Here is a 59,967-nt window from a genome sequence, read left to right as displayed (position 1 = left end):
GCCACAGAGTCTCAGTATAAGACCAGGGGCCACAGAGTCTCAGTATAAGACCATGGGCTGCAGAGTCTGAGTATAAGATCAGGGGCCACAGAGTCTGAGTATAAGACCAGGGGCCACAGAGTCTGAGTATAAGACCAGGGGCCACAGAGTGTCAGTATAAGACCAGGGGCCACAGAGTCTCAGTATAAGACCAGGGGCCACAGAGTCTCAGTATAAGACCAGGGGCCACAGAGTCTCAGTATAAGACCAGGGGCTGCAGAGTCTCAGTATAAGACCAGGGGCCAGAGAGTCTCAATATAAGACCATGGGCTGCAGAGTCTCAGTATAAGACCAGGGGCCACAGAGTCTCAGTATAAGACCAGGGGCTGCAGAGTCTCACCCATCACAGCTGAGTGGAATAGCTGTTGGACTGCAGCCGGCTCATTGGCCCTGGTGGTGAGACACTTCTATGGAGTCCTCCTGGAAGGAGAGGAGGGTGGAGTGACGCACCTGCAGCCTGGGGGAGTGAGGCAGCCTCATTGGCTCTGCCTCTGCCCTCCCGCCACCCCGCCTCCTCCCGGACTCCTCAGCCAATCGCTTCCTGCCCTGGGCGCTGCTGGGCGGAGCCTCCTCCAGCTGTGTGCTGTGGGCCGGGGTGTCACACAGTGAGCTCTCTGCGCTCTCGTGGCCACTCCCCCTGCTGGGCGGGGCCTCAATGCTGAAGGCGGGGTTAATCTCCCGCAGTTTCCTCCTCAGCTGCCGGCTGGAGCTTTTGTAGAAGAACAGCTCCTTCTCCAGCTCCTGCACCCGCCCCTCACTCCGCCTCACGTTCTGCTCCACCACCTCACCTCGGGCCTCTGAAACAACCAAACACAGCGATGTCAACACACACAGTCAGCACACACAGTCAGCACTAACACCACACACAGTCAACACACACAGTCAGCTCTAACACCACACACAGTCAACACACACAGTCAGCTCTAACACCACACACAGTCAACACACACAGTCAGCTCTAACACCACACACAGTCAGGTATAACACCACACACAGTCAACACTAACACCACACACAGTCAGCTCTAACACCACACACAGTCAACACACACAGTCAGCACTAACACCACACACAGTCATCATACACAGTCAGCTCTAACACCACACACAGTCAGCACACACAGTCAGCTCTAACACCAAACACAGTCAGGTATAACACCACACACAGTCAGCACTAACACCACACACAGTCAGCACACACAGTCAGCTCTAAGACCACACACAGTCAGGTATAACACCACACACAGTCAGCTCTAACACCACACACAGTTAGCACTAACACACACACACACACACACATATACCTGAGAGCTGTTGCAGGAGCCGCTGCAGGCTCTGCTGATGCTCCGTCTGCTGCTGTGTGAGCCGGCGGTCTGTGGCCACCGTGAGGCGCTGTAGAGCAGCCTCCAGCTCCCCGGCCACGCCCACCTGCTCCTGCAGCTGCAGCTGCTGCTCCTCACACTGCAAACGCAGCATCCGCTCCTCCTCACGCAGGGTCACCACCTGAGAGAGAGGAGGAGAGAGAGAGACAGACAGGGAGAGTGAGGGTGAGAAAGAGAGAGGGGGGAAAGAGTGAGAAAGAGAGGGATGGGATGAGTGAGGTTGAGTGGGGGAGTGAAAGAGAGTGAGTGAGAGAGGGAGAGAAAGGGAGAAAGAGTGAGGGGGTGAGATAGGGAGAGTGAGTGATGGAATGAGATGGAGAGAGGGAGAGAAAGAGAGGGAGGGAGAAAGATGGAGAGAGGGGGAGAGAGGGAGAGAAAAAGAAGAAGAATAAGAGAGGGGGTGAGGAGAACAGTAAGAGAGATGCAGTAGCCTGAGATGACACAGGAGGTGAAATGATTCTGTGCTAGACTGGGGGGTTTAGCAGGGTGGGGCTCAGACCTTGTTGAAGTAGTTGAGCAGCAGCACTTTGATGTGTGGGGGGGGCAGGGCACTGAGCCTGTCCATCATGTCTCCGTCACTGGGGGGCGGGACTGACGCCTGCTGCCGGCTGTGGATGGAGAGGTCCTTATACTCCACCACCGCGTCCAGCACCTCGATGGCCTCCTCCACCTGGAACAGGGTGTGCTCCTCCTGCAAAACAACACAGCCGTGAACACCACCTCCCGATCTATACACCTCCCGCAACATAAACTCCTCTCCCAATCTCAACTCCCCCCAACATAAACTCCTCTCCCAATCTCAACTCCCCCCAACATAAACTCCTCTCCCAATCTCAACTCCCCCCAACATAAACTCCTCTCCCAATCTCAACTCCCCTCGCAACAAAAACTCCTCTCCCAATCTCAACTCCTCCCAACATAAACTCCACCCAGACAAAGCCCCTCCATCAATCTAAGCTTCGCCCCAGCTAAAGCCCACCTTCCAATCAAAACTAATTCCGTATCTACACTCCACACCCACTTAAATTCTACCCAATCTAAACCGCTCCCCCATCTAAACTCTACTTCCCAACAGAAACTTAACCACATCTAAACTCCGCCCAGGCATCACTGTGAATAGCCAATGAGGCAGCGGGTGCTGTAATGGGGCGGGGCCTCACCTGAGGGCTGAGCACGCTGCCGTCCTTCAGCCTGTCGTCCAGGACGTCCCGCCTCCTGCAGAGCTGCTCTCTCTCCTCACGCAGGCGCTCCACCGCCGCCCCGCCCTGCTGCAGCTCCTTATCCATCAGGCTGAGCCGCGTGGACACGCTGAGGAGGTCCCGCTCCAACACCTGCAGCACACCGCAGGGTCACACACACACACACACACACACACACACACACACACACATACACACACACACACACACACACACACACACCGCAGGGTCACACACACTCCCGCAGTGTCACACACACACTCCCGCAGGGTCACACACACACACACACACACACACACACACCGCAGGGTCACACACACACTCCCGCAGGGTTACACACACACTCCCGCAGGGTCTCACACACACACACACACACACACACACACACACCACAGGGTCACACACACACTCCCGCTGGGTCTCACACACACACACACACACACACACACACAACCGCAGGGTCACACACACACACACACACAGTGGCTTGTGTCAGCCAGCCCCCTCTGGTGAGAGTGTAGCACACCAAAGTGGGGTTTTCCTTGAGCTCCAGCCGACTGAGCCAGGGCCAGACAGGATGAGGCCTCAGCCCGGGCTCTGGGTCACACACGCAGGCCCCACAGCCACGGGGCGCATGTCACCCGGTCACACTGCTGATAATGGTCCCACACCCAGCCCACCCCAGCCCACCCCACCCCACCCACACACACACACACACACACACACACACACACACACACACACCGCAGGGTCACACACACACACACACACTCCTGCAGGGTCACACACACATACACACACTACCGCAGGGTCAAACACACTCCCGCAGGGTTATACACACACACACACACACACACACACACACACACACACACACACACACACTCCCGCAGGGTTACACTCACACAACCGCAGGGTCAAACACACACACACACACACACTCCCGCAGGGTTACACTCACACAACCACAGGGTCACACACACACACACACACACACACACACACACACACACACACACACACACACAGGTACCTGGCTGGAGCGGAGCTTCTTCAGGTGTATCTGACTCCTCTCCTGAGACAGCGCCTCTCTACGCGCCAGCAGCTCCTCCCGCCGCTGAAGCTCCTCCCTCAGCTCCTCCAGGCCACGCCTCTGCTGCAGCACGCGCTCCTCCTCCTGCTCCAGCCACCGCCGCTGCTCCTCCAGCTGCAACCACAGGGGGCGCTGTTACTGACCTCGCCCTGACTGCCCTCTCTCACCCTGACCTCCCCCTGACTGCCCTCTCTCACACTGACCTCACCCTGACTGCCCTCTCTCACACTGACCTCACCCTGACTGCCCTCTCTCACACTGACCTCGCCCTAACCCCACTCCCTCACCCTGACCACGCCCGAACCCCACTCTCACCCTGACCACGCCCTAACCCCACCCTCTTACCCTGACCTCACCCTAACCCCACCCTCTTACCCTGACCTCACCCTAACCCCACTCCCTCACCCTGACCACGCCCTAACCCCACTCTCTCACCCTGACCACGCCCTAACCCCACTCTCTCACCCTGACCTCACCCTAACCCCACTCCCTCACCCTGACCACGCCCGAACCCCACTCTCACCCTGACCACGCCCTAACCCCACCCTCTTACCCTGACCTCACCCTAACCCCACTCCCTCACCCTGACCACGCCCTAACCCCACTCTCTTACCCTGACCACGCCCTAACCCCACCCTCTCACCCTGACCTCACCCTAACCCCACTCTCTCACCCTGACCTCACCCTAACCCCACTCTCTCACCCTGACCACGCCCTAACCCCACCCTCTCACCCTGACCTCACCCTAACCCCACTCTCTCACCCTGACCACACCAGTCACCTATATATATATATGTGTGGTGTATACGCAGGTGGAGGTACAGGTGTGGTGTATACGCAGGTGTAGGTACAGGTGTGGTGTATACGCAGGTGTAGGTACAGGTGTGGTGTATACGCAGGTGTAGGTACAGGTGTGGTGTATACGCAGGTGTAGGTACAGGTGTGGTGTATACACAGGTGGAGGTACAGGTGTGGTGTATACGCAGGTGTAGGTACAGGTGTGGTGTATACACAGGTGGAGGTACAGGTGTGGTGTATACACAGGTGGAGGTACAGGTGTGGTGTATACGCAGGTGGAGGTACAGGTGTGGTGTATACGCAGGTGGAGGTACAGGTGTGGTGTATACGCAGGTGGAGGTAAAGGCCTTACCTGCAGTCGGCCATCCTGCTCCTGCAGGCCGTTTCTGTCTGTGGACAGATTATGTACGTTATAAACCTTCTCTACAAACACACACAACTCAACAATAAACTGTTATTTTGTGGTCTGAAATCCCAACATGTTTGGACCCATGGGTTGCCTCAGCAGATTTCCAATGCTTTTTTCACATAGGGATTAGTAATTCTGCAGTAAATAAGGTCTCTGGTTGACACAAGCGGAGGCTGTGCTCTGTGCAGTCTGTGTTGAGCTACGCTGGGCCACGTACCTGTCTTGCGCAGGTCCTCGATCAGCCTCTCCTTCAGGCCCGTCTCTGAGACGCTCTGCCGGGCGTGGCTCTGCCGGGCGTGGCTCAGCAGCTGCAGGCTGTTCACCGGACCGGGTCCCGGGGAGCACACCTCCGCAGAGTCTGCCCCGCCCCTGAAGCTGTCCCCACAGCCAGACTCTGCCTCCTCACCTGGACATTACATTTTTTATGTCATATTGCAGGCATTTAGCAGACGCTCTTATCCATGATGAGGACCCTAGAGGACAGTACGGAGTCCTAGCATGACCATACAGATACAATTGAAACCATTGAAGAATACATCAACTTATGGACAAGCATACCACGGTTGGCAGCTAGAGTACAACAAGACAGCAGACACATGCAGTGGGCTAAAGAATTACCAGCACCATTGATAAATACCACTACGGTACAGGCCGCCCTAGCCTTGTCCTAACCCCACTCTTCCTGGCAAGTTATTGCCTTTACAGTGGTATGTTTAGCTGTTTATGTCTTTTTTTGTAACCTTTACCGGACTTCTGACAGTCAATAATCAGCTGTCTTGCCTGAATTGACAGTTCTTTGGCTTTTCCCATGCTGATGGATGAAAACATTTTTGCACCTCATTTTTATACTCAAGTGAAACAGAAAGTGATGGAATGAATATATATAGTTAGACTGAGATTAAAAGTAATCAGCTGGTTTGGTTTTATTTACAATAATTCTTTATTCACAGTAATTTTGGGGAAAATGGAGATTACTTAATAAACACTGAACAAAAAATTAATTGAAATAAAAGTATATAGTTTTCCCCATATGTTTGAAGATAATTGTCTGTATTGTTTATTATGCAGCCTTTTCCCTTCATATTTATTAAGGGTGCTAATAATTCTGGGGCCCAGAGCCCATATACATGTATATGTATATTGTGTGGATATACATGTACACAATATGTACACAACTCACTCACCCGACTGGGATGTGGCCCGTGTTTGGAGGCTTGGCCGGAGCCTCCGGTCCCTTCCTCCATGGGTGGGCGCGAGTGAGGATCTGCGTGTCCAGGTGAGGTTGAGGGAGCGCCTGCAGAGACACACAGCTATTAAACACCCTTCCCCTCACACTGGAGCATAACAGGCATGGAACTGGGCTTGCCACTGCAACGGTGCAGGTTTGATCCAAAATGGGGTAACCTGAATCGCTTCAGTACATGTCCGGCTGTATTAATAGATTGTACGTAAAAATGTAATCGTGTCTGTCTAAATGGCTAACTGTAAAATGCTGTAGCTATAGACACGCTGCAGTTTAACTGCACCGAGCAGACACACAGCTATCGCATTCTGTCCTGAATAGAAGCAGCTGATTGGCTGCGCCTACCTAAAGGTCCTGCTCTGGTCATCCTCTTCCTTAGCACCCTGCTGCTCCTCTTCCTCGTAGCCCTGAAGCAGCACCTCGTCCTCCTCCTGGATCTGAGCCTTCAGCAGCTGACTGCGCGTCCGGAAGCAGGCCATCACTCGCTCCAGAGAGTACGCAGGAGGGCTGGTGTGCACCTGAACACCATCACACACACCTGAGTATTAGTCACCTGCAGGTGTGTGTGTGTATGTGTGACATGTAGCTGTGTGTGTTTGCGTGTGATGATGTGTAGGTGGGTGTGTTTGGGTGTGTGACTTGTAGGTGTGTGTGTGTTTGTGTGTGACGTGTAGGTGTGTGTGTGTATTTGTATGTGTGATGTGTAGGTGTGTGTGTGTTTGTGTGTGTGACGTGTAGGTGTAGGTGTGTGTGTGTTTGTGTGTGACATGTAGGTGTGTGTGTGTGTGTTTGTGTGTGTGATGTGTAGGTGTGTGTGTGTTTGTGTGTGACATGTAGGTGTGTGTGTGTGTGTTTGTGTGTGTGATGTGTAGGGGTGTGTTGGTGTGTGTGAAGTGTAGGTGTGTGTGTGTGTTTGTGTGTGTGATGTGTAGGTGTGTGTTTGTGTGTGTGAAGTGTAGGTGTGTGTTTGTGTGTGTGACGTGTAGGTGTGTGTTTGTGTGTGTGAAGTGTAGGTGTGTGTAGACACGCTACCTTCCTGGCACCGCCGTGGTTGGGGGACTCTCGGGACAGGGGTGCAATCAGGGGGACGCTGTAGGGCCGGCGGGTGGAGGGAGAGGTGGAGGAGGAGAGGAGGTCCCGCAGACGCTCAGCCACCAGCTGCTGCTCCACCAGCTGCTCACCCTGCAGCATCAGCACAACAACACAACTACAGCCATCAGCACAACAACACAACTACAGCCATCAGCACACAACAACACACAACTACAGCCATCAGCACACAACAACACACAACTACAGCCATGAGCAGATAACAACACACAATTACAGCCATCAGCACACAACAACACACAACTACAGCCATCAGGAGACAAAAACACACAACTACAGCCATCAGCACACAACAAAACACAACTACAGCCATCAGCACATAACAACATTACATTATTGGCAGACGCTCTTATCCAGAGCGACATACAGTTGATTAGACTAAGCAGGAGACAATCCTCCCCTGGAGCAATGCAGGGTTAAGGGCCGGCTGTGCGGATCTTATTGTGGCTACACCGGGATTAGAACCACCAACCTTGGGTGTCCCAGTCATTTACCTTAACCACTACGCTACAGGCCGCTCCAACACACAACTACAGCCATCAGCAGATAACAACACACAACTACAGCCATCAACACATAACAACACACAACTACAGCCATCAGCACATAACAACACACAACTACAGCCATTAACACATAACAACACACGAATACAGCCATTTGCACACAACAACACACAACTACAGCCATAACACAAACCATAGCACATAACTATAGCCATTAGCACATACCATAGCAGATAACTACAGCCATTAGCACATAATCGCACACATATCTACAGTCATAAGCACATAATCACACACATAACAGCCATTAGGAAGGCTGGTGCTGTAGATGGTTCGTGCTGTAGGATTTTGGTGCTGTAGAAGGTTGGTTCTGTGGACTGTTAGTGCTGTAGATTGTCAGAGCTGTAGAATATTGGTGCTGTGGAAGGGTAGGGCTGTAGGATATCAGAGCTGTAGAATATTGGTGCTGTGGAAGGGTAGGGCTGTAGGATATCAGAGCTGTAGAATATTGGTGCTGTGGAAGGGTAGGGCTGTAGGATATTGGTGCTGTAGATTGTCAGAGCTGTAGAATATTGGTGCTGTGGAAGGGTAGGGCTGTAGGATATCGGAGCTGCAGGATATTGATGCTGTCGGATGTTGTTTCCGTGGAAGGTTGGTACTGTAGGATATTGGAGCTGTGGACAGATGGTGCTGTATGATGTTGGTGCTGTTAGTGCTGTGGAAGGCTGCTGCTCACCTGCAGGCGATTCCGGTTGCGCTCATCCTGCAGGGCTGCCAGGAGGGCCTCACACTGCTCCTGCAGCCTGCTCACCTGCTCCTGCAGCTCCTTCACCTGCTGCTCTCTCTCTGAGAAAAGCCGCTCATCAGTGGCCAGGGCTTCCTATACAAGAGAAACACCTGCGTCCTTACAGGAACTAAACACACTGCATTCGCATACTGTGACCTTACAAGTAGCCAGGTGTATCCATATAAAATGCCACTCAACTGCGATCCCTAAGCAGTCACCTCCTTGTCTAGCTATGCAGTCTCCTTTGAGAGACAGCCTGATCTAGGTAGTCTCCTGGTGGTACGATTCTTGCACCTACATCTTAATGATTGACAACACAGCACATTTATTTTCAGTGACTTTCGCTCCCAAGTCTTCATGGTTGGATTGGTGATATTTTATATAGATCAAAGCCATTAACCTCACAGTATCAGTTATTTTTCAATATGGCACACAGCGAAAGGCTTATGTACTCTTGCAATCATCATATTGTCTATTTTTTTATTTATTTTTTTATGTACAATATTTTCTTCTACAGTTGTGTTAAAAAAAATAGCAGTACAACATCAGTAACCTGATGAACCACTGTTATTAGTAGTAGTGATATTTCTGCATGACAAATAATTTACTTGTAGATGTAGTAGTGTAACAGAAAAACAACAGACCCAACTGTCATGATATGCACGCTGCTTGTTCTGAGTAATTGACAAAATAATAGCAGTGTGGAGTTTAATTAGAGAATTCATTCATTTTGTGAAAAAACAGATTAATTGTCCTTTATTAAGGAAGAAGGGAAGCAAAAGTTTCTGAATTGTAAAATGGGCCGTTCCAACGTCATTTCATTAAAAAGTTGATTGGAGAGGGGAGAACGTATAAAGAAGTGCAGCAAATTATAGGATGCTCAGCTGAAATGATCTCAAATGCTTTAAAATGGCAATAAAAACCCAGAACATGTGGAATGGTAAAGATTCAGCCATTCATCAGCTCCAGAAAGATCAAAGATGATCTTGAAAAGATGTTGAAAAAATGGCATGTGAAGTATCGGTTCAAATTTGCCAAGGAACACATCGATTGGCCCAAAGAGAAATGGCGTAACATTCTGTGGACTGATGAGAGTAAATGTTTTCTTTTCGGGTCTAGTGGTCGTCGACAGTACGTCAGATTACTGAATTCAAGCCACAGTACACTGTGAAGACAGTGAAGCATGGTGGCGCAAAAATCATGGTATGGGGATGCTTTTCATACGACGGTGTTGGGTTTGTATACCAGGGATCATGGATCAGTTTGAATACATCAAAATACTTGAAGAGATTATGTTGCTGTATGCCGAAGAGGAAATGCCCCTGAAATGGGTGTTTCAACAAGACAACGACCCCAAACACACGAGTAAGCGAGCAACATCTTGGTTCCAGACAAAAAGGATTGAGGAAATGGAGTGGCCAGCTCAATCCCCCAACCTCAACCCCATTGAAAACTTGTGGGGTGACATTAAAAATGCAGTTTCTGAAGCAAAACCCAAAGGTTCACAGGAACTGTGGAATGTAGTTTGTTCATCCTGGGCTGAAATACCTGTCTCTAGGTGCCAGAAGTTGGTTGACTCAGTGCAATGCAGATGCGCAGCAGTTATCAAAAACAATGGTTATGCAACTAAATATTAGTTTTTTAATAATTAAATAGTAATTTAAAGGGAAGTTAAATCTTGAAAAATTTCTTCAGTTTATACAGTAAGTGTTTGAGTTTGAAGAGAAAAATATCAACACTGCTTTTTTTTTCCAACAGATTAATATTCCTTTTCTTTGCTTCCTGTAAAAGAATAACGCAGACTTCATAAAATTTGTTAATGCTTTGATTTGGAATTGAATATGTAATATTTCCACTACATTTGAAACTAAACTAAACTAAACTAAAAGCTATTAAAAAATATTTGCATTTTATTAATTTTCTTTAACGCACTGCTTTTTATTTGAACACAACTGTAGATTTATCAGACATAATTGGAATACATTTCCCGATTTGCATAAGCTTCCAATTGCATTCTCTCCCAACCTTTTTCAAAGAGTGGCCTGAGTCATGCACTTAGCACAGCCTTTTCACTGATCCCGTCCTGGCTAATGAAGCAGTTTCGGCTGGGAACCATCCTCTTACAAACACTGTACAGCAGACGAGCCCAAGACTCTATAGTTCAAATACTTGTTGAACTTGGAAGAATGAGCTGTTGAAAGCCTCACATCCATCTAGCCGCTCAGCAATCCTTAAGTTTCTCAATGTTCTCAACAATAAGGCTGTGCTGGCAGAAGTCCAGTTCTGCTTGGCACCCACTGTGTTTCTGAATCTCCTAGAAACTGAAACACAGTACTGACCCCAAGTGAGGAACAAGCACAGAATAGAAAATTCTAGAAAGGTATCTGAAGAAGTGTTTACATGGGCATGAGTCACTAATATTTTCCCATAGAACAGATTATTAAAGACTCATAACACCCCTCTCATACCAAATAGTTTTAATTGGATTTGACCAGTTTATTCCAAATGAGGTGCTTACATGGGACTTTTCTATTCTGATTAGGTTACTATTTAGATTATTAATGGCGTATCAGGCTCCATGTAAATAGTGTTGGTTGTCAAGGTGTATCATTCTGATGAAAAGTGCATGGTTGCAGGCCTCAAGCAGGTTAAAACAGAATGCATGGACAAACGCACAAGCAGTTTAAAGCAGAACACACAGAGTCACACACACTCCAGCAGGTTATAGCAGAACACACAGAGTCACACACACTCCAGCAGGTTATAGCAGAACACACAGAGACACACACACTCCAGCAGGTTAAAGCAGAACACAGACACACACACAGACACACACGCAGGTTAAAGCAGAACACAGACACACACACAGACACACACGCAGGTTAAAGCAGAACACACAAGACACACACACACAAGCAGTTTAAAGCAGAACACACACACACACCTGGCACCGGTTCAGCTCTCTGCGCAGCTGCAGGACGTTGCTGTACTGGAACTCCGCCCCCAAGCCGTCCCCGTTGTGGGCGGGGCCGTCGTTCTCCAGCTCCTCCTGCATCTCCAACCACTCCTGCACACGGAGGTCGTGGGCGGGGCCAGGGGCGGAGCCCCGCCCCTCCAGCAGCAGACGGGCGGCGTCCTGCGCCAGCGCGCGGTACCTCAGACCCCGCCTGCTCTCCTGGGCCAGCTGCTCCTGCAGGGCCTGGAGGCGGGCCGGCTGGCCCCGGGGCCCGGCCGGGCCCTCGCGCGCGGCGCGCAGCTCGGCCCCCAGCTCGGCCAGGTTGAGCGTGGGCCGGTTGTGGACGTCCCGGGCGCGGCTGGCGAACAGCAGCGAGCTGAGGGACTCCTGCAGGCAGGCGGCCGCCGGGCTGACGCAGGCCACCATGAGCGTGCGCGCGTTCCCGCCCAGCGAGTCGCGCAGCAGCCGGGTGATCTTGGCGTCGCGGTACGGCACGTGGGAGCGCCGGCGGGGGCTGGAGAGCGCGCGGATCACGTTGCCCAGCGCCAGGAGGCCGTTGTTGATCTGCACGGACTCCTGGAGGTGGCGCGGCGAGGCCGGGCCGGAGGTGAGCCGCTCGGAGCCCGCCAGGTCCACCAGGTGGAACTTGGAGGCCACGGAGAGGGCGGGGTCGGAGCGGCGCTGCGTCACGGCGACGGTCAGCAGGGCGTGGGAGCGGCTGGAGTGCTCGTTCAGCTGATTGGCCCCCGTGCGGCGTGCCGCGTTCCCCGCCTCCAGCAGCGTCAGGAACTCCTCCCCCGACTCCACCTCCTGCTCCCGCGCGCCAATCAGAACTGAGAACGACAACAGTGTCTGTCGGGGAGCGTATTGGCTGTGGCTGTGGCTCACCAGGACAGGAAGCCAAAATACCACACCTGGGAGCAGAGCTCTACAGTGCCGCCATTTTAGGAGCATTTGCTACATTGTACAGGTACGGGTACAGGTGAGCGCTCACCTGTGTTCCCGTGCTTGTCCTCTCGGATGTGCATGACTTTGGAGGAGGTCTCCAGCTCCAGCAGGTCCCTCAGCTCCTCCCTGTACACCTCCACATAGGAGGCCCGCACCGTGTAGGAGGTGTCAGGCATTTGGGCCAGCCGCCGGAAGATCTCCTCCACGGCCCGGGGGATGATCCCGCTCTGCCCCCCCGACGTGGACACTGCATTTAAAGCAGAGTAAAAGGAGTAAAACGGAGTAAAACAGAGTAAAATGGAGTAAAAAATTGTACAGTAAATGAATGCCTCCTGTCTCCACGTTCCATAGCTTAACACGTAAACCAACAATATAAACCAACAGAATAAACTATTAAGGCGTAACATAAGGGGTAAACACACACACAGGGAATGACTTTAAGGGGTAAACACACACACAGGGAGTGACTTTAAGGGGTAAACACTCACCCACAGGGAGTGACTTTAAGGGGTAAACACACACAGGGAGTGACTTTAAGGGGTAAACACTCACCCACAGGTCCCCCGCTGATAGTGTAGGTCTTGCCGGAGCCGGTCTGTCCGTAAGCGAACACCGTGGCGTTGTACCCCTCCAGCAGAGACGTGACCAGCGGCTGCACGCAGGCGGCGTACACGTCCTCCTGCCGGGCCGAGGGCCCGAAGGCGAAGTCGAAGGCGAAGGCGCGCTGGTTCCCCACGACGACCTGGCCGGGGTGCGCGGGCGAGGTCTGCACGCACACCAGCGGCTCACGCAGGGCCTCGCGGGGGAGCAGCGGCCGAACGCGCACCGCCACCTTCACTCTGGACTCCGCCATCGCTGCTTTCACATGAAACGGGCTGCTCCACAGGGCAGGGGGAGACCCCAGTGCAAAGACTCACAGTTACCGCCCGATCTTACACAGTAAATCAGCTACTGACACAAAACAGGCTGAACCGTCCTCCAATTATATATCTTAAACGTTTAACACTTTTAACGTTTAACGTTTACACTCACTGAGCACTTTATTAGGAACATTTTTACTTTATTACACCTACTTAATCATGCGATTGTCTAATCAGCCAATTGTGTGGCAGCAGTGCAATGCATAAAATCATGTAGATACGGGTCAGGAGCTTCAGTTAATGTTCACATCAGCCATCAGAATGGGGAAAAATGTGATCTAAGTGATCAAAGCTGAGAGAAAGGTGACAGTAACGCAAACTACACATTACAACAGTGGTATGCAGAAGAGAATCTCTGCACATACAACGCATCATAACTCTAAGTGGATAGGCTACAGCAGTAGAAGTCTAATAAATACAGAATAACATACTCACTGAGTGTATAGCTAATGGTACATGAAATAAAACTATAAAAAACGTTTTGGCTCACTTCAGACTCGATGAAATAGAATATTCAGGAGTGGTATAGGCAAGTTAAAAAGAATAAAAAAATATGATTAATAATGAAGTTATTCAATGTTAGCATATACCAAGTGATTTATTATACTCCAAGTAACTGAAATGGGCATTGCTAGATGCATAGGATTCAAAGGCTTAAGGTAATATCTCAATAATTTGCCGAACCTAAAAATGGCAAAGTCTCCAAAATGATAAGTTAACTTACAACTACCTAGATAGAGTGGCATGAAAAAGCATTTGCCCCCTTCCTGATTTCCTCATACACTGAATGGTTTCAGATCTTTAAACCAAATGTATTATCAGACAAAGGGAATCTCACAAAAACACACTTGTATTTATCTAATGAAAAAAGTAATCACACACCAATATCACCCCTGTGAAAAAGTGATTGCCCTCTTAATCTTAGCTGGTTTCACCAATTTCATTTTTGCAGAGCAGCTTTAACTCAGACAAATTTGTAGGTTTCGTTTGCCATGATCAAAGGAAATTCCAGAAGAGATGAGAAAACGTTTTTGAAATATATCAGTCTGGAAAGGCTTACAAAGCATTTCGAAGGCTCAAGGACTCCACAGAATCGCAGTGTGAGCCATTGTGCAAATGGAGAACAGCGGTGAATCTTCCCAGGACTGGCCAGCCTGCCATACATGCTCCAAGGGTGCAGTGACAACACATCCAGAAAACCACAAATAATCCCAGAAGAACATCCAAATACCAGCATACTAGCCTCAGCTAATATCAGTGTTCACTGTAGTAAGAAAGAGACTCGGCCAAGATGGGATTCATGAGAGAGCAGCGAGGTGTCACTACTAACCAAGAGAAACATAAATGCTCATCTGTTTGATAATTTATTTAATGAAAAAAGTTAATTCATAATTTCAAAAATGTATTTTGAGTTTACTCAGGTTTCCTCTGTGTAATATTACATTTTGTGTAAAGACTTGAAAACATTCAGTAATAAAGCAGTATATGCGGTGATAGAGGAAATCTAGAAGGAGGCAAATACTTTTTCACAGCACTGTAAGTATATTAAATTGCAAATCAGTTAACGAGGTTTTACCAAATGCCTCTAAATTAAGTTAATGTAATGTAAATTATTTTCCAGCAACCCAACGAACCTGTCGATAGGTTACTGCTAACTGAGCGCTGACCAGGATCAGTTTACAAATTAACTAGCTAGCTAACTAACCAATTTAGCTAGGTAGCTACCGTTAGCTAAGTTAACGTTAGCTAGCTAGCTAGGTTCTGACCACTAACTGCACTGTTTGTACAGAACAAAGTTCATCCACTTAAAGCACGAGTTTGCTACATCAGATAAAGTTAATGCATTAAATGAAGTTTGTCGTTAACTGGTCATTTAGTTTGCTAACATTAGCTGCTGAACTTACCATCAAGTTCACGGATATTTCGCGAGTACATTACCAGCAAGCTGTCACCAGCGCTTTGTTTCTTTGCCTTTACTTGACTTTTTGTTTTCTCGTGGTCACCAGGCAACCACGAACGTTTTCAACAGATTAGTCAACAAGAGCGCATCCACATGACGCTTGTAAACGTTTATGAAGTGGGAAAAGCCACAGCGCCACCTAGTGATGTGTATAAGAAGCCACGGGGATCACGTTTCATGAAAGAGATGCACGTGGCTCCTTCTGTATATATTGGGAATAAATAATCAACCCGTAATTTGTAAAATGGCATACCAATAAACAGTTTGGTCACTGAATATTGAATGTCTTGTGATAGGTTCAATTGATACACTGTACCCAATTTTACACAAATAAAAGTTTTTTTAAAAGCCATGAATTAACCATGTCAATGATTCAACAGATCAACAGACTGCTTTAATAACAAATCTTCGGCTCAGTAAATTTTAATTGTGTATTACTGTCCCAAGAACAGATTCATCAATGCATCACTGTCATAAATTATTCAATATCTATTTAGTTTACTCTTTACATAATTAAGGCTTGCTGTACCTCAAATTTCATGATAAAATTCTTAATTATCTCTTATTAAGGCCCTAAATATGCAGCATGAGACAATATATTAGTCATCCCCATGTTTGCTAGTTATGGGATATCCTCCCATGGGATGTCCCTGTAACTTGGTGCATACGACCTGTTAATTTGCACATTGTTAATTAAGACAGTACCCATTTTTGTGCATCTTTAACATTATTTGATTTTATTGACAGTACAGACAGCACCAGACATTCATCAGTGTGTGTGTGTGTGTGTGTGTGTGTAATAGATGCAGTGTGTTGTGTATAAGTATAGGTGTGTGTAGTATATGCAACGTGTGGGGTGTATAGGTGTGTGTCAGTAGTATATGCAGCATGTGTGGTGTATAGGTGTGTGTGTGTGAGTGTGAGTGCAAGATGCAGCGTGTGGTGTATAGGTATATGTGTGTGTCAGTAGTATATGCGTCAGTAGTATATACAGCGTGTGTGGTGTATGGGTATATGAGCCATCTCCTTGCTGTGCTCCTTGGCATAGGGCCACAGGTAGAAGTCGATGAGGGCGGAGTTAATGTGGCTGCGCTGTCCGTCTCTCTGCTCCACCAGCTTCCACAGCTCCGTCTTTATCCTCTCCACACACCAGATGGAGCAGCCCCGAATCTCCACCTCCCTGCGGTCTCCTGAGGGAAGCAGGGCTCCTGACACACAGAGAGAGGATTTACACACACATCCACACACTCACATGCACGCACGCACGCATGCATGCACACACACACACACGAGTATAGCACCCCACCTTCTTTCAGTGTACTCATGAGAGAGTCGGAGTATCGCAGTACTCCCAGGTACACCAGGGCCTGGGGTACCCTGTAATCGGCAAACATGGTCAGGTAGTCCAGGTCAGGAATGCTGCCTTCCCCTCTGGCTTCCATGATTCCCCAGAAATCAGCCAGCAGAATCTGGGCTCTCTTATAAAAGGCTATCTTCTTTCCCTGAGGGAAAAAGGTCAGAGTCAGTAACATAACACATAAGATCAGCGCTACTCAACTCTTCATCCGCAGTATCTGCAGGTATTTGCTCATACCGTGTGCTACACCACCTGATTTCACTAATTATTTTATCTGCTTGGTTCAGATAAGCTAATTAGTGAAATCAGGTGGTGAAGCAAATGCCTGCAGACACTGCGGCCTGTAGAAGTTCAGTAACATTGTATTCGAGTAAAAGAATCATCACAATCTTAGGAACCACAGGGCGACTGTGTTTCTGAGTTTAACCACCAGATGGCGCTGTGGCACTAACAGCAGCACAGTGCTGCTCACAGTACCGGCCTGAGGGTGGCCCACTGGTATAGAACAGCAAAGGCAGAGACAGTAAAGCCCGATTCACACTTCTGCATCGAATCTACGCAGAGGCTACGGCGCGCTGTTACTTGCGCGTCAGGCGTGCAGCGTAGGGAACTCTGCAGAAGTGAAACTCAGGCCGGCGGCGCAGGGAGGAGACCGCACCTCGTGCTGGGCCTCGTCGCGGTAGGAGGGCAGGTTGTCCACGATGCGGCGGATGAGGCTGGGGGCGTCGCGGGCGTCGCCGGCGGCGAGGAAGCGGCGCAGGGAGCCGCCGTAGCGCAGCAGCAGGGCCCCGCCCTCGTTCAGCGCGCGACGCCGCTCCTCCAGCATGGGCATGGGCGTGGCCGTGTCCGAGCGCAGGACCCGCCCCAGGGCCTCCAGGCTCACGCTGGCCATGTACGCCGCGTCTGTGATGGGCACGCCTGCGAGGGGGTCGCCATGGTTACCCGCACTGCTCACGCCGGCTGGGCCGAGAGCTCTGCTCTCCGCACTCAGTCCCAGCCTCACAGATTTCTCCAGGAAATGTGAGGGTTTCCGTGTGCGATGCGTTTGCCGAGCGACTGCTGATAATAGGTGTTTTGCCTTCAGCCTAACGGACGCAGTAAAAGGCCACATTTATTCTGCTGCTGCAATTAGAATTTGTTATCAAAGAGGACAAATAAGCCAGCACCTGTGGCAGCCATACGTGCCCAAACTATAACAACCCCACCACCATGTTTCACAGATGAGGGGGGGTGCTTTGGATCTGGGGCAGTTCTTTCAGGCCTCCGCACTTTACTGTTGCCATCACTCTGATAAGTGAACTGTGCTCACACCTGTCCGCAGGCTCTCTTAGGTACTTTTAGGTAACTGTAACCCAACTGTTATGCATCTAAACAGTGGTCTGCATCTTGCAGTGAAGCCTCAGTAGAGGTTTGTGTTCTGTGGACAGTAGTCACTGACACATGCAGCGTGCCTCCTGAAGAGTGTTTCTGATCTGTCGGACCAGCGCTCCCTTTCTTCTTCATGATGTTCATAACAGTTCGTTTTTGTAAGCCTACTGTTTGCCCTTTTTTTTCTTATTTCTCAGCCACAAAATGGCTTCCTTGATTTTCATTGGCACAATTCTGGTTCTCATGTTGACAAACAGCAATAACAGATTTGAAAGACAAACAAAGCCTAGAATTAAGAATAGATACTGAAAGCTTTGAAAACACCTGCACTAAGAAAGGGATCAAACACAACTGACTAATCAGAAACACCTGTGAAGGTGTTTTATTTAAATATTATTGTGCCCTGAATGGGGGGACTATGTATAAAAAGGGCTGCAATTCCCATACAGATCACTCAAAATGGATGTAAATATCCTCAAATTAAACTGCCAGTCATTTCAAAATACAGAAGAACAGTGCTGAAGAACAGAGCCAAAACTGAAATTGTGTCACTGTCCAAATACTTCCGGACTGCACGGCATGTGTTGAGCAGAGAATACCTATGGTTGAGCAGGTCAGTGGTGTATCTGTCAGTAGGTACAGAGAGTATGTGGTGCTGCAGGGCAGCAAGTGTACGGCAAGTGTAGTTTCGTGCAGAGCAGTCTGATTATGTTCCTCACCCTCATCCATCGCCCTGGTAACAGCGGCACAGAGTGCCATGTAGCCGCTGTAGGTGGAGCCGCGGTGCGTGACCGTGCACTGCTGGTCCTCACGGTCGGGCCAGAATGAGAAGTTCATGGTGTCGACCACAAAGACCCAGTTGATGTGGAGGTCAGAGTCGAAGGTGGGAGCCAGAGGGTTCATCTTCTTCCAGCCCTGCGGCGTGAACACCTCGCTGGCCCTCAGTCCGTACAGCATCTCCGCCGCCCGGCGCACGCCCTCCTCCTCGATAAACACATCGCGGCTGCGCTCGGCCACCCACCGGCCTGACTCACGCGGGGACAGCGGCTCTTCCATGTCCCTGCTGTGTCCCAGTCTGCCCCGCACTACGGGGAAACACAGCGTCCCACTTTATTTAGGCACGCTCGTCTCACAGAGATAAAAAGCGGTCTCAGGAAGAACACTATCACCGCGCCTCTCCGTTTCCACATGGACTCTGTTCTCATGGAATGCTTACGGCCTTGTATTTACGATGTGCGGTTGCGTGCAGAGTTCTGCTAATCATTTACACTGACTTATTCAGCCATTTAAAGCATTACAACTTGACTAAGTGAATATGGCAAGGAATGAGGAATAATAGTTCATCAAGGAAATGATTTCTATGCTAACAAGGAACCGAAACACTCTGGTGCATTTCTATTCAGTGTCGCGTGCTGCGTTGTTTCAAGCGGCTTCCTTTGGCGAAAGTATTGGCTTTTGAAACACTAACAAACCGACGCCGTTACAAGGATTCATAATACTTCACATACCGTATCAGGCAGACTACTGAAATGAATTCGAAACTTACCGAAACAAAATTCTGTATTTATTCAGGTTAGCAAAGTTCACTTTAGTCATTACTCTAAATAGAATCGGCAATATACATTTAATCCAAAGACACAGTCAAGTGTAGAGAAATACAAAAAACACATCTTAATTTCTGTAAACTGTGCAGTAAATCAGAGTCCAGCTAGTAATTACACCAAGTGAAGGTGTAATTACTTGTGTGGTTTTGCAGCGCATTCCAGTGAGCCTTTGGCCTTTGGCGCGTGACATTGCAGTGCCCGATGTGTGCCTGCACGGCGACGGGAGTAAGGGTCGCTCTGCGCTTCAACACCGCCTGCCATTACCTTCTTATAATTTAAACCAATGCATTTCCCATGCATTTTATTAATGAAATGAAATCTGTAAATTAAAAATATATATATTAGTTTCGGGGTCACATCTGATACAGGCAAAACAGTGCAGTCCATATTTGGAGGGTGCTACAATTTCTGTTCTTTTGGGTCTGTAGTCCAGTACATTGTATTTAAAAATGAACCAATGAACATGAGGTTAAAGTGCAGACTGTCATCTTTCATTTGAAGCATCCATATTGGGTGATCCGTGTAGGAAGGAATTGCATCCCTTTTATACATAGCCCCCGTTTTAGGGGACCAAACGTAATCGGGTTCTTTGCGGTTCTTGATTAGTCAGTTGGATTCAATCGCTTTCTTAGTAAAGATATACGCATTTAGTATCTAGTTTTGTTTCTAGGCTTTTGATTGACTTTTGTCTGTTATTGGCATTTGCCAACATGAAGACCAGAGTTGTACCAATGCCAAGTTAAGGGAGTCACTATGAGGATGCGAAATGTATAAAATGTATAAAAAGGGGTGCAAATCCTACACAGATCACCGGATACGTCTGTAAATTGCTTCAAAGGTGACACTGCATTTTAACCTAGTATACATTGGTTCATTTCAAAAAGAAGAGTAATTGTACCACTGCCCAAATACTTACCGACTGCACTGTATGTTCTCGTTCTAAGGCATTTTGTGGAGAATCTGTTTCAGGGCCATATTCTGCCTTATTGCCAGCGTGTTATAGATCCTACACGGGCTTTGGTATGCAGTTTCTCTACGAGTGCAGGAAAACTGCAAACGGACAGAATATGCGAACACGTATATAACCGATTGCACTATAAAAATCGACGATACATTTGTATACCGTTTTAACCTTAACCACAGGCTTGGTATTGCTAGGGGGATGATCAGTTTCTCACTGAAGCAACCACATTTGCAGACTAGGCTACTTAAGAGTTCGTTCGCCAAGTCCCTATAGCTATCAAGAAAGTAACCTGAAACGTATCGTATGAAGAAATCTTCAGTTGATACTCTAGTGTATTTCTATTCAGTGTCGCGTGCTGCGTTGTTTCAAGCGGCTTCCTTTGGCGAAAGTATTGGCTTTTGAAACGCTAACAAAACGGCGTGTTGCCATCTGAAACCGACGCCGTTACAAGGATTCATAATACTTCACATACCGTATCTGGCAGACTACGGAAATGAATTCGAAACTTACCTACAGCTAACCACACGCGGAAACGGCAGCAAATCCGTTCATATCCGGTCCCACTTATTGTGGCCAATCAGCGCCTACGTCACTGAGACACTCATTTCGCGCCGTTATGAACTGCAGGTCTCCTCCGTAGCCGAAGTCACACTACATTAATTTCGCAGAAGCCATTTTCCAGAGCAATGTACAACGTAAAACAGACGTAATCGAGAACCAAATACTAATTCTGAATACATACACGACATACATAAGCCTGACAAAGAGAAACAATCTATTAAAATATAACCTAGAACATTAAGCATAAAATAACCTGAGTTTATACAAAAACGTTGGAGTGGGGCTTAATCTCCATCCATCCATCCATTATCTGAACCCGCTTATCCTGATCAGGGTCGCAGGGGGGTTGGAGCCTATCCCAGCATACATTGGGCGAAAGGCAGGAATACACCCTGGACAGGTCGCCAGTCCATCGCAGGGCACACACACCATTCACTCACACACTCATACCTACGGGCAATTTAGACTCTCCAATCAGCCTAACGTGAATGTCTTTGGACTGTGGGAGGAAACCGGAGTACCCGGAGGAAACCCACGCAGACACGGGGAGAACATGCAAACTCCGCACAGAGAGGCCCCGGCCGACGGGGATTCGAACCCAGCACCTCCTTGCTGTGAGGCGGCAGTGCTACCCACTGCACCATCCGTGCCGCCTGGGGCTTAATCTGCAGATGAATAATCTGCCGTCATCAGCACAGTACAGATCACCCGAACCTACTGCTTTCCGGCCATCCATTCCCATTCGCACCATAGGCCTACATTTAGGGCTCGAAAACCCCCGATAGCAAAATCAAACCATTTATCCTTATACACAATCCACATAACATTTTGTCTTTTAGCACTCTTAGCCAGAACAGTTTACAGAGCTCACGTTGTTGCATTCAGTCTATTTCCTGGATTTTTTAATTTTTTATTTATATGAAGCAAATGAGATGGAACGCCTTGCTCAAGGGTACAACCGGAAACGAGTTACTAGCCCAGTTCCCACAAGAATATCCCTCACTGAGGCTCACTAAACATACGAAATGTTACTTTAACATCACCAATTATTACCGACTCGTTAAAGACATGGTCTTGTGCCTATACTTGTATTGCGTTATGCTAAACAGGGCGGATGGTGAGCTGAAAATTGGGATGGAAAATCAGTCCCCTTAAAGGAAAATAACTGCGAACCAATCCAGTTTATCAATACAATGAATTCACAAAAAGCAATATCAAATCTACCCAGTTCTACACAAGTAGGTTAATTGGCAAGTAATTCCATTTTAAAGGACCTCTTCCCTCTCTGCACTTACTCAGAAGATTCTTGTAGATATGCAAGATAGATAAGCGATCTCAAAGCACAGGTTTAGTTATTGCTGGTTATGCTGAAAGCTAACATGATTAAGTGGTTATGTTTTCATTAAGTATAATTGGGGATTAAAACGGATTTCTCAAATGAACGATCACTTAGCCTCCCTAAAATGAAATTGTGTTACTTGCAAACAAGGTTAAAGAAAACTAATGAACAGGCCAGTGACCAATGAGACCAATGAAAATGGTAATGGCAATATCATGGCAATATCAGACAATTTTGCTCAAGAAGGTAAACACCCTCTAAACATGACTAGTAGGTACCAAATTTAGAGAAGTCAACCGCTGTCAATTCTGGGATTGCAATTGGAACGAAAACCAGCATACAGGGGGCTCCCAGGACAGAGTTGGAGAAGCACCAATTAAACTTACCTCGCACCGCAACGCCTCCCAGAAAACATTCTGTGACCAGAGCACCGGCATCAAGACTCGGGAAGATGCCGTTCATGAGCACGGAGAGACGAGGCAGGGAGTAAAATGTGGCATGGACTTTATTACTCGGACTTTCAGCAAATTCAACAGCAGGACTGGAGCCGCGGTCGCTTGCATGCAGCTACACCACTACAAACAGGCCTCAGCCCCGATCACACCGACACAGCAGTACAGAGGAAAACAAACCACACACTCGGATCCCATCCACACAAGACGTTTAAAACAGGCCTTAAAGTTTCATCACATAACACGGGCTTGGATGCAACCCCACCCTTCCCCCTTTCTTGGTCCAATCAGTACATTAAGAATATAACCCACAGATGAGAAAGAAAAAAATTTGGAAATTTGAATTCTATAAAATCCTTAGAAATGACCGATCACTGCATATTTACATTTCTACAGCCCCTAGGCATTTTTTTTAGTAAACTGAAAAATGGCAAGAACAGTTTCCTAAACTTTTTTTTTTGTTGTTTATTTTAAAAATGATAAAATGTTTCTTACAAAGCAAGATTACATTCTGCATGTTGTGCTGAATGGATTTTGGTATACGTGGCGGACCAAACATACAAACAGGTACACAAAACGGAGGGGTTTCATCTACCTTCGAGAACTCGGAACAAACCAAGTGGAAAAAAAAAACAAAAAAAACAAAAACAAAAAAAAACCTCAAAAGGGAAAAATGGGCCTGTTCCACTGGGAGTGAAACGGGGGGGGAGGGAGCTAAGGGTGTGTGAGTTAAAAGGTGGTGCAGCGTATGGAGAGGAGAGTGAACACTAAAGCAGAGGAATGTTCTGAGAACGGAGCAGGGTTGCATCCCTTCACTCCCCTCCTTTAGAAGAAGCGACCAGAGTACTGCTTCACACTGAAATATAAAACAGCAAAAGAAAAATAAGGAGAGAACTCACTAGAGTCAATCAGAGAGAGAGAGAGAGAGAGAGAGAGAGAGAGAGAGATAGAGAGAGACTGGGTATAGGTATTAGCTGAAACTTAGAGGAGAATAACAGCTGACAGCTCACACTGTTGGGTGGGGGGGGGGGGTAAACAAGGGTGTTAAGAGGTACAGAGAGGTAAGCTAAGCTATTGGGGTACAGGGATTTGTAATTCGGGTAAAACAAGGTACAGAGGGCGTTATATCAAGGGTCAGGGTTAAGCCATTGGGAGTATAGGGGGGTAGTTATTCGGACAGGGAGTTAGTTTATAGGGGTACTGGGGGCTAGTCATTTGTGCAGAGGGGGATAGATATTGGGGTACAAGGGGACTAGAAATTTGTGCACAGGGGGATAGTTATTAGGGTACGAGGGTGTTAGTTATAGGGTCAGAGGGGGTCAGTCATTTGTGCACAGGGGAGTAGATATTGGAGTACAAGGGGGTTAGACATTTGTGCACCGGATGATAGATATTGGGGTACAAGGGGGTGAGTTATAGGGACAGAGCGGGTTAGACATTTGTGCACTGGGGGATAGATATTGGGGTACAAGGGGGTGAGTTATAGGGACAGAGCGGGTTAGACATTTGTGCACAGGGGGGTTAGTAGAGTGAAATGCTGCAGATGCAGAGGCCTGTGCCATGGGGCAGACTGTGATTTGTTGTCGATTCATCCAAATAAAAACAACAAAATCACTAGTCTTCCACACAGAAGCAGGCCAGCCGGCCCCCAGATCCTGTTTCAAGCTACCCCCATCATTCAAAGCTTTTATTTAGAAAAATTTGTTCAAACACAGCAATTTCACCAGAGAGAAGCGGTTTCCCCGCGAGAGCGCAGCAGGGAGAAGCGGCCGGCGGACGTTAGCGGACGTTAGCGGAAGGAAGGGTAAGATGGCGGAGCACGGAACAGAAATGAGGGAGTGAAGAGGTGCAGGAGTTTAGGAGGGGACAGGCAGAGGAGGCACAGGTAGAGGAGGTACAGGTGTTTTGGGGCAGGTGCGGTCACTCGTACAGCGAGTCCAGGACTTGCCTATTCTGTAATAGGTACTGAGCGTTCTGTATCTGGTCCTGAGTGCCAGTGATGGTGATGATGCGATCCTCAGACCCCTCCAGCGGCTCGTCGATCTTGATCGACGCTCCGGACTCGTGGCGGATCTGCTTGATGCGCTGACCGCCTTTGCCGATGATGGACCCGGCCAGCTGTGGGGGCAGGGACGAGAACACAGAAACGCACACAGTTATCACCTAGGCAACCGGACGCCCCGTTCCCCCCCGTTCCCCCCCTCCCGCACACGGGCAGCAGACTCACGTCCTTGGGGATGGTCACTTGCGTGGTGATAACGGGGCCCCCCATATCGCCATAGGAACCGCGCCCCCCTGCAGAGAGAGGGGGAGGAGAAAGCGTGAGTCGACCCTTCATTGGCAAGCTGCCTCAGACCCAACAGGCAGACACTGAGGGGGGCACTCACCCGACTGATACGGCTCCCAGGACGAGCTGCTGTCTGCAAAACAAGATAAGAAATCCATATTTTAAAGCCATCAAATTCCTCCAAGGCAGAAAAATAAGTATTTCAATCGTCTTGACACAAGTGTCTTGGATGACAAAAAACATTGGAGTGGAAATACTAAAATATTTTACTGAATGTCCCTTGTAGTGTAGTTTCTTTTCACCAATATATGGTTCTTGAGATTAATACCAAGGGCTCAGGTCCCCATGAACATCTGAACACACACACACACACCTCCCCACAAAGCAACCCATGATGAACGGTTAACACTCACCATACCCTCCTCCACCCTGTTCATTCCACATGAGGGGGCAAAGGAGAGAGGAAAAGGTTAGAGACGCATTGCACCATGCCATACTTCCTACATCTTTAAGAGTGCTGACATTTTGTAAACAAAGGGTCCTTCTTATTCACTGCCTTCATCTCAGTGGTCACCAAGACAACCCATTCAGAACCCTGTTGCCTAGCAACAGCATGCAGCTCAGAGGGAACTGCCAATTTTCTTTCCAAATCTGCAAAAAGAATTCCAGCCGCAATCACTACCCCCTCCCTGCTGTAAACCCAAGTACGACCACTTTGCAATCTTCACTACACTTCCCAGAATTCTTGCGTCCTACAGCTTCGACTCACCATGTTGTCATAACGATCACCAGGCCTCCCTCTACGGTCAGTGCTAGAGAGAGAGAGAAAGAATTCATAATCCAACCAAATGAGAAAATCTTTATATCTCCATAGAAGCATAAACCTATGTACGTGCACATCCGCATACTGGGAGTTCTAAAAATAGTGACAAGTGTTTTGTGAATGTGGGGTTTGAAAGCCGAGTTCGATCATATGTGGAATGGAGACAGTAGCAGGCATAACAGTAGGGATTACACAACCAAGGGCTGTACCCAGGTCAGCCAATGCCACCCTGCTGCATCTCCACACACTCAGAGCTAACACTAATGCTGTTCCCAGATCAGCCTTCACTGCTGACGGATGACAGACTTACTTTGGCCTTTCGTCAGCACTGCCGTGATACGTCTCGTAGGAATACTGGTCATCTCTGCAAAGTGTTTGAGAATGGGGTACATAGGACCATGTGAACTTCAAATTCCCAACACCAAGGAATTGTCTAAAAATCAAGCTCTAATGCAGTATTTTAAATATGCAAAAGGCACAAAACTATATACTATATACACAAAAAATTACTGCAGATCTACAAGGCAATGACACCAAACGCACAGCAAGGCCCAAAAGCACAGAGCAGGGTTACAGCTAGTCTCCAACACAAGAGCAGACAGTTACACAGCTAGTCTAACCCCGTGTCCATACAGCGAGCGATTCCATTGATGGGTTACTCAGGTGCACTAGGGCAAGAGGTTCCCATTGAAACAGGATAACTTTGCCGTATCAGACATTTTAATCATATAGCCCATTTGCTACAGGTATCCCGCTTGCTAGCTACAGATATCGCTCTATAGTGGATACAAATACAGCAATATTACTGATTCGTTATTGTTCATTTATGCGCAGTTCATGGTTGCTCAAATCAACTCGATTGGAAAGCTAGTGATGCTTTCGTGTTCCAAAAAATTTTCTGCATCGGAACAGAAAGCGCAAGGTGGATTCATGATAAAGGAGGCACGATCTTAGACCAGAAAACAATTGGAACAAACGAGTTTGTTCGGACCACTGTCACAGGTTTACCATTAATGCGTTCTTAACTTCCTCAAGTTCAAGCTAGCTGACTAACCCCAAGGGCCAGTTTTAACAAGTCCAAACTAGAGGCTTAGAAACTAGCTAGGAAGTCGATTAACAGGTTGCTCCCGGTTGCTATGACTGCTTTTACTACAACACAGTCAAGAAACTCATCGTAAAAGAAATAGTCACGTGATTAAGAAGGACCCATGACTTCATCCATGACCATAAGTGCAGAAGTGGAACTAGACCTGCTCTCACTTTTTTCATCTGTGATAAAATTGCTCTCCCATGAAACCAGAAGCGATGTTAACTATGACTAATTTATAGGATGGGCTACATTTGTTTTTAGCTGCTCCCCCATTGCAAGGAACGAAGCCAGGCGGAAAAATTCTTCACAATGGAATCAAACAAAAAAAGGCAGTGCAGAACTCTAGACAGGCGTTAACAGGCTATGCCCACAAAAAGATAAGCCTCAAGCTAAATTTATCTGGTGACTTTGGTCTCTTGGTTACAAAGTTGGTTGGGATACTGGCTGTCGCTCAGCTTCAAAGAGAACGAACGGACTTCGGGTAACTGGTCAAACGAATCGCTCGCTGTGCGAACGCGGGGTAACTGTCACACAGCCAGTCTGAGACAGAACAGGTAAGGCTGTACGGTAAATCAGGAGGGCTACGTGGATATTTTAAAACTCCTGTATTCAGGGCCTGCAGCTGGAGCAGCGTTGTCTTACCCTCCTCTAGAAGACGGGGGAGGGGGCAGGGGCAGGTTTCGGGCCCTGCTGCCGCCCCGGGCCCCCCTGCCGGGCGGGGGTGGGGGGGGTCCGCGGCGGGGGCTCATGTCCTCGTAGTCGCGTCGGGAGGGGGGCATGGGGCGCCCCCCGCGGCCGGGGGGCATGCGCTCAAACCCACCGCGCCCGCGCATGGGGAAGCCCATGGGCCTCCGTGCCCGCTCCTCGTACATCATGGTGAAGCCGCCGTAGTCATACGTCTCGTCGTAGAAGTTTGGGTCGTAGGACTGGGCGCGGCCTTTCACAGGGGCCTGGGGGGGGGAGAGGGAACGGTCACTCAGCCCCTCTAACATCACGGCTATCAAAGACAGCATCAAAATGGGGGCATCGAATAGTTTTAGGGGCAATAGGAACCATCTCTGGCAGGTGGCGGTAGATTTTGTTCCTTCTTTTCGTCTATAATCATAATCACCGATACGGTGACATCTCCAAACTTCAGTGAAATGCTTCCGGGGAAACACTTGTATTTCTTCAATGTTGATTAACTTCCCTATTACCTGCTTTTACTTCAGTCCATGTTCCATATTTGAGGAGGTTTTACTCGATGCAGAAGTCAAGCTTTAGTGAGTTAGGCAGCTTTGACTAATACCGCGCAGGTTTGTTTATTTCGGTGCTAAATAGAGTGGTGGTCCGAGGGTCCACCAGGTTTTGAAAAACACTTTGCTTACATTTTATCCTTATAGTCAGGTTGTCATCTACCACATGGAAATGGCATGGCCCTGTTGCGGTCATATCAACGTTGAAAAGATACGAGTGACTTTTTTTCCCCGGGAAGCATTTCACTTCGGCTTTTGAGGCGGTTTTGTGCTACCCGCATCTAACGCCGAGTTTAGGAGAGGTTATGGCGCTTACCAAAAATGGCCAACGGTTAGGCTAGCTCTATCCCATATAGGAGTAGCCTATGGGGTGATCCTCGGTTTGCGTGACCGTAAAAACTCACCTCCGCAATCAGCTCCAGCATGACTTTGATGCACTCGACCACGCGTTCCGGTTTCCCTCCGACCAGGACCACGCGGTCCGTAGAGTGGGGACAGCACTCCTGAAACAGCTTGATGCTGGTCTGGGTGTTCTGCAGGACACAAGCGGAGGGGTCCGTCAGTCACCCGGCAGACCCCCACACCACACTCTCCACTCGTATATGGTCACTGCTGACAGGCAGGAAGTGCGCAGACGGGACTGGCAGAAGGTCCTACAGACACTGGCTCCAGGGAGGGGCTTTGGGCGTTCTTGGTTTTGAACGAGCCCTCACAGCTCCGTTTAAAGCCCGCCACGCTCTCGGCTTATTTTAAGCTCACCTCTCTCAACTCCTTGATTTTGGCTCCTTTGACGCCGATGATGCTTCCAGCCAGACTTTGGTGTATGAGAATGCGCAGCTCGCAGTCAAAGTCAAGTCCACTGTAGTGCTGGTACTGTAACACACAAACACCAACCCACTATAGCACTGGCATCGTAACACACACAAACACCAACCCACTATAGCACTGGCATCGTAACACACACAAACACCAACCCAGCTATAGCACTGGTATTGTCTCTCACACACACACACACACACGCACACAACTATAGCACTGGTATCGTAACACACACAAACACCAATCGGCTACAGCACGGGTAGTGCAATGTGCCCCCCGCCCCGCCCCGCCCCCACCTGCACACACAACCCAGTTAGAGGCACGGTAGCCAGGCCCCCTCACCTCCTCCAGCGTGGGGATGATCTTCAGCAGGATCTCTCCGATGGTGTCGATGTCAGCGCTCACACTCAGGATACTGCAGGTCATCCCCCCAGAAGAGAACATTCAGAGCAAAAATAATAAAAAGAAAAGATGACAAGAATATTTAGACTAAAACAAATACACAAACACACACAGCACTAATGAACAACAAAAATAAAACAAAACAAATACCATGAGCAATGCACATGTTTAAAGAACTGAAACACATTTAAGGCTCCCAAATACAGAGGGGGCTGGTGTCCATGTTAGGGGCATGCACTGGCTTCAGATCAGGCCTAAGATGGAGACTGGGGCGGAGCAGTGGAGGGGGGGCTCAGATGGTGCTCTTTCTGAACGGGGACCAGTCCCTCACCAACCACAAAAACACAGAAAATAAACAAATTAAAAAGAAACACCCGCCATCACCATGGTGACACTGGCACACCTTTTCGCACAGGGGCAGGAGAGAATGGCAGAGGAGCTGGGCAGTAGCAGCATATGGAGCGGGAGGTGGGGGGGGGGGGTGGCAGAGAGACCAAGGGAGACCAGCCAGAGGACTCACAAGAGAGACCAGCCAGAGGACTCACAAGAGAGACCAGCGGTAGGGCGCAGCAAAGAAACAGACACGTATGGATGAGAGTGAGGGAGGGAGCGAGCGAGAGAGAGACGGCACCCCTGCTGACACCATGGAGGACAGGCGATGTTCGGGGAGGGGAGGGGGGGGGGGGGGGGCTGCTCTCCTTCCACAGTGAATGAGGGAGGATCTGACACACAAAAGGCCCAAATCAGAGGCTTGAATGCGGGAAGAGACAGAAACACACAACAGAAGAGAACACGGCTGTGGAACAGGGGGGAGGGGAGGGGGGGGAAACGTTACTGCAAAAACAACTGAAATGAAAAGGCAGGTTATAAAGACACAGTTTCTGTTCTAAGTCAGGCAGTGTGGGAGTAACCGAGGGGACATACCGCTCTGGGCCACTGCTGTCTGGGACTGACACACTGGCATTGTACTGCAGGGGTGGGCGGGGCAACCAGTTAAGGTGCCCGTTTTTGGGAGGGGCACGTTTATGGGCGTGGGCCATCGTGATCAGGGGCGGATGTTGGGCGTCAAGGTGGGCAACGCAGGAGGGGCGTGGCGATCCAGAACAAGGCCAAAGGAGGAGGGGCCAAAAATAAAAAAGTAAAAGGAGAGGGAGAGGGAGGGGGGAGAGGAATACAATTTAATACAGGCTAAATTTCTGCACCGTCACCGCACTGGTTAAATGCACAGCTCTGATAGGGGAGGGGGGGGGGGTGCAGGCCTCAGGAGCACTGTTGCACCCCACGGGAACGAACATGACACTTTTTAAAACCGACGACCTGGTTAACAACACCTCTGGCTCCGGACTACCACAGTTAAAACGGGCTTTGAGGGCGTGACAACTGATAGGAGGGGACAGGGATCCTACAGTAACGACTAAAAAAAAAAAAAAAAAAAAAGGTCTTCCTGCACCCCTAACCAAACCATCTGCAAGCGATTAACAACCTGCACAGGTGACCTTTGAGCAGACTAACTAGATGACATGGAACTCTTGTCAGAGTCATACTGTACATTTAGAACAGATTAGAACAAAATTCACAAATAGCAGACATTTATATTAACCGAGCTGGACAAAAGGTTAATCTGTTCTCTACTGCTCAATGAATGCATGTTGACATGTACTACTTATAGCTGAAGTATGCCACAAGATTCAATAAAATGCCTTTCAGTATTCATAAAATAATGTCGGTCTCAGTGCATCTTCCTCAACTCATTTCTACAGTACAATATTACAGCCAGCAGGACCTGAAAAAAGTACAGTGGCTAGCCAGTAGCATTTCATTTCCAGCCACAGCTGAATGCTATCAATTTTACAATTAAATCAATTTTAACATCATAAAAATCTGTGTTGATTAATGTACTGTAGATTGGCTGAGACTCATTCAAGGCAACAGCTTGCCAACCTTGGAGCCAGCAAAATTAACCTCCAATGAAATCAGCAATTTCAAAATTCACTGAATTGAAAGCTAGTGTGCTGAATTCATGACCCTGACAGACACAGAATGAGAATTTTGAGGAGAATTGATTTGTCTAATCTGGACGTGGGTTCTGATTGGCTCGCCTCGACAGGTGCAGTTGTATACAGTGTCAGTGGCTCGCTGGGGGGGGGGGGGGGGGTCAGGTGCGTCTGAGGCTAGTTGCCGCGGAGACTGTACTCACGTCAGAGCGTAGCGCTTTGATGTTCTTCCCCGCTTTCCCAATCACAGCCCCCGCATTCTGTGGAGAGAGGAGCAGAGGCGGCATTCAGCCAATAGCAGCGCAGACTGGGGGGGAGGCGGGGGGTGTTGGGGTGGGGCGCACCTTGCTCTGCAGCAGGATCCTCAGCTCCTGCATGTCCTCGGTGTTTCGGGACCTCTTAAAGTCCTGCTCGTCATCCATATCCTCCGCTGGGCGCTTACCTGGGGGGGGGGGGAAACACACACCGTCACACACTTCCACCCACCACGGCCCCTCCGACCACTGCTCCGTTTAACACCAAATAAACAAAACTGGTGGGAATTTGCCAAAGCTGGCGAACTCACTTAAGCTTGAGTTCTGCGCTTCTGAGTAAAACCCGGAACATCTTCAAATATGGAACATGGATTGAAGTAAAAACAGCTGTTGCGGTTTTACTCAGCGTAGAAGTCAGTACACACAACTTAGTCAGTACAGACTTGGGGCAATGAATCCTGCACTAGTTTTTTGAGGAAGACTGCTCTACACACACTCTTGAACTGGGATTGTGTGGCTGCTACGGCATCCAACAATTGCACCCCAAACCCCTTTGTTACAGCAAATGCAAGACATCTGGTTAAACACATTAAATAAAACTCATTAGGTGTGCAGCATACAAACAGACATGCAAATTACCATATTAAAACAAATTACAGCAAACACCAAAAACGTATATATTCATACATACAACCTCATGAAAATATCAAACAATAATGGTAGCCCTCATGCAGCTAGAAATCGCCGTTTCAAAGGAGGGTTACCGTTGGTTTCTGTGTTGCTGAAAGTAGTCTCCTCTTCTTGCTGTTCGATTTCAGCCTCCATTGTCTTGTAAGGCGGTGAAAAGAAGCCTTGTTCCTCTCTTCAGAACACTGCTGCAGGGAAACATCACCAAATGAGATCGGACCCCCAATCCCCACCCTCGGGAGACTGAAACAAACCTCACAACTCACCTCTATTTAAGCGGTTCCAAGGGGCGTGTCGTGGGCGGAACTACAGAAGCCTCGAGAGCTCCTGGAACCTATGACAAAGAAAACGGCAAACACGCCTTCAGTTTCCCCGAACACGGTTCGGGTCCGCCGTGCACCGAACTAGCATCAATATACACATTCATATTAATAGCAATGATTCCCGAACACAAACAGTTAGGCACACGACATAATGTTACAAGTAAAAAGGCATGAGAAAGCGTGTCCATCTGCCGGTTAAAGAGGTTTACACGAACCAAACCAGTGGTAAGGGTTACAAACGATGTTACTTTCAACACGGGATCGTTTCAACACGATCTATATCGACACCAGCTAACGAAAACTCGCTAGCTCAATATCAAGCCAACGGAATGCAGTGCACCTCTACCGCTTGCTGCGATTGTACTTGGCTAGCTAGGGGAAACGAAAACAGGAAGTATCGCGTTTAGTGGTTATCTAACGCGTGAATTTCCGCTACTCAAAAATGGTCCCAAATCCATACTAATAAGTCTGACTATGTTTCTACGCTGCATTATATCATGAAATGCTGCAGGGTCCACAGAGGGTCAAATATAGATCGAAACTTAGCATGATGGCGGACGAGCTAGGTGTTACTGATCTGCGATGACCGACGTCCATTTTTTTTTTTTTTTTTTTTTTTTTTTTTTTTTTTAAATGTAACGTAGGCACAGCAACTTTACGTTCACAATGCAACCAGGGAAATATATCTAACGTTATGTTCATTAATGGCCTGGTTCGAATCGCAATTATTCACTATTTTTAGTGACAAAAAGCTCGCATGACGATTTGGACAATGTGTGCTAGCACAACACATCCAGCTAGCTAGGCCCAACGCCGTCAAACAAAAAGAGTAGAGTTGTACGGTTGTACCGTGCCACTTAGCTACACTTGCGCAAACGGCAAAAGGTTAGTTATCTTACGTCTTAACCTGTGTCCGTGGGATCAGAATTGCAGAGATTAGCAAACATTTGAGTGTTCACAAAGTGAAAGTAAACCGCACTCATGCACAGGAAGGCCTAATGCCAGTAAATTAACTACGCCAGGGACGGTTGCCTAGCACAGCTATCTAGCTAGCTAGTTGCTCGTCATTTGGTCATTCTGTTCAAGGAATTAACTATTGTTACATTGGGAAATAGCCTAGTTTTCGCCAAGGTATTTAGCCAGGCTTGTTTCCCCATTGCTATAAATGACCGCCCAGTTAAATTAGATTTCAATTAACATTAGATTGCTTAATATCTGCACAAGTACAAGCACAATGCTGCTAGCAATAAAAGGCTACATTGCATTCGTTGAACCAACATGGATGTGATTGGTGTTATCTAGCTAGCTATGCATTAACGAATGATATAACATTAAATGCATCACAGTATGTTGGATCTCATCATCGCTTTCCTAACATTACCTTATTCCCCAAATTCTTAATTCCCTGAAGAAAACTTGTCTACTAACAACCTACCTGTAGACCTCGTCCTATCGTCTCCTCAATCCGAGACAAACGCTAGCTAAAGATTTCTCGTGGTGTGGAAGAACCGCCCTTATGACTTTTCTTGTTCTCTGATTGGTGCTGGCTGACTTTTGGTTATAAAATCGCTTCAATTATTGGATAGAGGGCCGGTCACTTAATTCTGTTTGGGTGATAGGAGATAAATTAGCTACTTGTGCATTGTGCACGATGTAATCTCTGTTCAAATCATAGTTGTTTCGTGATTATAACGTAGTAAAATATATCTACGACAAAACAACACGATAAACTGCCAAGTACACGAGCTTTCTCTCACGCGCAAAAATTAACCAGCGAAGCCACGCCTCTAGATTGTCACGTTTATTCTCGCGTTGCTTTGCTCAGATTTTGGCGGTTGTTGATGAGTGTGACCTCCGTGAAGTTATAGGTAACGTTACCTAGTTTGTTTGCTGTATTGAATGGTTAATCTCTGGTTTCCTTTTATTGAAGAGGATCTTAACATTTGTAAGTACTGTAGCAAGTAAACTGGTGAACTGTAGCTAGGTTGTAGTCTAGTCTGATGGCTTTATGTCCTCTTTGTTGTCATATGCCTAACCTATATATTATATTTTGCAAGCAACATTTATAGACGTTGGCTCACATAGCCAAGATAGTCAACCTTAGCTGGCTAGCTTGTCAGAAATGTTTAAATTGGCAACATCCGAAGAGGGCAAGTTAAGGTTAAGTCAAATTTGATGTGCTGAGTACTAACACTACTAATAAATGAACTTTTGTCATTGTGCAAGTTTTAATATGCATTTCATAGTCATTTTAGATGGCAAGTACATCGTTTAGCTGTTTTTATATTAGTCACAAATAGACAAGTAACATTATATTAATGCCTGCTGGCCTGAGCAAAGGCAAGAATAGAGGCTAATCATTACTTCAACAACAAAATCAAAATGTGAAGGCAAAGTCATTTATGACTATATTTGTGTGGCTGTTTGGTTGATAGTGTGCTTTTGTCTTCTCCCCAGGGATGGCTGAGTAGGACCAGCCTGGTGACAGCGGCAGCGTGGCTGTGACGATGAGTGACCCAGAGTTGGTACGGAGGGCTCAGGAGTGGCTGAGCTCCACGCGGCACGTGCAGGTGCCCCGTAACTGGCTGGAGGCGTGCTCGGACTGGCTGGCGCGCGAGGCCGGCGGCGCCCCCGTCTCCCAGACCCGCCTCAACCAGCAGGCGCTGGAGCAGTGGCTGCACACGGACCTGCGGGTGCTGGCCCACCCCGTCCTCCCGCCCCTGGGCCGCGCCCTGAAGACGGAGCTGAGCGGCAGCTTCTGCGTGCAGATGGACTCGGCGCTGGACGTGAGCCGGCCGGCCTACGCGCAGCTCCGGCAGCGCCGCGGGACCGACTGCGCCAACGAGGGCGTCTCGGCCGCCACGCAGGCCTCGCTGCGGCCCTGGGAGGCGGCGCCCACGCGCGTGCTGGTGCTGCGGCTGACCGACGGCGTGCAGGACCTGGAGGCCATGGAGTACCAGCCGGTGCCGGGCCTGAACGCCGACCTCCCGCCCGGCACCAAGCTCCTCCTGCACGGGAGGCTGGAGTGCAGGCTGCGGGTGCTGCTGCTGACCCCGGCCAACGTGCGCGTGCTGGGGGGCGCGGTGGAGGAGCTGCAGGAGGTCCTGTCCCAGAACGGGGTGCTCGCCCGGGTCCTGGGGCTCCCGCAGGAGGAGCGGCGGCCGGCCCCCAGGGACGAGGGCGCGTCGGACGAGGAGCTGCTGGCCAGCCTGGAGGCGGCGGCGGACAGCGGGTACGGGAGCAGGGAGGGGCGGCCCCCCGCCCCCCAGCGCGCGGTCGCCCCTGGCGATTTGGACGAAGACTTCGACGACCTTCCGCTGGACGAGCTGGACAGCGTCATCTTCCTGGAGGATTCTGACCCCGTGGTGGTGGAGGAGGAGGAGGAGCCTGGGCCCATGGAGGTGGAGCCTAGAATAAATGGGGCGGGGCATGGACCAGCAGAGGTGGAGCCTGATGCATGGGAGGTGGAGCCTGACCCGATGGAGGTTGGGCCAAGAAGAAGGGAGGTACAGTCTGGGCCAGTGGCGGTGGTGCTGAGAGCAAATGGAGTGGGGCCTGCACCAGTGGAGGTGGAGCCAAGAACAAGGAAGTTGGGGCCTGGGCCAGTGGCGGTGGGGCCTGGAACAAAAGGGGTGGGACCTGGACCTCTGGAGGCGGAGCCTGAAACGGGGGCGTGTCGGTCTGGGGTGGGGCCTCCCCTGGGCAGTGCGTGTGTTAGTGGGGGGAGCAGAGATTCGGGAGTCGACAGGGTGTGTGCAGTTAAACCCCAGAGCAGGGCAGGGGAGGAGACGCAGGAGGCCGCGTCCCCCCAGGGGGCCTCGGAGGGCGGGGCCGGCACGGTTTCCGTGGCGACGGACTCCGTCACTCCCCCCTTCACCTACCTGTGCGTGCTGGCGCGGGGCGGGGCCAGGCAGGCGCGGCTGAAGGCCTTCATCATCACCCTGCAGGGCAGCTTGCGGAGCAGCTCGGGGGCCTGGCAGGTGAGCGCCACCATCTCAGACGGCACGGGGTACCTGGACGTGCGGCTGTCGGACCGCGTGCTGGCCGGCTTCATCGGGTTCTCGGTGGCGGAGTCGCGCCTGCTGCGGAAGGATCCGGAGCGGCAGCACCGCGTGCAGGAGGGGCTGCAGCGCTGCCAGCGGGCGCTGGTGGACATGTGCTGCCTGATGACCCTGCAGTACGACCCCGCCGCGCAGACCGGGACGGTGCTGAGCGCGGACCCGGTCACAGCCCAAACCTGCAGGGAGCTGGAGGACCGCGTGCGCGGCCCAAACCGCCGCTAACCCCGACCCAACGCTAACACCAGACCCAAAACTAAACCAGACTCCGGGCTAAACTAGACCTAGTGCTAACCTGGACCCTGCGCTAATCCAGACTCGGGGATGAACCAGACCCAGTGCTAACCCAGACTCAGGGCTAAACTAAACTCAGCGCTAACCTGGTCCCAGTGCTAATCCAAACATAACCCACACACAACACTGCCCCAAACTCACTAACCCAGACCCTGCACTTAGCTAGCTCATGCAGTCCCCAAGGCTGACCGGGGCCAGGCCTAACCTATTCAACTCCGTGACATACTGAACTGTAAATTCAGTTTTTACAGAGTCATGTTCCAACTGTTTTATAAAGCTGAACATGTTAAGCTTGTGAAGGTGTGACTGAACTTTTGTTTTTACCTCACAATAAAATAAAAGATTTGACTGCCAAATTTTGATTCTAAACTGCTGTGTGGAAGGTATTCCGTATTGGACGTTAGATAACGATAAAAAATATTAGATAACATATTTGATATAAACATATATTAGATGTAATAGATGCTTGAAGAACAATGGATTGCTTGGAGCTATTGGATAACGATAGCTGATTTTAGAGGTATTAGATAGTGGTATTAGTTGTTGGATTAATTGTGCAAGAGGCTATCAGACTTTCTACCATTTGCACTGCCTATCAAAGCTGTACTGCACGTAAAATCAAGTGTTCCAAGTGTTACCATAACTAATTATAGTGGATGAAGTTGCATGGTACATAAGCAATCAGTGCTTTTGTTTGGTCTTGCATGAAGAGACTGCCCTGACACAGTATTTTCCCCATTTCACTAATGCCTAGAACTGTTAGCTGGAGAGTATTCAGTTCTTGTGAAAACCTTTATGCTAATTTACTGCAAGTATGTTTCCAGTAAGGGGTTTGGGGTAACAGAACTGACGCTTGTACAGGGTCTGGGGAGTGAACGGGGTAGTGGGACTGTTAGCAGTGTTGGGGGGGTGAACAGGCTAGTGGGGCTGTTAGCAGTGTTGGGGCAGTGAACAGGCTGAAGTGGGGCTGCTAGCAGTGTTGGGGGAGTGAACAGGTTGAAGTGGGGCTGTTAGCAGTGTTGGGGGGGTGAACAGGCTAGTGGGGCTGTTAGCAGTTTTGGGGGAGTGAACAGGCTGAAGTGGGGCTGTTAGCAGTGTTTGGGGGGTGAACAGGCTAGTGGGGCTGTTAGCAGTGTTGGGGGGGTGAACAGGCTAGTGGGGCTGTTAGCAGTGTTGGGGGAGTGAACAGGCTGAAGTGGGGCTGTTAGCAGTGTTGGGGGGGTGAACAGGCTGAAGTGGGGCTGTTAGCAGTGTTGGGGGAGTGAACAGGCTAGTGGGGCTGTTAGCAGTGTTGGGGGGGTGAACAGGCTGAAGTGGGGCTGTTAGCAGTGTTGGGGGAGTGAACAGGCTAGTGGGGCTGTTAGCAGTGTTGGGGGAGTGAACAGGCTAGTGGGGCTGTTAGCAGTGTTGGGGGAGTGAACAGGCTGAAGTGGGGCTGTTAGCAGTGTTCTCCTCTGGGTGAGGCTTCCAGAATGTTCTCTCTCTCCATCGTATTCCCCCCTCATTACCACACAGTGACGTGCCGGCCAATGAGATTTCTTTGTCACAGTCCATTACTCCTTAATCAAGTTCAGCATCTTAATTAGTACCCTGCATTGCATTTCATTGATGTGTTATTTGTTAATTACTGTGTGGGTGCTTAAGCCAGGCTAATGGTGGGCTGTGAGTGCCCATATTCCTGTGAAATTATGTCCACAGATGCACAGACCTCTGAGGAGGAGCCATCTTTATCACACTCCTACTGTATCCATGAGCCTGTTCGTACTGCACTCACTACCAAACACAGACATCATGTCTGTACTACACTCACTACTAAACACAGACATCATGTCTGTACTACACTCACTACTAAACACAGACATCATGTCTGTACTACACTCACTACCAAACACAGACATCATGTTTGTACTACACTCACTACCAAACAGACATCATGTCTGTACTACACTCACTACTAAACAGACATCATGTCTGTACTACACTCACTACTAAACACAGACATCATGTCTGTACTACACTCACTACCAAACACAGACATCATGTTTGTACTACACTCACTACTAAACACAGACATCATGTCTGTACTACACTCACTACCAAACACAGACATCATGTGTGTACTACACTCACTACCAAACAGACATCATGTTTGTACTACACTCACTACTAAACAGACATTATGTCTGTACTACACTCACTACTAAACACAGACATCATGTCTGTACTACACTCACTACCAAACTCAAACATCATGTCTGTACTACACTCACTACCAAACTCAAACATCATGTCTGTACTACACTCACTACCAAACTCAAACATCAAGTCTGTACAGCCTCATTGTCTAATTTCAAATCCATTGTGCTGGAGCACAGAGACAAAACGACAAGATTGGTGTCATTGTCCAAATACTTACAGACTGCACTGTATGTTTACTGAGGTCGCTGCCAGACGGTAGCCGATTGGTTTCCTTGACGACACACCTGCACATATTCTAAAAATGGCAGTTTTCAAAGTTTATACCATTCAGAAACGCACTCCTTTTCCCATCAGGACTTTCTTTAGGATCCGATGGAGATCTTTAAGGTACAATAGGTAATTTCGGACTTCTAACGGTCAAGAGAGGAATTGTAGCAACAAACACGCTCAAACCGCAACACTGTTTATCCCAACCCCATTCTCTGAACGCACTGACGTTGAAACGCCATTGGCTGTGGCAACTGGAACCAATTTTCAACCAATGAGCTTGAATTATTGAACAGCTATAGGATGTTTTGGTACAGAGTACTGGTCCATCAACTGCATATTTTGAAAGCCAACTATAAGCACAGGTATTGGTATTGTAACAATGGTTTAATACAAAAAGCTTACCTATTGTACCTTTAACAAGAAAAAAACTTGTAATAATTTTTTTTTAAAGTGCTGCATTTATTCCTATATCATTGAACAGTATAACTATAACTTTAACGATACTAAGGTCAAAGTGTATACCTACTATATTAATGTCAGAATGAAAAGGGGTCATATGTGTTCCCTTAAGCGAGTGATCAGCCTGACCTTTGACTCCCATGTTTTTTAAAGGTGCAGAAAAGCATTATTTCTGACAGCTCCCGAAAGTTCTGTTACTGTGCAGCGATTGAGTGTAATGTGCTAGGGCTAATGCCTTCCTAAAAAACAAGCCCCCTTTCACTGTTTTTCTGCGCTAGGAATTAAAACTTTTTTCACACACATTTCAGCACTCAGACAAGGTTGCGAGTTTTCAAGTTTCACCGAGTCTAAAATCATAATTGTAGAAGAAATGAAAATATTCAATAAAACTAATTGATGCAATTTGTGATTTCTAAAAAGTCCCTTATGTGGGCTGCTGTTTCAGACATTATGCCTAATCACAGCAAGAGCTAAAAGGCTATTTAACTCTCAGGGTCCAATATTTCCAAATTGCGGGAGAGAGGGAGAAGTAGAGGAAGGCATAGTGCTAATTCCTCTAATTCTCGGTGCGCATTTTACTGTTGGCCTTCCTCGTTTTTACTTCTATTTTTAGGACATTGTAAATCCTGACTGAAGTTTATGAGTATAATTTACCAGCCCCAACATGGAGCATAATGAAAATTCAGAACCGCATGTTTTTCTCTGAATTGCGCAGTACTCTGTAAATCTTCCTGTGGCATTCGGAGAAACTAACATACACCAGCCTTGCCAAAGGTCCCATTCATTGTCTTATCCAGATGGCTAATTTAGGCAATCAGGCACTTCAACTCTGGTCCTAAACTGGAGTTATTTAGACAAAAAAATCAGTGCGCTTTGCTTTCAGTGCAGGAGAAAGAGAGCAAGTTCTGGATTTTCTGTGTGTGTGTATGTGTGTGTGTGTGTGTGTGTACAAGTGCGTGGTGTGTGTGTGTGTGTGTGTGTGTGAGTGTTTACATGTGTGGTGTGTGAGTGTGTACACGTGTGTGGTGTGTACGCATATGTGTGTTTGAGTGTGAGTATACATATACATGTGTGTGTGCGTTTGAGTGTGAGTATATATACATGTGTGGTGTGTGTGTGTGTGTGTGTGTGTGAGTGTGTACACGTGTTTGGTGTGTGTACGCATATACATGTGGGGGTGTGTGAGTGTGAGTATGCATATCATGGGTGTGTGTGTTTGAGTGTGTGTATGCATATCATGGGTGTGTGTGTTTGAGTGTGTGTATGCATATCATGGGTGTGTGTGTTTGAGTGTGAGTATGCATGTTATATGGGGGGGGGGTGAGAGAGTGCTGGGCAAATTAACAGTTGAGTTTTTCTGGAACCCTGATCAGCAGGTCGGTTAGAAGTAGGGTTGAGGTGCTTGTCTTATTTTACTTATCTATTGAAATAAGAGATCTTATTGATGTTATTTAACTCTTCTATTGAAATAAGAGATTTTATTGATTGTATTTAACTCTTCTATTGAAATAAGATATTTTATTGATTGTATTTAACTCTTCTATTGAAATAAGAGATCTTATTGATCTAATTTAACTTATAATTTCAGCTGCATTCACTGATAAGGTCCTGAGTGATAGCTGTGATTCTTTTTGTGTCTCTAAGGCTGAATCCAAATGTGCGGCCTTCCCCACACTGGCAGACTGGTGGGCTTAAGTCAGGCTGCCCAAATCTACAGCAAATCAAGTCCGCAAAGCAACTCATGCGGACTTCCAGAGAGTCTGCTTGGGCACAGACTTCACAGTGGGATTACCCATAGCAATAAGGACGTGACGATATAAAAGACGTCAAGGAATAATAATAGAAACATGGCGGAAAAACAACCAAAGAGGGCCCCCAATGTATGTAATACATAATTCATATAGCCTAAATGTAGCCTCCTTCACAGAACCCAGAGACTTAAGCTGATTGGTTTAAAACTGGCAGCATGCACTGCCACCCCTCACTGCAGCATTAAAAGGAATTATTTAAAAAACTTATTACCACCAAACTAAAGGATAAAGGATGACAAGTCCACAAAGGGATCTTGAAATTGCTGCCATCTCTTTTGACCCGATTCTATAGCCTGGCTCATTTACTTACTGTGAAATAATTATATCAATTTGATTCAAATTATATAATTTTGTTCTACAAAAAAAGGTATTTCTTGAGTGTGCTTATTAGAATGAAAAAAGAACATTCTGATCTCTGTGATTCCTTGGCTGTCACTTTGACAGAAATGAACCCAACAGTGTCGATGTACTGTAAAATCTGTTCAGTCCGTCTCTAAATCCTGTCCTGGGCACTACCTTAGCCTCTCCGCTACCACATGCTCTGTCCCTGCTCCAGATTTTAAGATTAACAAAATAAAAGAAGAATAAAAGGATGATGTAGGCCTGGTGCAGTATTTGTGAAGTAGTGCATGTTGCTTTGCAGCAGTAATCCCGCTGAACCGCCATCTCACCTCTCAGACAGCCAGCGACATGCAGACTGGCCTCCCAACAAGCACAAAGCTCATCTAAACGATTGAAATAAATGGAATCAAACATGTAATAAAGTAAATGGCAAATGGTTGGCATTTATATAGCGCCTTTATCCAAAGTGCTATACAATTGATGCTTCTCATTCACCCATTCATACACCAACAGCGATTGGCAGCCATGCAAGGCACCGACCAGCTCGTCAGGAGCATTTGGGGGTTAGGTGTCTTGCACAGGGACACTTCGACACAGCCCGGGCGGGGGATCAAACCGGCAACCCTCCGACTGCCATGTCGCCCCCATAAAGTGATAAAAAGTAGATCAGTTTTCATTTATGTTGTAACACATTTTGCCTTTCTGCATTTTCATGGTTCAATTTTTTTGTTGCTTTGTAATACGGTTGTTATTCTTCCAACGTTGATGTTGACCTACTCCTATTGTAGGTTTAGATCTGTGCTCAGCACGTTCAGTGATGATGCGACAGTATAAAACCTATTATTAAATAGTGATTTACAATGATGTGTGACATCCCACTCACACACCCAGTGTTCATATTGAAAGCAGATTGTTTGCTCTTATAAAAAAAAAAAAAGGTATCATTAAAATGTGTCATTTGGCTCCATGTCCTGTTTTCTGGGTAATGGCCCCAATTTAATCACAAAACATTTATATTGATTAAATTGTCCATCATTTTTCTAAACTATGGTAGTTCTGATAGTCCTTTTCTTACCTACCTGCACGGTAAAATGTGATAATTCACTTGTTACAGTCCAAACTGGTCTCATATGTACTCTGTTTGAGTTCACACTGGTCATTGTACTGTGTGTACTGGTTGGTACTATAGTGGACTGTGGTTTAACCTTGCGGACCGTACTGGCAGTTAGCTCTGTACTTACAGCGGCGATGAGATGCGTGCGCAAACCCAGCAGCCCCTGGTCACGGGCTCCTCTCGTAAGGCTCTTCGTCTCCCAGGTCTTTACGGGGTTAAATGCTCTTAACGAGCTCGGCTGCATTTATGCTGCGGATGGGGCCAGACCGCGCCGCAATTACTGGTGGGCTGCGGCTAATGGCCCCCATGCTGTTTACAGAGAGGCAGAGCAGCGGGAACAGCGCGTTTCTCCACGTCGCTATTCAATTCAGCTAAAAACAACGCAGAGATCGACTCCTGGAACCGCTGATGAATCCGCAAATTAGGCACGCACTCGGCAGCGCGCCACACATGCTGGACAACGGAAAAGATTGTTTTATTAATTACACGCAATTATGGAAATGCAATTATCCATTAATTGGAGGTGGGTGAAGTCTCTCCACAAACGGAGACGGAGTTTCTCTCGGTGTGAATATTTATTCACCCGTTTCATTCGTTAAATCTAAAATGCAACACCTGGCAGGCTGCTGATCAATTAGAATGCATCTTCTTACTCTGCATACTCCGGTGAATATTTTAAAAACAGACATTATTCATATTAATGTCGGCTATGGCCTAATTAATAACCAAGCGCTTTATCCAGGGTCAACATCCTGAGAGAATCAACAAATTCATATTTATTTTAGGACAGCACCATATAGAAAGAGATAGCCACATAGCACCTGTGTTATGTACGGTGCAGAGAACCCAGACGCAGACCACAGGATAATCCAAAATCATAGTTTTAATGTTCAGTAGTCAAAAGCAAAAGAATAGTCGAAAAACAAGCAAGAGGTTGAAATCCAGAAAATCACAGGGCGAAGGTACAGAAGGGCAAAAACAAACTCGTCGTCAAAAACACAAAGCGAAAACGTCGAAAAACCAGAAAACAAACAAAACAAGGGGGCAAGGCAGGTACGGAAGTCAAGGCAAAGGGGTGTCTATCAAGAATCTCAATAATAAGGCTTACACACTGGCGCGCTGCAGGTTGATGCGGGTAGCTTTCCAGGTCCTGATGCAGCGCCGGATGAAGGCTTCAGCCGACAGGACTCCTACCTCCTCCTCTTGGGCAGGGAACAACAGGGGTTGATAACCTAGGTAGCACTCAAAAGAATGGCGTATTCGGCCCAGGGCAACATCTGACTCCACGAAGCAGCGTTACGCTCACAAAGGCACCTAAGCACCGTCTCGATCACCTGGTTGGCCCACTCGGTCTGACCGTTGGTCTGAGGGTGAAAACCTGAAGATAAACTAGATGAAGAACCAATGAGTGTACAGAAAGCTTTCCAAAAATGTGCTGTGAATTGGGGAAGTTGGCTGTCTCTTTGGCTGAGGGGAGTTTGGTGAAGGGAACAAAATGCACAGCTTTGGAGAATCTATCTACTATAGTGAGTATGGTGGTGAAAGTGTTGGAGGGGGGTAACCCAGTGACAAAATCTAGTGCTATGTGAGACCAAGGGCGGTGAGGGATAGGAAGGGGTTGTAACAGACCTGATGGGGGTGAGTGAGATGGTTTACCTCGGGCACAGACCGAGCAGGCAGTAACAAAGTCCAGCACATCCTTTTTGAGGCCCGACCACCAGAATCTTCTCTGGATAAATGTGGTGGTACGTGAGATCCCAGGGTGGCATGAGAGGAGAGAAGAGTGTCCCCATTGTAACACCTGCATCCTGGCTGCTGGAGGTACATATAGGTGGTCAACAGGACAGTTACTGGGGCCTGCTTCACCGTTCTGGGCCGTGTGGACAATGTCCTCGATCTCTAACTGTACCGCGTTGATGAAGCAGCTCCTTGCGGGAGGGTTCGAATCGTCTGGATAGGGCGTAGGGCTTGATGTTTTTAGATCCTGGACGGTAGGCAAGGGTGAAATTAAACCTTGAGAAGAATAATGCCCATCGGGCCTGGCGAGATTTGAGCCTCTTGGCAGTTTGCAGGTATTCCAGGTTCTTGTGGTCAGTCCACACCAAGAAGGGGACCTGAGCTCCCTCCAGCCAGTGCCTCCACTCCTCCAAGGCTAGTTTCACCGCCAGGAGTTCACGGTTGCCGATGTCATAGTTCTCCTCAGTGGTAGATAGGCGTCGAGAGAAGAACGCACAGGGGTGAACCTTGTTGTCCTTGCTGGAACGTTGTGACAGGACCGCCCCTACCCCGATGTTCGAGGCATCCACTTCAATGATAAATTGTCTGGTTGGGTCGGGATGGATCAGGATAGGGGCTGTGGTGAATTGGTCCTTCAGACTTTTAAACGCCTGATTGGCCTTCTCGTTCCACTGGAAAATACACCTGTTGGATGTGAGGGCAGTAAGAGGAGTAGCAGTGGTGCTGTAGTTCCGGATAAATCGGGGGTAAAAGTTAGCAAACCCCAGGAAGCGTTGCAGGTCCTTGCAACTGGTGGGTTGAGGCCACTCGACCACTGCTGTGACCTTCTTGGGGTCCATGTGGATGTTGCCGGTTGAAATGATGTATCCCAGGAACGAGGTGGTGGAAACGTGGAAGACGCATTTCTCCGGTTTTACAAACAGACGGTTCTCTAGCAGGCGCTGGAGAACCTGACGAACGTGTTGGATGTGTTCCTCCCTGGACTTGGAGTGAATCAGGATGTCATCTAGGTAAACAAAAACAAACTTGTTAATCATGTCTCCCAGCACATCGTTGATCAGGTTCTGGAAGACGGCAGGCGCATTAGTAAGACCGAACGGCATCACCAAGTACTCTCAATGGCCTGTAGGGGTGTTAAAGGCTGTCTTCCACTCATCCCCCTCACGGATACGCACCAGATGGTAAGCATTGTGTAGGTCCAGCTTGGTGAAGATGGTAGCCTCCTGTAGCTGTTCGAATGCTGAGGCCATGAGGGGGAGAGGGTAGCGATTCTTGACGGTGATGTCGTTCAAGGCTCGATAGTCAATGCATGGGCGTAAGGATCCATCCTTCTTGCCCACAAAGAAGAATCCTGCTCCAGCAGGAGATGATGACGGGCGAATGATGCCTGCAGCTAGAGACTCCCTGAGGTATTTCTCCATGGTCTCAGTCTCAGGGTGGGACAAGGAGAACAGCCGTCCTCTGGACGGGGTGGTTCCTGGCAGAAGGTTGATGGCACAATCATAGGGTCGGTGCGGAGGTAGTGATGTGGCTCGGGACTTACAGAAGACCTCTCCAAGGTCCAGGTACTCGGTTGGGATCCCTTCCAGATCCGGGAACCTTCTCAGGAACCCTTCTCGAGACAGGGGTGTGGGCTTGGCGAAGGCAATGAGCAGAACAGAATGGGCTCCAGCCCAAAATCTCATGCCTCTCCCAGTCCACCTCAGGGTTGTGTTTCCCGAGCCAGGGATGGCCCAGGACGATGGGGGAATGTGGGGAATCTATGATGTGGGGCACCAGCTCCTCTTGATGGTTGTCAGAGATCAGCATCTTAAGGGGAATGCTCTTGTGGGTGATGCTGGTCAGTTTCTGACCGCTGAGTGAGTTGGCCACCAGGGACTGTGGCATCTGGGTCAGTGGAATGCCCCACCTGGTGGCCACCCCGTGGTCCAGAAAACTAGCTTCGACTCCGGAGTCGATGAGGGCGGAGATCCTCCTCGTCTGTCCCTCCCAGGAGATGGTGACAGGAAAACAGGTGCGGTTCTTGGAGGAGACTTCAACAGGAGTCACGCCCACTAGTGCTCCTCCAGTGACTAGTGGGCTTGGCTTTTCCCAGGCAGGTCGAGATGAAGTGTCCCTCCTGGCCGCAGTAGAGGCATAACCGACCCCTCATCCTCCGTTCCTTCTCCTCACGGGGCAGCCTGGCACAATCCACCCTCATAGGTTCAGTCTCGGCGGTGTTGGTAGGGCGTTCCACCCGGGATGAGGGAACAGACCAGACTCTGGGGATCTCCCCTCGAGACCAGACAGGACGGACTGGACTCTGGAAATGGCGGCGATCGCGTAGGCGAGAGTCCACCCGGATGGCCAACGCGATGAGCCCCTCCAAATCGTCAGGTAGTTCCTGGGTCAGCAACTCATCTTTGATTCGTTCCGCCAGGCCGTTCAGGAAGGTGTCGTACAGGGCTTGGCTAGCCCAGCCACAAGATGTCGCCATGGTCTGAAAGTCAATGGCGAAGTCCGACACACTCCATTCTCCCTGACGCATGTGCAGAATCTTGCGCGCTTCGCGACCATGCCTTGACTGGTCGAAAATCCGCTTCATCTCCTCCATGAATAGCCCTGAGGTCTGGATGCAGGGTAATCCAGCCTCCCAGGGGGACGTTCCCTACTTCTTAGCGCATCCCGTGAGCTGCGTGATGATATAGGCCACTCGGGATCGCTCAGAGGGGAAGGTAGACGGCTGCAGCTGGAAGATGAGCTGACACTGTGTGATGAAAGCCCGGCATTCTCCCGGTTCTCCGACGTACTTCTCGGGAGGTGGAAGACGAGGTTCACGCACTGGAGCAGGTGGTGCCGTAGGAGTAGCCGGAACGCTGGGTGGTGGGATGCTGAGATAAGGGTTAGCAGTTTGGAGGGTCATGGTCAGGTTAATCAGACCGTCGGAAACTGCCTGCAGCGAACTTGTCCAACTGTTGCTGCTGGTGTCCCAGTGCAGCTCCGTGGTTCCCCAACACGGATTGCAGCTGGGACTGGTCTGCTGGGTTCATCTTGGTCAGAACGTACTGTTATGTACGGTGCAGAGAACCCAGACGCAGACCACAGGATAATCCTAAATCGTAGTTTTAATGTTCAGTAGTGAAAAGCCAAGAGATCCATCAAGAAGGTCTATCAAGAATCTCAATAATCCCTATCCTTGTCTAACCCCCCCCCCCAAAAAAAAAAAAAAAAAAAAAATGCACTTATGATGACAACTATGTTTAGAACAGAATTTCATGTGTATTTTGCTAGTTTCTGGATGTGATGCTTTGACTTATGGTAGAACCTATGCACTTGTAAATCGCTTTGGATTAAAAGCGTCTGCCAAATGACTAAAATGTAAATGTAAATGTAATAATAAGGCTTACACAAAATCGGCACTTACTATGATCAACGTTCTGACAAAGAAGCATACTGAGACTGGGGTTTAAATACAAGAGGGAAGATGACAATCTAGGTGGGGCAGAGGAAAAGGTGGGCTAAACAAATTGACAACAGGTGGGAAAACATAATGGGTTAATAACATAATAACAGAGGGGAGACGAAAACGTGGACTGGATGCATGAAACCAACATGTAGAAGCATACGGCTCCGGATTAGGGGGTAGACATTGCACAGGTTGAAGACTTAGTGATAGTTAAGAGACAGGTGCGAACACTTCGCTGAAACATGAGTAACAAGGGATAGCATAGGAAGGCGGAGTTATAGAACAGCGCAGAAATGCTAAGAGATTACGTTAGTGAGTTAGTAACGTGAATATTTCTAAACTATCCAATAAAAGTGATTGTTAGTTAGTTAGTTAGACAGACAGTAAGTGTATTAATCGTATTGCTTTGCAATATTTAACTACCAAGACAAAGCAGGAAAAGGAGAAAACGTGAGTGACGAAAATAATTGGAAACCTGAAAATACCGTAAACACCTGAATAGTGGGGCACGCAGACAGAGGAGTGACTAGACTGGTAAACATTCAGACGCAGACACAACAGGGGAGGACAATAGAGAACTGTAATGGTAAACATAAACCAGGTAACTATGAAAAATGAATAATAAACAAGAATAAACATGAAAACATACAGAACAAATACAGAAACATTACAACCTGATATCGAACATTTTCTCGAGGGAATGAGAAAGAACAGGCAGAGCCTAGTTTGAATCCGCAGGGTAATATTCTTGGCAGTAGCACTCCAGAATGATCACAACCGGTTCCATTAGATCACCGTGTCCTTCAGGTCAGGTGGTACAGACCCAGGTCCCAGATCTCAGGGTGGAAATGCCTCTGAAAATGAGTTCCTATTTTTCTATGAAAACACATTTTTCAATGTTCAAGTCCAGTAATTGAGTGCCTTTTAGACAGGATTCCAATTAGAAATAACCCTGTCCAGTAAGAAAAACCAATTAAACTGGATTACTGAAATACCTTCTAGAAAGCACTAATGCAACATGTCAGAGAGCTACACACATACGCACGTGCACACACAAAATTACATTTTATTTGGGTTCTGGGTTTTCCGTTTGGTTTTCAGAATATTTGATTTACTGTTATTAATGATGGAGGTGGACAGCGGTGGGGAAACGCACAGGTGCTTCGGTCATACGGGCGAAAACATCCAGGGAAATCACCATCTCAAGCTACCCTTAATTGCATGCATTCATTCATACATACATGCACTGTACCATAATCATTTCGAAAATTAACCAAAATAAACACAAGGGACACAAATTATGGCATCAGATTGGAATAGCAGGTGATATGAAGAACCGGAGTGTATTCAGCAGAATCGCTAATTAATTGAATTTGACCTCATTACCGTCGGAGAGGTCTGCTGCATGGGCTGGAGCCTTCAGTATGTTGATACTGATGATGTCAAACGATCTAGTGCATTTGGAGCTTTTGTTGTTTTCGGCTGGGATGGGATCGACTTTGCACCCAGTCTCTGTCATGTCGTGACACACTTACAAATGCAGGCCTCTCCTGAATTCCTCAACATTGCATGCATACACATTTACGCGAACTCCCCACCAGTTACACTAAATCTCCATCAGTTACACTAAACCTCATTCAAAGTTACACTAACTCTCCATAAAAGGTGCACTAAATCTGCATCAGCGCTACATTGACTCTCCATCAAAGTTACACTAAATCTCCATTAGAGCTACACTAACTCTCCATTAAAGTTACACTAAATCTCCATCAGAGCTACACTGACTCTCCATCAAAGATGCACTAAATCTGAATTAGTTACACTAAATCTCCTCAGAATAACACTGAATTTTCATCAGAGTGACTCCGCATTTATATCTTTGCTTCAGACCAGAGAGGCTCAGCTGTCCTTGCTGAGATGTTGAGTTCCTTTCTGATAAAAGCTCAAAATCCAGCAATTTTCTCTTCTTTTAAACCTCGTAAACACATATCAAAGTATTCTTGTTTCTCTTTTATAGCTATGGGGTTTCCATAGTGACATTCTGGAGAGTTTTTCTTAAAGGTAAAAGTAGAACTTTTATATGCTATAAACACTCTGTTGTGTGCATGAGGTGGCGATTCTATATGTCCCAAGCCATAGTCACACTTCATTTCTCATCCTAAATAAGTAACTCAGTTTATGAATCATGTCATAAAATGAATTGGTTAGGAATCATTTTATGAATCACTCATTCAAGATGAGGGTCTCAATCTTAGATCCTTATCTTCCCTGAGTACCTTGTATGGATCTGCAGTTGTTTATCCATTGATGGTCTAAGTGATTGGTAATAGGGCTTTGCTGTGAGATATGCAGCGCCATACTGTGTGAGTGCAGGACACAGCACATCCACTGCTCATAGATAAGAGCTCATAATCACACAAAGCTAGTCAGGGAGCTGGCCACCTCGTTAGAACACTCAAGCCTCGTTAGAACACTCATATACATTCAGAATAAAAGGGAAACAATGTGCAAGTGCCACGGATGTTCTGGAACATTCCACCTGCTGTTGTATAAATAGAGCCCCTACAGGGAAAGAACAAACCGCACGCATGTACCCACACACACACAAACATACACGTATGCATGTACGCATGTACACACATGCATGCACGCATGTACACACACATGCATGTACGCATGTACACACACAAATGCATGTATGTACACACACACACATACGCACACAAACACACACACACACACACATATACAGTGCTGTCCTAAAAGCCAGTATCCTAATGTGTATGTAGGCACTCCCCCCCCATATCTGGGGCCTTTCCTATCTTATCTTATCTTATCTTATCTATGTTAGGGGGTCATTGAAGAGAAGGATATGGCCCTTTGAGCATTTCTGGTATTTGGTTCAAAGAAGATTTTTGACCAGTTTTCATGTATGAGATGTGCATATGTGGTTTCCTAGACTGCACAAAAGATAGTTTTCATTGTTGTTGGTAAGATCATAGTGTCATGGATCGTCTCCTTAAAAAATAATAATAAATATTTTTCAGGGGGGAAACAAAATGCCCCCCCCCCCCCCCCTGAATATTACCTTCTTTTGGTGTGTCCTCATTTGAAAGGTCTTGGGCTGAATTATTCAGACACAATAGATAGATAATTGGTTCCTCTTTGTCCCTTAATTAAGTATGGAAATTCAGCCTCACTTTAATTAACCATTCAGATCTCAGGAAGCCACTCCACAGGGAGTGCAATTACATTATTATTCCCTGATTTGAATATGGTAGTTACCCTATGATTATTAATCTCTGTGAGAAGGTTAGACGGAGGCACGCCAGCTGGGTGGAAGGGCTAGGCTTGTTCCTGATTCACAGATTATCATTAGCCTGATGATACACACATTAATCTGACTGCACTCCAGCTCCATAAACAGCTCAGAGCATTCACAAGGTTTTAGCATAGCCGCAGCACAGACAGGCAGTCGTATAAAGTTGCCACTCAGGCTAGCTGTAGCGTAGGGGGTGGCCTGTAGCGTAGTGGTTAAGGTAAATGACTGGGACACGCAAGGTAGGTGGTTCTAATCCCGGTGTAGCCACAATAAGATCCACACAGCCGTTGGGCCCTTGAGCAAGGCCCTTAACCCTGCATTGCTCCGGGGGAGGATTGTCTCCTGCTTAGTCTAATCAACTGTACGTCGCTCTGGATAAGAGTGTCTGCCAAATGCCAATAATGTAGCTCATTCTGTCAATGAACAGTTGAAAGGCCGGATCGCAGAACACAGGGGTGAAGCATTCCAGAATGTTCTGTGTGCCCACAGACAGGGCAAGATGATTGACAGTTCAGCACAAACAGCCGTTTGGCTGCACAAAATTTGAGGGGTGTTAGAGACTACAGTGTGAACAATTACCCTACAGAACGGCTCAAGTTAGGTTTTTTAAAAAGCCGGTAGCTGGTTGACCAGTTCAGACCAGCTCCCAGCTTGACATGGTTGCTCCAGGGGAGGATTGTCTCCTGCTTAGTCTAATCAACTGTACGTCGCTCTGGATAAGAGCGTCTGCCAAATGCCAATAATGTAATGTAATGTAATGGTTCAGCTGGTGGACCAGTTCAGACCAGCTCCCAGCTTGACATGGTTTGACCAGCTCACATTATGTTTTTAAACAGCTGGTAGCTGTTTGACCAACTACCAGCTCAGAGAGGCTACCAGCACTGGTTGACCAGCTCATATCCAGCTTGGCCATGCTGGTTGACCAGCTCATACCCAGCAAGACCAGCTTATGACCAGCTTGACCTGCTCAATTTTCAAGCTGGCATAACTGGATTTTACAGCAGGGTTTGAGGGGTGTCGTCACACCAAGCTTCAGCTGGATACGCCTCTCAACAGCTCCCATTACTGCTGTTAATATGAATATGTTCACTGTTCTTCTGTTTTTCAAATTAAACTGTAGCTCTATAGCTCTTACGGAGGAGAGGTAGGTAGCTCATACTGATTTTACCTTTGAGTCCGTCGGCTGCATGCTGACCTGCCAACGCTGTGATTGGCTGTTGCATCCAAGGTTTAACAAAACTGCTCAGTACCAACAGCATCCCAGATAAGTGGCTTCCTGCTCTTTTTATTTGGCTAGAGACCGAGAGGTCTGGGATAGGAAAGGAACAACAGTGCCCTCCTGTGGCAATTTTTAGGAAAAAAACACAATTATGAACACTAAATGATAAATCAATCCCAGATTTATAGCAAATTTGTGTGGCAATTTCAGCTTCATTGTAATATTTGCCTACTCTATGAAAAGGATGTGTAGCTGTCATGAATGAATATAAAACACATGGTTGAAAATACTGTAAATTCATTAGGGATTTTCTCATATTTCCAGCTAAACATCATTATCAATTTGACATCATGAAACAAATCATTGTATGACTCAATACAGTCCATAAAGTAATAAATACCATAAAGTAATATAAATCAGAAGGTAACTTGACATTGAGTCCCAGAAGAAAACCGATTTGTTTGCCAATGCCTCAGGTGATATATTAATATTTCCAGTAAGTATAATAAGTACTTCAGGAAGTAGTAAGTAGTTGGCAGCAGCAAGAGTAGTAATAGTAGCTTTAGTCAAGGTAAAATAGAAATGTGTACAGGACATTTGAGGTAAGGTGAAGCAGGACAATTAAATTGTGCCTCAGCATTACAAAACCATTTATAACCATACACGAAAGTTACAACATTACACCCGTACTGGTCTTACCTAGCAAGTAAACAAAAGTAATTCATAAAAGTAGGGATCGTCAATTGTACAAGCATTCACCAGTGGATTTTCTCAGAATATTTTCCAAGTAAAAATTGTTTGTAAATTTACCTGGAAAGCAGAAGCAGATGTGTAGGTAGTATTTCATAAGTTATGTAACTTTGAGGATATTAGGCAGTGGGTCCATTTGTCGCCTGCTTGTTAACTAGCTGGCTATCTACAGCACTAGTGTGCAAGAATGCTTATTGCTATCCAGCTAAAATCTCAAATACTAAATGTGGCTAGCATGTAGCAAGCTTATCAATGGAGTTTCCAGTTTAGAAAATTGAACATTCTGGACCCCACCTCCTCCCGCACACAGCTGCAAGTAAAGGTTGTGGGTGTGCAAGTTTTTTGGGAAGGGTGTAGCTGCAGGGTGGTGGGTGGGCGTGGTTTTTTTGAGTAAAAATTAGCTGCAGGGTGGGGCTGTGATATTCGTGACAGAGCAGCAGTTGAAGAGCATGTCCAATGAGTACCCTCCCCCAATGGTGACATTGGAGGGGCTGATTACTGTCGTCCTGCGATAAGAACAAACACACAGCAGTCACTCTATAGTACAAACATCAGTCATATTGCAGTAAAGACACTACAGTCACTCTATAGTACAAACATCAATCATATTACAGCACAGACACACTTCAGTCACTATAGTACAAAGAAACATAAATCATTTTACAGTACAGACACTGCAGTCACTCCATAGTACAAACAAACAAATCATTTTACAGTACAGACACACAGCAGTCACTCTATAGTACAAACATCAATCATATTACAGTACAGATGCACTGCAGTCACTCTATAGTACAAACAAACATCAATCATTTTACAGAACACACTGCAGTCACTCTATAGTGCAAACATCAATCACTTTACAGGACAGACACACTGCAGTCACTCTATAATACAAACATCAGTCATTTTACAGCACAGACACACAGCAGTCACTCTACAGCACAAACATACATAAATCATTATACAGAACAGACACACAGCGGTAACTCTATAGTACAAACATGCATCAGTCATTTTACAGCTCAGATCCACGCTCATCAGTTACTAAACAGCACAGACACACACATCTCACGGCCTGCAGCAGACACACATGATGCCTTTTAGGACAGCGGATGATGCAGTTATTGTGGGTAATTTCTCAGTGTAAAATCTCATTGGTACTATGGTACTATACCAGTTAAAGACGTCCAAACAGCACGTATGCAGTTCTGAGCTGTTAGCCACGGTCGATGAGTTGAACAGGTCCACGAGGAAGGTCTGGCATTCAAATGGAGGTATGTAAAGGATTCCTATAACAAGTTAACAGACAGGACAAACACAATGTTACTGAATTAATCGGCACACAGAAATACACTTTCTCACACGCGCAATGCTGCTCACGCAAGCATACACACACAAGCATACACATGATACCTGCCACGCAGGCCGTCATGAAACAGGCCACGGTCCCGGATATCAGGGCCCTGATCGCACACCTGGCGATGTCGCCCCGTCTCTCAGGAGCCATGGCCGCTGCAGAACAGACATCAGTCAGAGACGGAATGTTCTAGCACCTTTACATTACCCAACGTCATATGAATAAATCATAACAAGAGTACACTAAAGCATGACCAAAACACAACCAATCCATAACGACCCCACACACCAGTGACAGCTGCTGAGGCTGAAAACTTCCCCTGAAACTGATTATTGGTCTCGACTTGGTTTCAATCATTTTCCTTGATTAACAATACGGTGAATAAGTCACAAAAATACCATCAGATATACAGTAGACAGGTCTTCTCAATTAGGCGAGAAATAAGATTATTTGCATTGCAAAATTGTGCACATTTCTCTCAACATTATTCAAATTGTGGATGCATGCACTCTTCATTTCCTGCACTCACTATAATCATGGCAAAAATCTGCAATACGCAGATTTTGAAATTCACATGCTTCTTAAAGAGCTGGTTTTATTAGATAGCCCTTATTGCAGGCTGCGCAATAAGGGCTATCTTTATTTTTATTGAAAGAAGCTGTGTGATCACCTGCCAATAGATTATTCAGATCATTGGTAAACTTGTTAATCAAGGAAAATGATTGAAAACAGGGTTTAAGGGTTATGGTACATGGTACATGGTTGGCATTTATATAGCGCCTTTATCCAAAGCGCTGTACAATTGATGCTTCTCATTCACCCATTCATACACCCATTCATCCCATTTATAACACAAGATACACAAAGACACAACAGCACAAAACCCCATCCACAACACAAGATACACAGACACAACAGCACAAAACCCCATCCACAACACAAGATACACAAAGACACAACAGCACAAATCCCCATCCACAACACAAGATACACAAAGACACAACAGCACAAATCCCCATCCACAACACAAGATACACAAAGACACAACAGCACAAATCCCCATCCACAACACAAGATACACAAAGACACAACAGCACAAAACCCCATCCACAACACAAGATACATGAAGACACAACAGCACAACACACAAAACCCCATCCACAACACAAGATACATGAAGACACAACAGCACAACACACAAAACCCCATCCACAACACAAGATACACGAAGACACAACAACACAACACACAAAACCCCATCCACAACACAAGATACATGAAGACACAACAGCACAACACACAAAACCCCATCCACAACACAAGATACATGAAGACACAACAGCACAACACACAAAACCCCATCCACAACACAAGACACATGAAGACACAACAGCACAACACACAAAACCCCATCCACAACACAAGTTACACGAAGACACAACAGCACAACACACAAAACCCCATCCACAACACAAGATACACGAAGACACAACAGCACAACACACAAAACCCCATCCACAACACAAGATACATGAAGACACAACAGCACAACACACAAAACCCCATCCACAACACAAGATACACAAGACACAACAGCACAACACACAAAACCCCATCCACAACACAATATACATGAAGACACAACAGCACAACACACAAAACCCCATCCACAACACAAGATACATGAAGACACAACAGCACAACACACAAAACCCCATCCACAACACAAGATAAATGAAGACACAACAGCACAACACACAAAACCCCATCCACAACACAAGATACATGAAGACACAACAGCAACAACACACAAAGCCCCATCCACAACACAAGATACATGAAGACACAACAGCACAACCACAACACAACCTGGACATGCATGCTGGCACAGTTACGCACATAGGCCTCCGATCATCACGCCCAGGGACCCGATGTTGGCGAAGCCACACAGCGCGTACGTTGCTATGGTTTCCGAGTGAACCTGGACACCATAGACACAAAGAAAAAGGGGAAATGAGAACAGCTGTATGTGGTAACATCCAATAACATGTTTAAGTCTATTGACAGATACTGTGATCGATGGAATTTGTTTGGTTTATTGGGTGTACACACTAATATAGTGCTTAGTAAAATGTGATAGGTTGATTGGTGTACACATGTAAAGGCATATAGTTCTCGGTAAAATGTGATTGGTTGATTGGTGGGCACCCACAGAGGGATATAGTGCGTAGTGTAATGTGATCAGTTGATTGGTGTACATATGTAAAGGGATATAGTGCTTAGTGAAATGTGATTGGTTGATTGGTGTACACATATAGAGAGATATATTTCTTAGTGAAATGTCATTGGTTGACCGGTGTACGCCTAAAGAAAGATATAGTGCTTAGTGAAATGTGATTGGTTGATTGGTGTACACATATAGAATACTGTGTAGTGAAATGTGATTGGTAGATTGGTATACACATATAGAGGGATATAGTGCTAAGTGAAATGTGATTGGTTGATGGGGGTGGACTCACAGAGAGATACTGTTTGATGTCATCCTCATACTCTGGCCCCCCCTCCTTCCTCTTCTGAATGAACTCGGCCAGGCGCTCATAGGCTACAAACTCATTAAAGAAGGTCTTTAAGCCAATCAGCTCTCCGACAATGAAGCTGTCTTCCCAGGACACGCCCATCAGGAAGGACAGCGGCATGAAGACGTACGAACAGATCAGCTGCATCACCATGGAAACCAGAGAGGAGATATTCAGACACTGGAGGACTCACTGGGGCCTGTCTGCATTATGTGTGTGTGTGTGCGTGCGTGTGAGGTAATATCTTTGTGAGAGCGTGTGTGTGATAGACTGTGTGTGTGTGCGCGTGTGAGGTAATATCTCTGTGAGAGCGTGTGTGATAGACTGTGTGTGTGTGTGCGCGTGTGAGGTAATATCTTTGTGAGAGCGTGTGTGTGATAGACTGTGCGTGCGTGTGCATGCATGTGCATGTGAGTGCATATGTGAATCGGTCCATACATGTAAGTGTGTATGTGTGTATGTGTCTGTTCATGTGTGTATGAATACATGTGTGTACTGTATTAGTGCAAGTGTGCATGTACATGGGTGTATGTATGTGTGCATATGTGTGTGTGTGTGTGTGTGTGTGTGTGTACATGTGAGTGTGTATGTATGTGTGTGTACATGGGTGTATGTATGTGTGCATATGTGTGTGTATGTACATGTGAGTGTGTATGTATGTGTGTGTACATGGGTGTATGTATGTGTGCATATGTGTGTGTGTGTGTGTACATATGAGTGTGTATGTATGTGTGCATATGTGTGTGTGTGTACATGTGAGTGTGTATGTATGTGTGTGTACATGGGTGTATGTATGTGTGCATATGTGTGTGTATGTACATGCGAATGTGCATGTATGTGTGCATATGTGTGTGTGTGCACATGTGAGTGTATATGTATGTGTGTGTACATGGCTGTGTGCGTGTGTGCCCATGAGAGTGTGTATGTATGTATGTATGTGTGTGTGTATAGGTGTGCGTGTGTGTACATGTGAGGTTTTACTGTATGTGTGTGTATGTTTGTGCGCGCATTTGAGTGTGTATGTATGTATGTATGTATGTATGTGTGTACATGGGTGTGTATGTATGCATAGGTGTGTCTCACAGTGAAGCTGAGCTCGGGGTAGTCGAACATGTTCCCCAGCCAGGAGAGGGCAGCGTTGATGAAGCCGAGCAGGGCCAGGAAGGCGATGAGGTTCACAGCGATGTTGGCCACCAGCACAATAGAGGCTGAGGCACCTTGACAGGCTGCTTCCAGAAGATTCCGGCCTTCCCTGCACACATCAATCACAAAGCAGTGCTGAGCCCTTTCTGTGTTCATGGACCAATCACAAAGTGAGGTTTGTCACTTCCTGCCATAACACACACCAAAGCTTGTAGCCTCTATACCATAAATGTGTTTTAATACACTTTATTAGGTATTTATTAGACTTCTACTGCTGTAGCCTATCCACTTAAAGTTATGATCCGTTGTGTGTTCAGAGATGCTCTTCTGCATACCACTGTTGTAATGTGTGGTTATTTGCATTACTGCCACCTTCCTGTCAGCTTTGACCAGTCTAGCCATTCTCCTCTGACATCTTTCATTAATAAGGCATTTCTGCCTGCAGAACTGCTGCTTTTTCATCACCATTCTTTGCAAACTCCAGAGACTAGTGTGTGTGAAAATCCCAGGAAATCAGCAGTTTCTGAGATACTCAAACCACCCTGTCTGCCACCAATTATCATTCCATGGTCAAAGTCACTTAGATCACATTTTTTCCCCATTCTGACGGCTGATGTGAACATTAACTGAAGCTCCTGACCCGTATCTGCATGATGTGAGCATTGCACTGCTGCTACACAGTCAGCTGATTAAATAATCGTTCCTAATAAAGTGCTCAGTGAGTGTATGCCATTATTTGTATTTCATAAGCAGACAAGCTCACCCTTTCTCCAGTACCAGGCCTTTCCTGGTGATTCTCGGCGTCTCTGTTTCAGGCCAGAAGGTTTTGGCAATGGCGAGGGAGGCAGGCGCTGACATCACTGAGGCCGTGAGCAGGTGGGACGCTTGGATCTGGGGGTGAAAGGGAGTCTCTGGATCAGCTGCACACTATAATGCACGCCCAGCACACTGTTACCCATC

At 47.4% G+C, this 59,967-nt stretch overlaps 5 protein-coding genes across 9 annotated transcripts in view; 1 reads left to right on the top strand and 4 right to left on the bottom strand.

The window, feature by feature from the left end:
• Window positions 1-232: 232 nt before the first annotated feature.
• LOC133140535 (kinesin-like protein KIF27) lies at window positions 233-15,384 on the bottom strand. Its single transcript, XM_061260542.1, has 15 exons — window positions 15,294-15,384; window positions 13,022-13,344; window positions 12,516-12,716; window positions 11,510-12,354; window positions 8,515-8,658; window positions 7,195-7,344; window positions 6,508-6,680; window positions 6,104-6,213; window positions 5,137-5,325; window positions 4,863-4,900; window positions 3,653-3,826; window positions 2,581-2,751; window positions 1,920-2,111; window positions 1,343-1,541; window positions 233-836 (listed from the first exon to the last, which is right to left on the bottom strand). The coding sequence occupies exons 2-15, from the start codon at window positions 13,320-13,322 to the stop codon at window positions 421-423; spliced, it is 3,303 nt and encodes a 1,100-aa protein (XP_061116526.1). The 5' UTR covers window positions 13,323-13,344; window positions 15,294-15,384; the 3' UTR covers window positions 233-420.
• A 743-nt stretch (window positions 15,385-16,127) lies between these two features.
• qng1 (Q-nucleotide N-glycosylase 1) lies at window positions 16,128-19,993 on the bottom strand. Of its 2 annotated transcripts, XR_009710030.1 has the most exons (5): window positions 18,794-19,993; window positions 17,365-17,624; window positions 16,656-16,851; window positions 16,214-16,557; window positions 16,173-16,182 (listed from the first exon to the last, which is right to left on the bottom strand). XR_009710030.1 is itself a non-coding variant. In XM_061260871.1 (4 exons), exons 1-4 carry the CDS (start codon window positions 19,128-19,130, stop codon window positions 16,328-16,330), a joined length of 1,023 nt encoding a protein of 340 aa, XP_061116855.1. In that variant the 5' UTR covers window positions 19,131-19,993; the 3' UTR covers window positions 16,128-16,327. The 2 variants fall into 2 exon arrangements, 1 of the variants encoding a protein (XP_061116855.1); XM_061260871.1 differs by having other exon boundaries at window positions 16,128-16,557.
• A 3,036-nt stretch (window positions 19,994-23,029) lies between these two features.
• Window positions 23,030-34,630, bottom strand: hnrnpk (heterogeneous nuclear ribonucleoprotein K). Of its 3 annotated transcripts, none has more exons than XM_061259768.1 (17): window positions 34,344-34,630; window positions 32,852-32,919; window positions 32,663-32,770; window positions 31,989-32,086; window positions 31,848-31,904; window positions 30,575-30,618; window positions 29,591-29,663; window positions 29,189-29,302; window positions 28,834-28,962; window positions 27,837-28,144; window positions 26,415-26,468; window positions 26,051-26,093; window positions 25,695-25,710; window positions 25,382-25,414; window positions 25,222-25,289; window positions 24,943-25,112; window positions 23,030-23,850 (listed from the first exon to the last, which is right to left on the bottom strand). In XM_061259768.1, exons 3-17 carry the CDS (start codon window positions 32,721-32,723, stop codon window positions 23,820-23,822), a joined length of 1,299 nt encoding a protein of 432 aa, XP_061115752.1. In that variant the 5' UTR covers window positions 32,724-32,770; window positions 32,852-32,919; window positions 34,344-34,630; the 3' UTR covers window positions 23,030-23,819. The 3 variants fall into 3 exon arrangements, with proteins under 3 accessions (XP_061115752.1, XP_061115749.1, XP_061115750.1); XM_061259765.1 differs by having other exon boundaries at window positions 32,663-32,773; window positions 34,344-34,629; XM_061259766.1 differs by lacking the exon at window positions 34,344-34,630 and adding an exon at window positions 34,290-34,332 and having other exon boundaries at window positions 32,663-32,773.
• Window positions 34,494-37,616, top strand: rmi1 (RMI1, RecQ mediated genome instability 1, homolog (S. cerevisiae)). Of its 2 annotated transcripts, none has more exons than XM_061259763.1 (2): window positions 34,494-34,776; window positions 35,366-37,616. In XM_061259763.1, the coding sequence occupies exon 2, from the start codon at window positions 35,416-35,418 to the stop codon at window positions 37,189-37,191; it is 1,776 nt and encodes a 591-aa protein (XP_061115747.1). In that variant the 5' UTR covers window positions 34,494-34,776; window positions 35,366-35,415; the 3' UTR covers window positions 37,192-37,616. The 2 variants fall into 2 exon arrangements, with proteins under 2 accessions (XP_061115747.1, XP_061115748.1); XM_061259764.1 differs by having other exon boundaries at window positions 34,494-34,853.
• A 15,727-nt stretch (window positions 37,617-53,343) lies between these two features.
• Window positions 53,344-59,967, bottom strand: part of LOC133140951 (solute carrier family 28 member 3-like) — a 15,969-nt gene continuing 9,345 nt past the window's right edge. Inside the window, exons 11-17 of the mRNA XM_061261271.1 lie at window positions 59,771-59,898; window positions 58,948-59,116; window positions 57,808-58,005; window positions 57,188-57,269; window positions 55,345-55,443; window positions 55,106-55,220; window positions 53,344-54,434 (exon numbers count right to left, since the gene is read on the bottom strand). Of these exons, the coding sequence (XP_061117255.1) occupies window positions 54,326-54,434; window positions 55,106-55,220; window positions 55,345-55,443; window positions 57,188-57,269; window positions 57,808-58,005; window positions 58,948-59,116; window positions 59,771-59,898 (900 nt within the window). The 3' untranslated portion in view covers window positions 53,344-54,325. The remainder of the gene's footprint in view (window positions 54,435-55,105; window positions 55,221-55,344; window positions 55,444-57,187; window positions 57,270-57,807; window positions 58,006-58,947; window positions 59,117-59,770; window positions 59,899-59,967) is intronic.

Source organism: Conger conger, chromosome 11 (genome assembly GCF_963514075.1).
Source record: "Conger conger chromosome 11, fConCon1.1, whole genome shotgun sequence".
In the NCBI taxonomy this organism is placed as follows: Eukaryota; Metazoa; Chordata; class Actinopteri; order Anguilliformes; family Congridae; genus Conger; species Conger conger.
Note: the sequence above shows the minus strand (reverse complement) of the source record. Positions and strands in the feature narration are given on the sequence as shown.

Coding starts and splice junctions, on each gene's coding strand:
- LOC133140535 (XM_061260542.1), bottom strand. CDS start 13,322: ATGGCGGAGTCCAGAGTGAAGGTGGCGGTGCGCGTTCGGCCGCTGCTC. Junction 12,717..13,021: donor TATCAGCGGGGGACCTGTGG/GTGAGTGTTTAC, acceptor CTTTAAATGCAG/TGTCCACGTCGGGGGGGCAG. Junction 12,355..12,515: donor GGACAAGCACGGGAACACAG/GTGAGCGCTCAC, acceptor TGTCGTTCTCAG/TTCTGATTGGCGCGCGGGAG.
- qng1 (XM_061260871.1), bottom strand. CDS start 19,130: ATGGAAGAGCCGCTGTCCCCGCGTGAGTCAGGCCGGTGGGTGGCCGAG. Junction 17,625..18,793: donor TACCAGGGCGATGGATGAGG/GTGAGGAACATA, acceptor ACCCCCTCGCAG/GCGTGCCCATCACAGACGCG. Junction 16,558..16,655: donor CATGAGTACACTGAAAGAAG/GTGGGGTGCTAT, acceptor TCTGTGTGTCAG/GAGCCCTGCTTCCCTCAGGA.
- hnrnpk (XM_061259768.1), bottom strand. CDS start 32,723: ATGGAGGCTGAAATCGAACAGCAAGAAGAGGAGACTACTTTCAGCAAC. Junction 28,963..29,188: donor AAATCAAGGAGTTGAGAGAG/GTGAGCTTAAAA, acceptor TGTGTCCTGCAG/AACACCCAGACCAGCATCAA. Junction 25,290..25,381: donor CTGGGAGCCGTATCAGTCGG/GTGAGTGCCCCC, acceptor CTCTCTCTGCAG/GGGGGCGCGGTTCCTATGGC.
- rmi1 (XM_061259763.1), top strand. CDS start 35,416: ATGAGTGACCCAGAGTTGGTACGGAGGGCTCAGGAGTGGCTGAGCTCC.